At 39.3% G+C, this 72,089-nt stretch overlaps 4 protein-coding genes across 7 annotated transcripts in view; 1 reads left to right on the top strand and 3 right to left on the bottom strand.

Annotated features, from left to right (window-relative positions):
• Positions 1 to 2,471, bottom strand: part of LOC141588684 (uncharacterized) — a 3,970-nt gene extending 1,499 nt beyond the window's left edge. Inside the window, exons 1-3 of the mRNA XM_074410112.1 lie at positions 2,109 to 2,471; positions 1,270 to 1,740; positions 572 to 985 (exon numbers count right to left, since the gene is read on the bottom strand). Coding sequence (XP_074266213.1) covers positions 572 to 985; positions 1,270 to 1,740; positions 2,109 to 2,471 — 1,248 coding nt within the window. The remainder of the gene's footprint in view (positions 1 to 571; positions 986 to 1,269; positions 1,741 to 2,108) is intronic.
• A 25,464-nt stretch (positions 2,472 to 27,935) lies between these two features.
• Positions 27,936 to 45,815, top strand: LOC141587289 (uncharacterized). 3 transcript variants are annotated; one of them, XM_074408733.1, is made up of 16 exons: positions 27,942 to 28,506; positions 40,873 to 41,254; positions 41,347 to 41,448; positions 41,558 to 41,629; positions 42,398 to 42,581; positions 42,678 to 42,884; positions 42,986 to 43,026; positions 43,105 to 43,173; positions 43,257 to 43,357; positions 43,642 to 43,720; positions 43,836 to 43,934; positions 44,027 to 44,095; positions 44,281 to 44,330; positions 44,582 to 44,663; positions 45,196 to 45,290; positions 45,438 to 45,815. In XM_074408733.1, exons 1-16 carry the CDS (start codon positions 28,196 to 28,198, stop codon positions 45,559 to 45,561), a joined length of 2,067 nt encoding a protein of 688 aa, XP_074264834.1. In that variant the 5' UTR covers positions 27,942 to 28,195; the 3' UTR covers positions 45,562 to 45,815. The 3 variants fall into 3 exon arrangements, with proteins under 3 accessions (XP_074264837.1, XP_074264834.1, XP_074264835.1); XM_074408734.1 differs by lacking the exon at positions 27,942 to 28,506 and adding an exon at positions 38,726 to 39,311; XM_074408736.1 differs by lacking the exons at positions 45,196 to 45,290; positions 45,438 to 45,815 and adding an exon at positions 44,785 to 45,189 and having other exon boundaries at positions 27,936 to 28,506.
• A 7,856-nt stretch (positions 45,816 to 53,671) lies between these two features.
• LOC141587288 (uncharacterized) lies at positions 53,672 to 60,159 on the bottom strand. Of its 2 annotated transcripts, none has more exons than XM_074408731.1 (16): positions 59,994 to 60,159; positions 59,036 to 59,523; positions 58,865 to 58,943; positions 58,458 to 58,781; positions 58,215 to 58,288; positions 58,018 to 58,049; positions 57,822 to 57,877; positions 57,701 to 57,729; positions 57,553 to 57,623; positions 57,380 to 57,435; positions 55,065 to 55,504; positions 54,903 to 54,981; positions 54,468 to 54,788; positions 54,194 to 54,288; positions 54,011 to 54,089; positions 53,672 to 53,939 (listed from the first exon to the last, which is right to left on the bottom strand). In XM_074408731.1, exons 1-16 carry the CDS (start codon positions 60,015 to 60,017, stop codon positions 53,694 to 53,696), a joined length of 2,493 nt encoding a protein of 830 aa, XP_074264832.1. In that variant the 5' UTR covers positions 60,018 to 60,159; the 3' UTR covers positions 53,672 to 53,693. The 2 variants fall into 2 exon arrangements, with proteins under 2 accessions (XP_074264832.1, XP_074264833.1); XM_074408732.1 differs by having other exon boundaries at positions 57,553 to 57,602.
• A 10,640-nt stretch (positions 60,160 to 70,799) lies between these two features.
• Positions 70,800 to 72,089, bottom strand: part of LOC141588683 (uncharacterized) — a 13,247-nt gene continuing 11,957 nt past the window's right edge. The window contains exon 2 of the mRNA XM_074410111.1: positions 70,800 to 71,607. Coding sequence (XP_074266212.1) covers positions 70,800 to 71,607 — 808 coding nt within the window. The remainder of the gene's footprint in view (positions 71,608 to 72,089) is intronic.

Genomic DNA, 72,089 nt, shown 5'->3' with positions numbered 1-72,089 from the left:
TGCGGGAGTGGCTTCACGCCCTATTTTCGCCCTCCGTGGAACCCGCCACGGGAGGGGATGTGCACATTAATGGGACAGAGTTATCGCTCAGTATGATTAGCGTGGCTTAGGTGGGAACGGCTGCGGTCCCCCACTGGCAGGGCTGGTCCAGTGGACAGTCGGTGACGGTGATTGATCGGAGTTATGGTGTGTATGAGTTTTGTGTACTTGTGTAGTGTCTGTAGTTGTTGATGTGTTGCCTCAGTTACTGACCTTGTGTGGTTTGTCTTTGTTTGTTCTGTTGTGTCTGTCGTGATCCCTTATGGTGAGCAGTCGGTCTTTCAGGTGATGTCTTGGATGATGGTTGAAGTCTTAACGGAGATGGGTCTTTCGCAAGTTACGTCAGAGATAGTTCACATAAGGATTTTGAGTTTTATCTTTTGTATTAGTAGTTTGGCTAGATCACTTGTAATAATTATAAATGTTCTTCTATCGACTTTTGATCATTACTTACCTCAGGTAACCGAGATGGTAACACCTTTATATGCTAGGGAAGGTCTTGTTAAGGATCCTTGGTATATGGGGGTGTTACAGTATTAGAACCGGTCCATACACGATCACCGCTTAGGTTAGGTTGGACAGTCACGAAACATATTGTCCAGTTGAACAATATTGCAAAAGCATGCAAATCCAAGGCTTCCATCCAATTCGGCTTTTGACATGGTTTATGATGAGCCCATTTGATTCGTCTATAAGCACTGTTTCGGTCACCGTAGTAGACAGAGACATACTCCACCAACAACTGTTGTCGCATCTCGAGATAATTTCTTTGATTTCCTGTTTTTGCCAGCGACATAACTTGAAAACCACAATGACCATCACCCTCCGGGTCAAAAGCTTCTAAAAAACCATCAATGACCGCCTCAGGCATACAATGCTGATAATCGAAAAGACCTACGTCTGTTACATAGTCATAATTAAGCTCAAAGGGAGGGGGGCCCATCACCTACATTCAATATAAGGTACAGAATTAAGTGTAAATATTAACATTAAAAAATAGTTACCTAAATATTAACATTAAAAATTAACTAAATATAAATATAAACAAAAACTATTATTAAAAATTGAAATTAACTAAATATTAACATTAAATATTATCATACCTCTACCGTTACTGGTTGTCGTACTCGGGTAACTACGTCTGGAATGTTCGAAAGCAGACTTATTACGGGTATTGGACTTCCTTGGACGACCACGACGTGTATCTATTATTTCAGGTTCCTCAACAACCTTGTCCTCAGGATACAACTTAGTGAACAATGACTCAATTACATCTCTTTGGACCGAATGGTGGGAAGCCCGAACTTTATCGAAATGGTCCTCCATCACATCATTATGGCGAGAACGCCGATGACTAGAATCCGTGTAGGCTAACCGTGACCAAAACACATGTAAATCATCAGGATGAATTCTTTTACCTTCGTGGAAAACTGTATGTAACCGACAAGCACACAATAGCTTATGGGTGGTCCATAATATGCAACCACAATTCTCCTCTAAATAATAACCCAAATCAGTCCCACGATTATATTCCACTAACATTGCTTCAATGGCGGTCGCCGAAACTCTTCCACTGAACATTGAAAATATATTCTCATAATACATATTAGTAACAATCGTCTTGCTTATAGAATCTTCCAGCATTTTACGAATTTCAATATGTTGCCCGTGAATCATAACATCAGCCCGTTTCCATATATACTGTCAAGAGTAAGTTCAGCTGATCCTAATCACATATTCAATTGAGCATGAGCGGACTCAACTCTAGACGTAGTTGTGTTACCAAAATGAAGCACCAAATTAGTAAAGCATTTACCAAACATATGGATTTTATGCCACCAAGTCAACTCAAGATAACTGATAAGTGCAGGATGACCACAATATTTTTTCTACAACTCATTCCACTCCATGGTACATTCATCAAACGTTTTATCTTCAACAACTTTCTTTCAAGCGCCGTGTGCTAACGCTTTCCCAAAATTACCATTCGTCTCTATGTTCGTTGCTCTAGCCTCAATTGCAGTGTATACATGAAATAAGCACAAAAAATGATGGGAAGTACGAAATACAGCAGGAAGTGCAGCAATTAGACCATGCTCGTGATCCGTAACTATGACTGTTGGCCTCACACCTGGTTCCAACAATGACTCTAACCTTCTAAAAACCCACTTATACCCTTCGGTACCCTCGTTCTCAATTAACGCGTAACCTATCAAAAAACTTTTTCCAATAGGTGTGACGCCTACACATTGAGCCAATATAAGACCGTACTTATTTGTCTTGTAGGTGGAGTCAATTAGAATAACATTTGGCCACGCTTTAAACATCTTCACCGCCTCTGGATGAGTAAACCAAGCATGTGTAAGTTTTTTTGTTTCAGGATGTTTGATGGACTCACTAAGGTAGTTAGCTTCATTCGCTAAATGCAACATATATTGCACACTATTTCTCCCATCTCTATCCTTCGCACTTAATCGGGCATTCTCATTATAAATTTGTTTCAGAATCGGAGGCGGTTAATCGGGATAACGAAGCGTAAAAGCATGTCTAACCATCCCAAGTTTCACATGAGACTGTCGATACTGCTTAATCAATTCTTTCTGTTCTTCAGTAAATTTCACTCTACGCCTATGACCTTCTAGAAACTTTCCAAACTTGTGATTGTGAACCCCGCACTTTGGAACAACAACCCACACACCTTCACCTTTTTTTATCACTCTTAATGCAAATGGACACATAAATTTTTTGGTCTTCGATTTTCTTTGCGGTTTCTCGGGATCCTTAGCCTTGCTATTATAAGGTCCGTATCACTCACATTTCACTATTTTATACGGAGTACTCTTTTCCATGTGATACTTAGCCTTTACCAAATGAAAGCCTAACCCATATGCAACTTCATCACAACGATCAAATGCTTCTTCAAATGTGTTAAAACGGATGCTCAAATACAAACATATCACTGTAATCTACATTCTCTTCACCGGGATCTTCATAATTTTCCTAATTAAATCCATTAACGGTATTTTTATTTTAAAAAAACGTATTTTAATTTTAAAAAAAGGTCCATTTGTGTGAAATACACGAAATAACCTGGGTCCATTCGTGTGAAATACACGAAATAACCTGGGCCATTTCGTGTAAATCACACGAAATATGCTGGGCCATTTCGTGTAATTTACACGAATGAGCCTGGTCCATTTCGTGCAATTTACACGAATAAGCCTAGGTCATTTCGTGAATTTTACACGATTCTGCCTGGGTTCTTTCGTGAATCTCACCCGAAAACGTAGTTTCTGAAAAATCGAAAATGCGTGTCCAAAAAAAAAATTTAACATGTACGAAAATGCGTATAATACCTCATTGTCTTGCGTGTTTTCATTGTGTTGCGTATTTTCAGCTTCTTCCTCGTAATTTCCCGTGTTACTACTATCTCCATAACCACTTCCTTCACCGTTATAGTAACTATAATGTTGATCGTTATACCGATAATATTGTTCGGCATTCCAATCATTTTGAAGTCGATTTCCATCATTATTGTACGAATTATCATTATTGTACGAATTAAAGAGATAATTAAAAAGGGATTTCCGTCACTCATTTAAAATTTTCCGAAAAAAATAAAATTTTAGAGAGTTAAAGTACAGAGAAGGGCAAACTTGGAAAAATAAATGATGTAACAACCCGGATTATAAAACAAAGGAAAAACTTATATAAAATGAATATCAGAGTACGATACTGATAAAAGGGTCAAGGTGGCGGACACACCTGACCAATCCGGTTCGCTACTAAAATCCAAAAACAAACTAATACATTATTCAAGGTTCTTAAAACATAAAGTAAAGTCCTAATTTATTATTCATCTCGCCACACAGAACTTCCCAGCAAGATATCATCCAAAACAGCAACATCTGAACAACCTGAGAATGGGGGTCGACAATCAGTCGGGAGTAACTAGATGCTCTCCTAGTCATGTTTACAACAATTGAATATAATCAACAATCATTAATAAATGAAATGTAAAACCAGTAAACATGTGAGATCATCTATACTCATGAAAACCCAACAAAGCTTACCATGACTTATCAATCTTAGACGGAATCACGCAAACCTAACCAAATGCAAGAACTAGACCATGTACCCTAATAACCATTGTAGGACACGACCCCTAACAACTTAAGGCACAATGCTAGCATCAAAGCATAGCGAATACGGTAACACACAATCCACAGCAACAGAAGGCACAAAGCTAGCAACAAAGCATAGCGAATAGAGCGAACGCCCGTTAGAGCGTATCACCACTGCCTCTAACTTGTAAGAGCGTATCACCACTGCCTCTGACTGACGGAGCGTATCACCATTGCCTCCATCGGTGTGGAGCGTATCACCACTGCCTCCACGGTACTATGTATAGCGTATCACCACTGCCTATATGCCTAAGACCTGGCCGACCTCTCGATGCAATAATCAGTACACCGAACGACACTCGGGACCCGAACGTATAACCGACGAATCTGCCACCCCGAACATAGACCAAAATAAATCCCGCATCAACGGGTGGCGTTAGTTCATTCCGATAGTATATAACTGATACTACCGTCATCTATTCAAACCAGCCAACAAACAAATGCACAGTATAACTGACTGTACTATCGTGCGTGAACAACATCACGACTCAACCCATAGGATAGTATGACTGACCATCCTACTTATTATATGAACAAGAGTAACCAAAGATATATGCAAACACAAGGACATAACACGTTGAACACAATACAACATATGAAACAAGTATAAGCAACCAATGTTATAATAACTTCAGCTATAACTTTAACATTAACCATGCAATGTTATCATAACACTAACCATAACATAAACTCTGGATGCGAGGTTATAGTAACCTCGACTATAACTTCAACATATATGACTTGAAGTTATACTTACCTCAACTATAACTTTGACACGAAACTCAAAGTTACACTAGTTCCAACCATAACCTTGAGCCATAAATCTCAGGGTACGTTAGTTCCAGGTATAACCTTAACTCGTACTTCAATGTTATAGTAGCTCCAGCCATAACTAGAGTAACTACCCAAAGTTGTATTAACTTTAGCTATAACTCATGAATCATCATCAAGGTTATACTAGCTTTAGCTATAACTTTGGAGAGCACTCTTGGCCGCCTATCATGCCGCCACTAGGGTTTATTCGTAAACCCTAATTACGCTCATGACACCCATAATAACCACATAACCAACATACGGTATATAATTAATACATTAGAACATATACAAACGTGTGAAAACATAATTAACATGATAATAAACAATCAAACACGTACTAATCATACAAAACATTCATTAAATCATATTAATTACATCAATTGGCATAAACACAATTTAAAGAAAACACCTAGTTACCTTATTAGCAATTAATGAAAACCTCCATAAAGAAAACGACCAACAAAGCCTTGTCTCCAACACGTGTCAACGTCCCCAAAAGTCGACTCTAAAGAATACCGAATCCAAAACCATGAAAGCACCATAAAATACTCTTCTTCTTCTTCTTTACCCATTAAAAATAAAAGACCCAAAACGTAGGTCTAAAGGTCCATACAAATAATTCTCATAAAATTATTTGGAGAATAAATTATTGTAGAGGTAAGAGCAAAGATTATGAAAATATAATTTGTGTATGAGTTTGAGAGAAGGAAAGATATTCAACAATGAAGTCAAAGGGAGAAAAGAGAACAAAAGAGAGGAAAAGTGGAGGAGGCCGTGCGGCAGAAAGCTCACGCACCAAACAATGAATTGACCTAGTTGCTTGCTAGGTTAAATTCTATTTATAAGGTAATAACTAATCGGCTTTGGGTCCATTAGCTCATACAATGGATTATCTGATTACAAATCGGATGCGACCATATTAAAACGCAAGGAGACCTTATAATACAAAAGTAGTTATTAAATTAAAATAATAAAATTGTGCACGGACATTTTAACCCAATCAAAAGTAGTCCAAAACGTGAAATAATAAAATAGAGAACGAAGACGATAAATATAAATATTCAAAATACATTATTAAATCTCAAAATAATTAATTTAATAAAATATTTTTATAATAAAATATTTTTATAAAATACGGGGTGTTACAATCCAACCCCCGAAAAAGAAGTTTCGTCCTCGAAACTTGAAATTCAAATATAAGATCAAATGAAGGTAAGAATTACAAGTGATCATCAACAAAAGTCATCTCGGAATCCTAACCGCTGCACACTCTGATCCTTATCAACAAGCTTAAACCAAAGAAACATATCCAAAATCCTCAATATTGTTATCATCTCCATTCACTTTACAATCTCAAAGTCACATTAAACTCACACTATCACAACCCAAAATGATCATTAAGCCAACATCTAGTCCTCATATTTCAAACACTCATCCAAGTACCATCACTAACCATCATTCAAAAGATATATGACCTTTCAAAATTATGAACTCATTACTATTACTCCAAGTCCACATAACCTTTAACAAATACTCGAATTCTAGCTTATCATTCACCACAAGATCTGACAATAACCAAAGCCCCAAACAGATAATATCTAAACAAAGAACATCTTTCGAATGAGAAAACTCTTTCCATCACGAGTGCCATTAGAATCACTCCTACTCTAATATTCTCAAAGCGAGTAGTGCTTACTACCAACCACAACTTTTAAGCTCAAAAGACTTTAATATAAAATCTCGATGATTCTCTACATATATCTAGTATCCAAAGTCATCAATCTCAAACCTCAAACTCTGATTAAACTGTCACAATCTTATCCAACCTCAATCTCACGGCAACATCACCACTGACACTCGCAAGACTCAATCAATTCCTTTGAACACTTATCATCATAACGTTCCTAAGCACCCAAGGAACCAGACACCTTTAGGTTAAGCTAGTACCTATTGTACCACAACACACTTATCCATCGATAACGCAATTCCATCATCGCTCTTAAAATGATATCACCGTACAATCTTATCATAGTGCGCATATAATAACCAAGCTTATAACCTCAATTTGTAATTACAGTTTACTATCCATTAATATCATCTCAACATCACAAATCCACAACAAAACTGTATAAATCTATGTCCTTTAATTAATCACTCGTACACTTTAAATGAAACATCTTTAACCCCACATAGAACAAACAAACATCTATGTATCCTCAATGTAAAAACATCCTCAAACTTTCAGAGCTCTATATAACACCTTTAATACTCCTTCTCCAAAACTCTATACGTTGTCCCACTTCATACCCACATACAGCTATGTCACTATGTTATCAACCTCAAATAACCAAATATCAAACTCAAGGGTCTAACATCGCTCGCCCAAGGATCCAAGTTTCCACTACGAGATGATCACAAGTAGCTCTAAAGAGATTTCAAACATTTTCAAGTTACCATAAAAGAATAAATCATATACAAAGCAAAAGGAAACATTTTCGTGCAATAACACAAGTCAAAAGAACACATTCTTTAGAAAGTATAAGCTCAGAGAAAAATCAATGTAATAGGATAATTATAAAAGTTCAAAGAAGAAGGAACTGGAGTTGAAATAAAGAGCAAGTAGAGATAATGATAGATAAAACAGACAGAGGACAAAGATAAAAGAAACTTTTGGTCTGATGGCTCAAATATGAGAGGTATTGTCGACACGAGCAAGGAGAACAAGGATAGATGACTCAACAACAATTCTACTTACCCGAAGATGACACCTTAACATAAGATAAATAAAGCAGGATAACCAAGGTCTTACAAATATCGTACAATCATCACTCAAGGTAACAACGTCTCGTAACATCCTTCCGTCGTATCTCCATAATATCTCCGAACCAACAAATCTCTATGTAACTGCCCCTTTACAATCACTACATTCCTCAAATTATCAACTCTCGAGATCATAAACTCTCACGACCATCAACTCTCAAGTCCTTCCACTCTCAAGAACTCCATCTAATCACACTTTGTGAATCAGTCCATAGAAATCTCTATATCCTCAAAACATAGACACCACGATACATTATAATCATCGTCGACATGGTCGTTCACTAAGTCAACGCAAGAACACTTTAACATTAACATCTCGCAAGTCCATAAATTATAGTTCGTCTCTTTCAATCAATCCTTTAAAACGTATGATCAGTAAATACTGCTTAACGGATAAATCATAAAATCTTTCATAGCTCACTAATAGCCATAACGATTCTTACTCCCCAAATATGATATTCCACTTAAAAGATGAGCATAGTCCTCCAAAATTCTCAGCTTGCTTAATCTAAATTCCTCAATAACATTCAATTTGTTTCCATTACTCTACTCTCGGTCCATAAATAACTCGCATAACTTTTCCCTTAACACAAGGCAAAAACACAATAATTCTAACTGTTAAGAGCATAAGCCTCAATATCCCCAAATATTACCACAAGATAAATCCACTTTTCATGTCTCTCACTTCTAGTGAAACTGTCAAACCACAATCATACATCTTATGCCAAATATCACCACCCTTTATCATCAAAAGGATTTCCTCAAGCACATAAAAGAACTTAACAACCACTTATCCCAAATGAGACTTTATCTTAACAACCACTATTCCCAAAGTAAACTTCATCTCAAAAACTTCTAATCTCAAAGGTAACTTCATCTCAAAAATCTCTAATCCCAAAGTAAACTTATTTGTTACCAAACTCATAATAACAAATGCTCTTCCTTTCATACTTAAACATCCCAACCTGCCAATCAATCCTACTTGGTGCCTCAATAAACCACAAGGGAATCAACCTCTAAATCACCTCAAACAAGGAAAACACCACCAAGTGATCCAAAAAGGATGAAAGTACGATAAGAGTAAAGCTCGGGTTACCAAGGATGAAAAATTTGACAACACATATAACCAAAATGCACATATGTAATATGCAAAGGACATTTTCAAAATTGGCCATCTTTAAAATCAACAAAGCATGCTTGAAAAAGTCAACATATACATTGAATACAATTAATGACAGAACAAAACATCAAGTCATAAACAACACAATGCATAAAATATACATTGAATACAATTAACAGCAATAAACATTGAGACATAAACAGACAAATACATGAACAAAACAGGTATTACAATTCATAACGATGAGAAACATTAAGGCATAAAAAGTAAGTATATCAACAACACATGTAATACAGTTATTAACAATATGAAACATTAAGGCATAAACAAACAAGTCCTTAATTGTTTCTACCCCATATGCTCTCACTCATTTACTAGGTCATTTATTTTAGTCGTCGACGAAGCGAAGTTGGGTGCGTGTTCGCTCTGATACCAACTGTAACAACCCGGATTATAAAACAAAGGAAAAACTTATATAAAATGAATATCAGAGTACGATACTGATAAAAGGGTCAAGGTGGCGGACACACCTGACCAATCCGGTTCGCTACTAAAATCCAAAAACAAACTAATACATTATTCAAGGTTCTTAAAACATAAAGTAAAGTCCTAATTTATTATTCATCTTGCCACACAGAACTTCCCAGCAAGATATCATCCAAAACAGCAACATCTGAACAACCTGAGAATGGGGGTCGACAATCAGTCGGGAGTAACTAGATGCTCTCCTAGTCATGTTTACAACAATTGAATATAATCAACAATCATTAATAAATGAAATGTAAAACCAGTAAACATGTGAGATCATCTATACTCATGAAAACCCAACAAAGCTTACCATGACTTATCAATCTTAGACGGAATCACGCAAACCTAACCAAATGCAAGAACTAGACCATGTACCCTAATAACCATTGTAGGACACGACCCCTAACAACTTAAGGCAGAATGCTAGCATCAAAGCATAGCGAATACGGTAACACACAATCCACAGCAACAGAAGGCACAAAGCTAGCAACAAAGCATAGCGAATAGAGCGAACGCCCGTTAGAGTGTATCACCACTGCCTCTAACTTGTCGTGAGCGTATCACCACCGCCTCGACGACGGAGCGTATCACCATTGCCTCCATCGGTGTGGAGCGTATCACCACTTGCCTCCACGGTACTATGTATAGCGTATCACCACCGCCTATATGCCTAAGACTGCCGGACCTCTCGATGCAATAATCGTACACGAACGACACTCGGGACCCGAACGTATAATCGACGAATCTGCCACCCCGAACATAGACCAAAATAAATCCCGCATCAACGGGTGGCGTTAGTTCATTCCGATAGTATATAAATCGATACTACCGTCATCTATTCAAACCACCAACAAACAAATGCACAAAGATAATCGATCAGTACTATCGTGCGTGAACAACATCACGACTCAACCCATAGGATAGTATGACCACCATCCTACTTATTATATGAACAAGAGTAACCAAAGATATATGCAAACACAAGGACATAACACGTTGAACACAATACAACATATGAAACAAGTATAAGCAACCAATGTTATAATAACTTCAGCTATAACTTTAACATTAACCATGCAATGTTATCGTAACACTAACCATAACATAAACTCTGGATGCGAGGTTATAGTAACCTCGACTATAACTTCAACATATATGACTTGAAGTTATACTTACCTCAACTATAACTTTGACACGAAACTCAAAGTTACACTAGTTCCAACCATAACCTTGAGCCATAAATCTCAGGGTACGTTAGTTCCAGGTATAACCTTAACTCGTACTTCAATGTTATAGTAGCTCCAGCCATAACTAGAGTAACTACCCAAAGTTGTATTAACTTTAGCTATAACTCATGAATCATCATCATGGTTATACTAGCTTTAGCTATAACTTTGGAGAGCACTCTTGGCCGCCTATCATGCCGCCACTAGGGTTTATTCGTAAACCCTAATTACGCTCATGACACCCATAATAACCACATAACCAACATACGGTATATAATTAATACATTAGAACATATACAAACGTGTGAAAACATAATTAACATGATAATAAACAATCAAACACGTACTAATCATACAAAACATTCATTAAATCATATTAATTACATCAATTGGCATAAACACAATTTAAAGAAAACACCTAGTTACCTTATTAGCAATTAATGAAAACCTCCATAAAGAAAACGACCAACAAAGCCTTGTCTCCAACACGTGTCAACGTCCCCAAAAGTCGACTCTAAAGAATACCGAATCCAAAACCATGAAAGCACCATAAAATACTCTTCTTCTTCTTTACCCATTAAAAATAAAAGACCCAAAACGTAGGTCTAAAGGTCCATACAAATAATTCTCATAAAATTATTTGGAGAATAAATTATTGTAGAGGTAAGAGCAAAGATTATGAAAATATAATTTGTGTATGAGTTTGAGAGAAGGAAAGATATTCAACAATGAAGTCAAAGGGAGAAAAGAGAACAAAAGAGAGGAAAAGTGGAGGAGGCCGTGCGGCAGAAAGCTCACGCACCAAACAATGAATTGACCTAGTTGCTTGCTAGGTTAAATTCTATTTATAAGGTAATAACTAATCGGCTTTGGGTCCTGATGGGGCATATTCTGCACCGCTGACCAAGTCAACATATTGAGCAAGGTCAAAGATATCCACAGCAAGTCAACGACTTAGACGACCTAGCCGATCGACCCATCGGCTGTCGACTGGTCTCGGCATGACAACCCGCCCGGGGGACACATACCCGCGTACTCATATCCAAGACCCCTCGGCGGTGAGTCAACAGGGCCCGCCGGCCTGCCATAGAAACCTCGGCCGAGGGGTAGATCAGTCTTTCCACCTGCTAGCCACTTGGCCACTTGGCCACTACGTGACAAAAGGTGAAGCCTATAAATACTCCTCAACCTTCATTGAGGAAAGGACCCAATCCAGAAATATACAACTTAACCTAAATACACTATTCATCTGGTATAATCTTCTTTATCTCTCTACAATATATTCCTAGCCAATTAGCATACAACTTATACATCTAAGTTTACTGACTTGGGCGTCGGAGTGGGTACGCTTGGCTCAAAGCCAAGCCCTCGGCCTGTTCATTGTTGCAGGAGAGGCCGAGAGGAACGATTAAGACCAAGGGAGAATCCAACTCAAGACATCATTCAACAAGCCACGGGTGGTAACTATACTTGCTCTGGAATTACGCCCGGAACAATTGGCGCCGTCTGTGGGAAAAGACACTAGAAGCTAGTCACATTCATTCCCAAAACAAAAAAAAAACAAACACACAAAAACCCACCCAAAAAGCTAAGAAGATGTCGAAACAGCAAGAGGTGTTCGTAACCGACGAGCCCCTCCACCCAGATGATACCTTCAACAATTCTGGAGTCATGCAGCCCTCCACCGGCGGAGTGATCCAACCGGAGTTCGGGATGCCAATAACACCGGATCGCCACGCCAACCAGGTCACCCTCATGGGACATGTGGTCGACGTGGCATTACTAAAGCAACTTCTAGACCTCATTGGTAGTACGTCGGCTCACACTCACACACGACAAGAGCGGGCGGAACCCGCACAGGAGACCAGGGCCCAAAATGTGACTCCGAGAGACTTGAATGGAGCGCTAGAAGAAGTTGGCCCCGTCAAAACGCCTAAGAGCCCAGAATGCAAGTGGTGGACACAAGTCCCGACCGCGCTCGCGGGGGACAGCGTCACGCAGCAGCACCACGAGGCCTGCCCCGGAGAAATGAAAGAAGTCCGACTCATCAGAGTCGGAGAAGAAGAAGCCCGACTCGCCAGAGTCAGGGAAGAAGTCCTACCCGCCACGGGGAGAGGAGCCGAACTAGGGACGTGAGGAGCCGATCGCCGCGTGCCGTTCGACACGTGGTCAGACAGCCCCTCAGCGACTACGTCCTAGAAATCCAGGTGCCAACTAAGCTCAAGTTGCCGCCCATATCATACAAAGGGGAAGGTGATCCAGCCGACCACGCTGAGGCTTTCGAGTCTCACATGTCGGTATGGGAGCAGCCCGATGAAGTGTGGTGCCGAGTTTTCCCAACAACGTTGCATGGGATGGCTCAAAGTTGGTACAAGGGGCTTCCCGACGGCTCGGTGTACTACTACGCCGACCTAAGGGACGCCTTTTTAGCCCAGTACTCTTGCAACAAGAGAAGGGCCGTGGAGACATCGGACCTCCTAACTATCAAACAGGAGGGGGGCGAGTCTCTACGAAGCTACATGAAGAGGTTCGACGGAAAGGTCCAACAGATTCGAGAGATTAATCCCGAATCGGCGGCCTTCGGCGATGAAGGGCCTCCCAAGGGGAGATTTGAAAAATGAGCTCATCAAGTGCGGAGGCCTGGGCTTGGATGCCGCCAGGAAGATGGCCGACCAAGCCATTAAGGTGGAGGACTACCACAAGACGTGGTTAGGCCCCAACGAGGCCGAGCACTCAGAAAAGAAAAGCCGCCGGGAGGACAACCTGGATGAAAGACGCCGTGACGACAATAGGTCACGGTCCGATGAACGACGCCGTGAGAATAATAGGTCACGGTCGGACAAATCTGCCAGGAGACAGGACTCGACGGGCACCGGGTGGAGTTCGGGAACGTACCACCAGAGGCGGTATAGTGACAAAACCCCACTCGTCGTGTCAGCCGCCGAGGTCTTTGCCCCGAGCAAAAGCGAGGGCCGAAGTGGGAGAAACCCCCAAGCCAAAAAGTGACGGTGACACGAGCCAAGATCTTTGTGAGTACCACGGCCACACCGGCCATTTAACCAACGACTGCCGGCATCTAAAGAATGCCATTGAAGAGCTGATCCGGAAGGGGAGCCTCGGCAAGTACGTTGCCAAAGGCCAAAAGACTGACACCGGCAGCACGGGTAAGAAATCCGTCTTCGAACGGATAGGAGTGATCCATGTTGTCATCGGGGGCAACGAGAACGGAGGGTCCGCTCATGGGCACAAACGACACCTGAACGAGCTATATCAGGCCATCAACTTTGTGCCCAACACAGCGATCCCCGCTTCCAACATCCCCGATATAACCATCGGAAGGAAGGACTACGAAGGAGTCATCGCTCCTCAATGCGACCCACTTGTAGTCAATTTGGACATATCCAACCACCTGGTCAAGAGGTGCCTGATTGACACGGGCGCGTACACGAACATCATGTTCAGGGAGTGCTTCCTCAGCCTCGGCCTGAAAGTCAAGGACTTGAGCCCCTGCACCAACCCACTATACAGCTTCTCTGGGGCCGGCCTGGTGCCACTGGGATCAATCAGACTCCCGGTAACGCTCGGCGAAAAGAAAGCGGCTAAGAATGTCCTAGCTGAGTTCGTGGTCATCGACGCTCGTCCGCCTTTACAACGTTCTCATAGGCCGAGTCACCCTGAGCGAGGCCGACGCAGTGATGTCCATCCGGGCCCTAACACTGATGTATGTCTCGGACCGGGGGAAGCGCATAAGCTCGTCTCCAAAGACGAGAATGACGAGGTGGTCAACGTCCGGATAGCCGCCGAGGATGCAACATGCAATCCCTCAAAGTGGCAAAGAAATCGAAAAAAGGGAAAGGTCTATCCTTACAACAGGAGGGCGACCTCATGGATGTAACTAGTGGCTGACTAGGCCATTAAGACGCTGGTAATCTCGGGAATAATCTATGTAGCGGCGGAGGTGTCCAAAATTGTGGGCGCCCGACGCATGTTTTTACCTAAATGAAAAATCATCCAAGTCTTCCATCGTAAATGTTCGCTCTTCCCATAGTCACTAGGAAGCAGCAGACGCCGACTCACACATTGTCATACCGACAAGAGCGGCAGTCTTTGTCGATCAAGCGATGTCTGCTCACACACTCATACCGACAAGAGCGCGCGATCTCTATGAAGAAACAGCGCCGTCGCAGTCACCCCAAGTAGTAGACGCCACGGCCGTCACCCCAAGAGGTTTGACGCCGTCGCAGTCACTCCAAGTGGTAGACGCCACGCGCTCTATGAAGAAACAGGCGCCGTCGCGGTCACCCCAAGTAGTAGACGCCACGGCCGTCACCCCAAGAGGTTTGACGCCGTCGCAGCACTCCAAGTGGTAGACGCCACGCGCAGCTCTATGAAGAAACAGGCGCCGTCGCAGTCACCCCAAGTAGTAGACGCCACGGCCGTCACCCCAAGAGGTTTGACGCCGTCGCAGTCCTCAAGTGGCGACGCCACGGCGCCTCTATGAAGAAACAGCGCCGTCGCAGTCACCCCAAGTAGTAGACGCCACGGCCGTCACCCCAAGAGGTTTGACGCCGTCGCAGTCACTCCAAGTGGTAGACGCCACGACAGTCTCTATGAAGAAACAGGCGCCGTCGCAGTCACCCCAAGTAGTAGACGCCACGGCCGTCACCCCAAGAGGTTTGACGCCGTCGCAGTCACTCCAAGTGGTAGACGCCACGGCAGTCGATAACAAGAAGCAGATGCAGGCTCACACTTGTCACACACCGACAAGAGCGGCAATCACCGACGCGGTGATACGCGCGAGCGTTCACAATGCCTTAGAAGCGTTAACACAATTGAGACACGCACTCTAGACCGCCTCGGCCAAGCCGAGGCGGGAACAAAAGAGACACTCAATTAATAACGGAAGGAGACAACCTGCACAAAGACGGAGACGCTAAAAGGGCAGTCGAAGCTCAAATACTAGCGCAAGGAAAAGAAGTGAAGTAAAAACGAACTCTTATTAAATATATTCAACGAATTACAAGAAATTACAAGGATAAGCCAAAAGACAAAAGGTTACAGAGGTTATCTCCCTATGTCCGTTGTTGCTCGCCATCGCCAGCGGCAATGCACTTTCTTCGATGGGTAACCCAAAGGCTCCCTTAAGACCTCTCGGCTTCAGCTCGGCTTTAGCCTCGGCGACCTCGGCCGCCTTTGCCCGCTTGGCTTCCTCCTGGGCCTCTTTAGCCTTCTCGGCCCGAGTCCTTCTTCGGCCGGCCGCCTCCTTCTCTGCCTTCACCCTCACCGCCTCTTTAGCCTTCTCCGCCACGGCCTTCTCCTTGGCTTCGAGTTTGTCATCGAGCGACTTGTCATATCTGCCCCACGGAAAGGAACCATCAAGAGGGAAGAGCTCCTCAATCACTTCCCTAGCAGCTCCTTCGGCTAAATCCGGAATTCAAGACACATGTTAGGGAGCATGACGGTTTGGAGCATCTCAATGTCCTTCTCCTTTTGCCTAATGACGGCATCTTTGATCCGAACCACCTCCGCCTGGGCCTTAAACAGGTCCCTGGATTCATTCCTCTGCCGGAGGTAGAGGTCGGCGTGCCTCTGAACAAGTGTACACTTCCCCAGCAGCTTAGCAGCTTCGGTGCCGCAGCCTCGCCTTGGTTCTCTCAAAGAAGGACCTCCTTTTCAACGTCCCCGCCTAAGTTTTCTTTCGGCCAAGAGCGCCCTCTCAAAGATCCCCTAAGCCTCCGCTCGTTGAGAAGATCCTGCTTTGCCTTCGCGGCCACCTTCTTAGTGGCATTAAGCTCAAAAGCGGATTGAGCCAAGGCCTTCTCCTGCTCTACGATACGAGCACCGGTAAGACCGTTCCACCTCGCCACTCCTTGATGAGCTCCGTGCTTTCATCTATGAGCCGGGAGAAGGAAACCTTCTGGGATGAGGAAACAAGGTGACATTTTGATCACCGGCCTGCAGATGGGGAGGAAAACCTTCGGGATGGAGAGTTCACGGTGACGTGTTGATCACCGGCCCGCACGTAACTCCCCTCCACTTGCTGCCCAACAGAGCGGCGGACGATCATGCGCCGATCTACAAAATTTAAAGTAAGCATAAGTATCGACATACGCAGACGTGCCGAAGAGCTCATCACAGGCAGCGCCTAAGGAACCGGCTAAATCTGGCCACGTAAAGAACAATACCGTGCTTGGCCTTCTTGGCCGAAAGGCGCGTCTCCTCGTCGCCAGCGGAATCAACGGTCGCGGTAAAGGCCGTCTGCTTTCTTTTACGGACAAGGGGCGACCCCTCCTCCTCGTCGGAGTCATCCCCGTTGGAGATACAAACGATCTCCACCGTCTTCTTCTGAACAGGGGGGATGGAAGGCGGAGCCGATGTCGACGCCACCACCGCCGAGGACTTCGTTTTTCGCGTGTGGCACGGCACGTTACTAACAACCTTCGCCCGGGTCTCCACCGCACTCAAGCTTTTCACCGCCGCTGCTCTATGAGATCGCCGGCGACCTCCTCCTGGTCGTTGGGGAGAGCTTTGGGATGTAAGTTAGCAACGGTCTTATCTTTGTTCAGTCCCATTCTCCGGAGGATATCCTCAGATAAGTCCGGTCCAAAATGACCTGCGAAGGAAACAAAGCAAGAGTTAAGTAGAAGAAATAAATCAAAATTCAAAGACACAATGAGAACGGTGATGGGCCTCACACCGACCCCACTCACCCTGCGCTAGGGCCGGTATGAGGCCGACATGGCAAAGCGGCTCATCCGAAGAATGATCTCGTTGGAGGAATCCATCTTTTCGGCAGCCCACCCTTGTCTACCTCAAAAAGCCGCATTGCCGGCCTCTCGTCCTCCGAGAGAAGAACCTTGCCAAGATCCATTTTGAGTTTCTTCCGGAGACCCATCCGTCATGCTCCGCCTTAGTCTCACACCGCAAGTTAACTTGATGCTTTGAAAGGAGCGGTGGCGGATAGTCGTCCGGCACCTTAACGTACACCCACCGACCCCACCCTTGCAAGAGGAAAGTTTGTCGTGAGAGACATAACCCTTCTCCGTGTGCACATCGTGCCAACCGCGCGCGAGAGAATGACGGCCGGAGGTAATGAAGTCGGCGAAATAAGTTCACCGTTGGGGCCTCCCCTTGAAGAGACAAAGCCAGACAAACCCGATTATGGTCCTCATAGCCAACGGGTGCAATTGGGCAACGGCAACGTTCATGGCCTTAAGGATGGCCACAACATACCCATTCAAATGAAACCGGAGCCCGTACTCCAAATGCCGCATATATACGCCAATGTGGCCCGGTGGAGGGCAACAGACGGCCGGCCCTCCTCGGGATAACAATCTTGTATCCCCGCCAAGAAGAAGTGGCCCTCGAAAAATTTCTCACCGGAACAGCTGGCCAACTTATGGGTCCAAACTCGGTCAACGCGTGCCTTACAAAGCAGGCCGTGATCCATAACGTACCGCCTCACGGTATTAGGGACGAGCCTCAAAGATCATCACCAAAATCGTCCGCGTCATCATCGACATCGAATCATCCTCCCATTCCTCCGTAATCCGAGGATCGACTTCGGGAGAAGGAGACCTAGGGCCCGGCTTACTAGGCCCGGCGTCGTGAAGACATGTTTACAATGAACTTACAAAATTAAAAATTGGAAAGTTTGTTTACCTTGAAGAAAACGCTCACGGAGTAACAACTATGGAAATTAGAAGACAAAGAAACCCTTGGAAGTTTAGAGAGGAAAATTTTGAAGAATGAAATTGGTGGGCAATTTCACGGGCAACCGCCCTATTTATAGGAAAAGCCCATGAAGCAGACCAATCGTGAGAACAGCCCATGAAGCGTCAACCAATCAGCGTGCAGACACGTGTCGGACATGCAACCACGGGATGTCAATCGTTGCAACAGTTGTGTCAATCAACGCAACAATGACCAAACGTCTTCAACACGCCTATTCAAATCTCTCCGCCTATTCACCTTCCTCAACAAATTCCCAAGCATCTGCTCTCTCCGCCGGCCACACGATCGACCAAGCTGCATACACCGCCGGCCGGGGCAATCAAAAATAACCGGCCTCAACCCCGGTCTCGGCCAGCGCCCCTTTCTTATCCACATCGGATGCCCAATACACATCCATGTGGAGGGGGGATATGGTACGGCCTAAGAGAGACTAGGCAGAGCAAAAGAAGCCGTCGCAGAAGAAGCCGATGCAGAAAATTTTCTACAAACTACTTGCGCAGAATATACGCTCAGACGTACATCGAAGCCCATACCACGGCATAGACTACGCTGGGGGCAAATTGATGGGGCATATTCTGCACCGCTGACCAAGTCAACATATTGAGCAAGGTCAAAGATATCCACAGCAAGTCAACGACTTAGACGACCTAGCCGATGCAGCCCCATCGGCTGTCGGCTGGTCTCGGCATGACAACCGCCACCGGACACATACCCGCGTACTCATATCCAAGACCCCTCGGCGGTGAGTCAACAGGGCCCGCCGGCCTGCCATAGAAACCTCGGCCGAGGGGTAGATCAGTCTTTCCACCTGCTAGCCACTTGGCCACTTGGCCACTACGTGACAAAAGGTGAAGCCTATAAATACTCCTCAACCTTCATTGAGGAAAGGACCCAATCCAGAAATATACAACTTAACCTAAATACACTATTCATCTGGTATAATCTTCCTTATCTCTCTACAATATATTCCTAGCCAATTAGCATACAACTTATACATCTAAGTTTACTGACTTGGGCGTCGGAGTGGGTACGCTTGGCTCAAAGCCAAGCCCTCGCCTGCGTTCATTGTTGCAGGAGAGGCCGAGAGGAACGATTAAGACCAAGGGAGAATCCAACTCAAGACATCATTCAACAAGCCACGGGTGGTAACTATACTTGCTCTGGAATTACGCCCGGAACAGGTCCATTAGCTCATACAATGGATTATCTGATTACAAATCGGATGCGACCATATTAAAACGCAAGGAGACCTTATAATACAAAAGTAGTTATTAAATTAAAATAATAAAATTGTGCACGGACATTTTAACCCAATCAAAAGTAGTCCAAAACGTGAAATAATAAAATAGAGAACGAAGACGATAAATATAAATATTCAAAATACATTATTAAATCTCAAAATAATTAATTTAATAAAATATTTTTATAATAAAATATTTTTATAAAATACGGGGTGTTACAAATGAACTTTAGGGGCGATATGAGTATTTTAGGAAGAAAATAAAAAAAGGGTAGAAAATTAAAGTAATAAAATAGGTCAGATTAATGGCGATATTACGATTATTAGTTAATTAAACACGTAATTAAAGACTACGTCAAAGCGAGAACGTAAGTTCAGGGACATAAATCATCTCAGAACAGGCGCAGCATCTGCCGTATCCCTTGGAAGAGGCGCAGCTATTCCTGCGTCTGTTCTTGAGTTGAGCTCTGGCTGTGAAGTCAGAATCGCGAGTTGTTAATGTTTGTTGGCATATTTACGATTGATTATTGATGTTTATACTCAAGTGAAATTGATTTAACATATTAATTATGTTTGACATCGTCATAAAAACGATAAAAGCGGGTTAAAACGAATTAGAACGAATTATATGTGTTTACGATGTCGGAATTACAAAAAGGAACGAACTTGAAAATCGAATAAAACTTGATAAACTGGAATCAAACAAGGAAATATGTACCAAAGAATGAATCCCAGAAACTTGATATGAACAAATCGAGTCTCTAAAATCCGGGTTTGATTTAATGACGAAAACCCTCAAATATCAAATTATAAGGGATTTAAGTCGGAAATAAAACGTTATAATTGTAAAGGAATTATTAAAACATGGTTTATGTACTGAGGAATCTTAGAAAATAGGAAAATAAGACAAAAGGAACGAAACCACGGAAAGCTGAGGAAGAAGAAGAAGAAGAAGAAGAAGAAGAAGAAGAAGAAGAAGAAGAAGAAGAAGAAGAAGAAGAAGAAGAAGAAGAAGAAGAAGAAGAAGAGCAGGAGCAGCGGCAGCCTCTGGAAGAGGCGCAGCTGCTGCTGCGTTTCTTCTCGACGTCTGGTATCCGTTGTTGCGTTAAAACAGTTTTCACTTGTAGAAAAACCCCCTACAGTGGCGGTTATAAATGACCTTTTGTGGTGGTTTTTAGAGACTTAGGGTTAGTCGTTTATCGCGGCGTCGACGGTTGTAGATGGTTGTACAACCGCCGCTATAGCTCTCCTATAGTGGTGGTTAATATACAAAACCGTCATTATAAACTTACATAATATGACGGTTGTTAGACAAGAACCGCCACTATAACTTATCTACAGTGGCGGTTATTGTTTGAAAACCGCCACCATAGGTATTTCAATAATAGCTTTGTACCACAACCTACCACTACATGTTCTCTATAACATCGGTTGTTGTTAAAGAACCGCCACTAATGGTAATTATGACGTCGTTTGTTAGTAAAGAACTGCCATTAAAGGTGAACTAATAGTGGGGTTTCATACTTAAGAATCGCCACCATAGATAGATATTTTTTTTAGAAAAAAAATTATTCGCTACCAAAATTTCGGCAACAATGTCCTATAGAATTGACAAGCCAAATAGCGAAATAAACAAACAATACATACACAAGAATGTCAGCCAACGAACTTGCATATCATCCACAAAACAATCATGTCGATGGTCAAAATTATACATCCAAGTGTATAAATAATCACATACACGTCGTAGTTAATAAACTAATTAACATTTGATTTTCGATCTAAACAGTTAATAGCCCACACCTCTTTAACATCTTTTATCTCCTCAATTAAGATTGAATTGTTGAATCTGCAATAATACATTTAGCAAATCAATAGTTAGAAAAACAATCTAAATATATTAAAATCAACATAAGACACCATCGAACACTCCTTTGTTTGATCGAAAGCTTTTGCATGAGTGAGACAAAACCATGGCAGGTAATAACTAATAAGACCTTAAAAAAGCATCAGCAAATAGTGTATCAAAATAGAACAGCAAATTATCATAGCTCGTACAATCCAAAGACCAATTTATTCAAAATTTCAATTTCATATTAGCATGTTTTAAGGAAATATGAACGTTATTAGCCGTGACCTCAGGCAAAATCCTAACTCTTTACCTAACTCGTCTAACCTGAAGAAAGCTTTCTTCATATTAACATGTTTTAAGGAGATATGGACGTTATTCAGTGTAATTTAACCCCAATGTGATGGTGCACATAGAACATTGGCTATAAACCACATGTCACGATGTCAGAGAGAAAAAGGATTACGGGTAATTTATAAAAGGGTTTTTCTAAGTCGGTTTTAAATATACTTTTGACGTAAATCTTACAATAATTGCTACAAAAATGAAATACAATAAATAAAGACGGGATTTACACCCTCATACTTACATGTTTGACGAAACGAGATTGACTAAGTTAACGTTAGTGATTGCTTGACTCGAATGTATGTAGAAAGTGCCCTCATTGGAGGATTTTAGATTAATTGATTGATGTGTAGTGGTCAAATTGGCCGGTCATGCAACATAACTGGTACTCAGAATGATCTGAGCTTACGTGGTCGATTGATCAAGCACGTAGGCGTCAAAAGTTTAGAGCAACGTCTAGAATGCAAAGGGAGAAGAGAAGGGCGGACACTCGCGTGAAAAATATGGAGACCTAAGGTCTCTATTTATACCTGATGGGGCATATTATGCACCCGCTGACCGAGTCAACATATTGAGCAAGGTCAAAGATATCCACAGCAAGTCAACGTATTAGACAGCCTAACCGACGCAGCCTGTCGGCCTGTCACTTGGGTCTCGGCTGGGCAACTAGCCAGCCGGGATACACATCCGTGTACTCACATCCAAGACCCCTCGGCATGGAGTCAACAGGGCCCGCCGGCCTGCCATGGGTCCCCCGGCCGAGGGTAGAACAATCTTTCCACCTGCTAGCCACTTGGCCACTTGGCCACTACGTGACAAAAGGTGAAAGTCTATAAATACTCCTCAACCCTCATTGAGGAAAGGATCCGAAAATAATCAATTAAACACACTAATCTGGTATAAACTCCCTTATCTCTCTACAATATACTTTGTGCCAAGTAACACACAACTTAATCCCTTTTAAGTTTACTGACTTGAGCGTCGGAGTTAGTTCGCTCGGTACCAAGCCGAGCCCTCTGTTTGTTCATTGTTTCAGGAGAGGCCGAAAGGAAGAGTCAAGCAAAGTCATCATTCTACAAGCTTACGTGGTAACAAATCTGCTCTGGAATTACACCCGGAACAATACCAAAAAAAATGTAAAGAGTTTTGGAATGACACAAACTTTGGAAAGAAATCACGGAAATATTCCGTAAACAGCCAAAACAGGGCTGGAGAAGAGGCGCAGCAGTTGCTACGGTCCTTTGATATGTGATTAGTTTACGCCGTTTCACTTCCTGTTTCTCATGCATTTTGCCTTCTTTAGCACGTTTTTAGCTCACTCTCGCTCGTGTTTTGCCCTTTATTTCATGTACATCAATATTATGACTCCTCGTACTCCTTTGTAGGGGTTTGGCCTTGGAAAAAGGCGAGACGGAATGAAGATCGAGTGAAGAAGCTAACTCGTGTTAGCTTGAGAAGAAAAGAGAGTTGAAAAAGCTGAGAAGTGTGTTCTGCCGGTACACAGGCAGCCGGTTCAGCCACCAGCAGAACACCCCCACCTGACGTCACTAAGAGAAGTGGAAAAAGCTGAAGGAGTATGCTCTGCCGGCAAGCCAGCAACGGGTCCACCGGCAGAGCACAATGTCCACATTTAATTAAGGATTGAAGAGGAAGAATCGTTTGGTCTCACTATCGGTAGACGTACCGGTAGCCGGCCAACCGGCAGAGTACGCACCAAGGAAGAAATTGGAGTATGGAGGAGTGTGTTCTGTCGGCAGACCGGTAGCCGGTCCACCGGCAGAACACACACTACAGCTAAAATTCTAAATTTCAAGTCCAAAATACAAAAGGAGCGCTACCGGTAGGCAGACCGATAGCCGGACAGCTGCGTGTTAATGGGCTTTATTTCCTCTTCATCTCTAATCCAATGAAAGACTATAAATACCCCCTCCCAAAATCAATTGTACACACACCCCTAGATCTAATTTATTTCATTTCTCCAAGTTCGAAACTTTGCTAATTACTTTACTAATCATTCCCTAATGAGAATAATTCCTTCAATATTTAGTAGATTATTAGTTCTAGTTGTTGGGTTGTAACAAGGGTGAAGATTTCTCCATCCTTATTTTCAATCTAAGTTTCCTTCTTACTATTGAATTGGTACAATTTCTCTCCTTTGTTTTCATTTGTTACATTTGTTTACATTTAAGTTTGATTAGTTGTTTATGTTGAAATTCTTCTCTTTGTTGTTAGACTGTTGTTTTTCTCTCTCTTGTTCATCTTCTCCTTGTTCACCATTGTTGATTTAACCCAAAGATTGAGTCTTTGGGTTTCTTGTGTTAAAGTTTGTGTCTTTTGGTTTAATCCTTACTCATTTTAGACTAATTTGCCTTTCCTCATAATTTTGTTGGTTTATTGCATGATTAGTAGTAGAATTTATTCTCACATCATGTTTACATTTAAAGAATCCATCTTTATTCATTGCCTTCCTTTAAGAGCCATGATTAGTGAGTAGTACCCTTGCTAGGGTGCGATTGGGCACTTACATGAGCGATTAACATGTTTGATTCCATTTAAATAGTCATTAAGGGGAAATTGATGGGGTTTACCTTAGGATTTATTTTGTTAATGTTGTGATTTGGGAATTTGGTTGATTGATGACCCTTGTCCACCAATGGGAATTGGTTAGGTCCTAGGTTGACCACCCATTTACATCCTTGGCCTATTTGGGTTGAACCCGGGAGGGAGAGCCTAAAGAGAGTGCCTTTGGGAACCGGTTTGACCTTCACCTTTGGGAAAAGGGTTGGGAAGGCCGGGAATTTATCGTATGCTTAATGACTCCTAACATTAATCGACTACCTTGGGTATGGCGCGCGTTCCTAGGGTCTTAGAATATTGTATAGGAGATTCCGAGTCATGAGTCCGGGCGGGAGTTCAGTCGGTAGGTCTAGTGTCCTTTTGTGAGCCCGGGAGGGAGTCAATAGACGAATTAGAGGCGTTTTCCCCCGCCTTGTACTCCCAAGATGACTAATTGTCGGATAACATGGTAATCACGAATGTTTGTAGCCTAATCGTGCCCTAGTCCTTCCATATCTTGAGTAAAACATCATTCCAATTAGTTTCTTCTTTGAATTTTGTTGTTGCTTTATTAGTTTCATTTGCTAGTCATTTAGTATAGCTCACCTAGTCATTTTGCCATTCAAATCCTTTTTCTTTGACTCAGCTAAACTTAAGAATGATAACAATTGGTAATCTCCCATACTCTTTGTGATTCGACCCTCAAGTAGTGCAACTACACACGTTCACTTGCGAGGTTAAGCTTGAACCATCATCCTTCCAAGAGGCGCAGCACTTGCTGCGTCATTTCCCCAGAGGTTTTCTCCTGCGGAAGAAAGATTTCCGTGTTTCTATTATGCAATTGCGGTAGGTCTCTACTTCCTTATTCCGGAAAATATGATATATAGGATATATTTTACCAAAAGATATTAAATTTAATTATGGAATAAATATCTAGAATATTCTACAACATTCCGACTCGGCATTTTAAAGGGTTTCTTAGAAAATGAAGCGGTTTTTGACCCGGACTCCAAATGAACTCTAATTACTGTTAAAACGACCGTATCGGCGCGTAGATGACGACCAAGGGGTAGACACAAGTGTTTGAGCTATACTTGACGATAAACTTACGGACTGTCATAAATCGTTCCGCGTACCAAACATGCGGCCCAATCATCACTGGGTGGTTGGCGGAAGGTGTAGAAATGAGGTATCTACACATGTAATTTTTAATCAATAATTAGCATAAAACCCGGATCTTTGAACAATATGATTATCACAAGAGTAAGATTAGAAAGCACCTACCTTGGCCCATGATGAGAAGCTAAATGCAGCAGCGGAAACGATAACGATTATTATTGAGATTGAGTTTCTCCCTCTTGACCCTTTTAGCACTTGACAGTTCCTTTCTGTGATGGAGGCGTAAGAACTTCTTTTAATGGGTTGAGAGAGGACCAATCCCTAGGGCCTTCTTTTATACATATTCACCATAAGAATATATTAGGAATTTACCTTATTTTATAACCAATAGAATATTATCTTTACATTAACTTAGCCATATAATATACCATATTTAAGCCACAATAAAGTAATAACGATTACGGACTTATGAGCCGAACTTATAACTCAGAAGTCCAACATATACTATTTTGAGCTTTTCTTAGTTGTGTTAAGACAATGTTTACATAGACAAGTTACACTATCTTAACGCTAACCCGCGAAAATTCAAAAGGCAATGATTGTCAACCCTTAGTGCAACTGATACCTTCCCCTTGAGGAAACCAATTATATAAATCACCTCTGACGGACATATTCGTCGTAAGCTTGCGACGAGTTAAATACTATCCAAATAAGGAGATAAGACAAAAGCAAATTGCCTAAGACTAGCATTCTATTTTGTCTTATCTATCCATGTGGTAGTATTTGACCCGTCACAAAGCTTGTGACGGATATACCCGTCACAAGAAAGACTTATTGTATATAATAAATCAGTTTGTCTCATTATAGACGGACACTATCCGTCTATAGCTATAGACGGATAGTGTCCATCTCACAAATTAAAGTAGATAGTGCAAGTGGGGTATCCATTTTCCACCCACTTACACTACCCACTTTAATTTGTGAAAGGACACTATCCGTCTATAGCTATAGACAGATAGTGTCCGTGTCTATAATGAGAATTTGTGATAATAAATAGCTTTAACTAGTTTTAAACCCGTGCAAAATTGCACGGGTATGTATTTGGGCCGGTATTAATGATTTTGGATGATTTTTTTTTTTTTTTTTTTTGGTAATTATCTAGTTGGTTTAAATCAACGATCCACATAGTTAATATTTACACTTATTTCAAATACGTGTTCAAATGTAATGGTTTAAGAGGAAATAACGTAATACTATTGTAAATAAAATTTGCAGACATAAAAAACTTTACATCCCGAATAAAGAAATATAATTTAATAATCTACTTTAACACAGCTTAGTGTAACATCAGAATATCAAAGTTTATATGATTTATTGGTGAAATTAGTGTGTGTGCTAATAAGCCCATATACAATGAAGTACATGGATCGATAAATAATACTTCGTATTTTGTTTTGATGATTGAATATTTCTTATTTTTAACTAACAAATTCAAAGATGCCGTATACTTCCTCCATTCAACTCCACTCTACCACTTTACTTTTTCACATTTGCCAACGCGTGTTTTACGCGGTAAATATCGTTAACTACATATTTGCAAAAATTATAAAAAATAGATATTTTTAGTGTACTCGTAAAGACGAATTAAACAAGATCCCACATGAATGTATTTTCACTTATGTATTGAGAAAAAATCAAAATTGAATGTGTATTTGTGAATAGTGTAGAAAATAGAAATAGGTAGAGTGGAGTTGAATGGAGGAAGTATATCATAAAATTTCGAATTGTTAAAATAAAATTAATAACCTGTATACAAATAAAATCAAAGTGTAAAGCTTGGGCTATTATCGCTTTGGACTCGTTGTCAGTAAATTTATTGCATATGTATAAATATAGTTTTATCAAATTATTCGGAATGTATAAAATTATTTCATAGTATTATTTTCATTTATTCCGATTTGTAATTCAAACCGCTTATATGCCATTAATTTCATTTATTCGGAATGTATAAAATTATTTCATAGTATTTGTTCTACGACTGAATTTGTAGGATATTTGTATTGGCGGAATTCTGAAGAAATATACTCATTTGCACACTTACGGGTCCCACCATAACATGAATTTTAAAAAAAAAAAAATTGAATTAATGAGGTGGCACGTCCTGGATTGAGTATTGTCTTCTGAATTAATAAAGATAAGATTTGTAAACCAATAAATGACGACAGCCATAATAAAGAAGAAACTATTGAATTAAATGGTCATAGTCACTACTCAATGGATCTCTAACACACTAGTCAACCTCATACTACTGATACGTGGCAGCTATTTTGCCTCTGTACACAATACACACCCAGCTTCAAAAACTTAACACAGCCGCCAAATTCCCCTTCTATATATAGTAACAGTATACTTTGATTGATTGAATCTCTTTATGTAAGTAGTGTCCTGCGTCTATCTCCCGTAAAAAAAAAAAATTGAAATTTTTAGAACAGTTATTTTCATTTTAATCTAATTTAACCAAATCGTGAGTATCACCTCTCATAACTTTATCCTATTGCACTTAGATTTTTAAAATTGTCGTTTCTGATATCACCTTAGTTAAGCTGGCCTAAGGGTGAAATGGGATTGGAAGAGGCAGGATCGAGCACGAACCGGGTTTTAGCGAGGCGGTGCACGAGATTGGAGGCGGGTCACGAGAGACTAAGAGAATTACTAGAGGAAGTGTTGTGTGAACTCAAGAGTAGGAGGGATAATGAAAGAGGAGGTGGAAGAGGTGGAGGAAGCAAGAGTAATAATAATAATAATGATTATAATTATAATAATGGACCGTTTTTCCGAGGGAATTTCAAAAGTCCATACCATAGTCTGCTTCAGTCTCTAGGCCATGCTCTTCATGTTACCTCTGTTCCTTCTGGCCATATCCTCTTCTGGTATGATTTTTCTCTTCTTTTATTTATTTTATATTCACTCTCTTTAATTTGCTTATTACTCGCTACATAAATTGAATATTAGTAAGATTGTTAGACCGTTTTCGAGTATAAAACCGCCATTTCATCATTAAAAGCTCATTTATGTTTATGGATAGATGAGTTGTACACTTGTACTTTATTCGGTCTTGCTAAAGACTCTTAAGAGTACTAGTACGATATGCGGGATATCACACTTTCTAATTTCTATACCTCTTCCAAAAAACAATGTCATCCAATGTTGCGAATTTTATAGCTAGAGGTGTTCTCGGGTCGGGTTCAGGTCTGAATGGGCCCACCAAATGGCATGCCAGGCTCTTTTGGTCAGGCCCGTGGGTGAGGTGGGTCGGGCGGCGGGAAATATAACCCGGGCCAAGCTGGCGGGACGGGACTTGTTAGTCATTAAAATATTATTGTATATATTTCCGTATCTTTCTACCTTGATCGTTACTCTATGTATCTTTCCTATATTTGTTCTTTCCATATCTCTTGTTTAGCTTTAGGTAATTGTTAATAGGTTTTCCTTAACTTGTGCATATGTACTCCTATATATATTGTATGATATTGAATCAATGAAAATCATCACATTCAAATCAATTCTTCTCAATCTAACATGGTATCGAGCTTGTAAGATCCGTCTTTCCCACAAAACACCCAATTTTTTTTTCGGTCTTCTCACCTTCACCCGGCCTTACCTTCACCATGGCACCTCATGGCAACCTCATTCCAAATCCTAATGACCCCAAGGCTCCCTTCATTGATGTTAACCTATCTCAATGCAAGGAACTCACACCCCTTACCTATTTCAATTGGAAAACCCAACTCTCAAACATCCTCTTCGGCTACGACTTACTCAAATTTGTCGATGGTACCCATCCCGCTCCCCCTGACACTGTCGCTGATGAAACCACAAAAACAACCAAACCCAACCCGGCACTTAACTCTTGGCAACGCCAAGATAGGCTCATTCTTGGTGCCATCACTGGCACGCTACCCAACAATATTGCCTCCCTCCTCACCAACGCTACCACCTCACGTGAAGCGTGGTTAACCCTTTCCAACACCTATGCTAATCCCTCTAGAGGACACATCCTTCAAATTAAGGACACACTTGACTCCTTCTCCAAAGGTAACCTATCCATATCCGACTACATGACTCAACTCAAAACCTACACTGACAAACTTGCGGCCCTTGGCAAACCAATGGATGCCGAGGACATCATCGCCAAAGTCTTGCGTGGTCTCGATAGCACCTATCAATCTGTTATCGATTCCATACGAGCTCGTGACACCACTATTTCTTTTGACTCCCTTCATGAAAAATTAATCAATCATGAACTCACCTTAAAACATACCACCCCTACCCCTGTTTCCTCATCCTCCTTCCCTGCCACGGCTCTCGCTGCTCAAACCCGTCCCAACTACAACCGTTCCTACTCCCGTCCTTCAACTCAACCCCCTCTCCTTCCTACCCCTAACTCTACCCCGTCCTTCCCTGAGTCTCAAACCCCTTTCAAAGGTCGCTGTCAATACTGCAAGTTTCCCGGACATTACCTTACCATATGTCGCAGGTTCAAGAAAGACTTCCCCAATATCCAAATCCCTGATCTTTTCCCTCCTCGGTCTTCACCTCGGCCAAACAGCCAGCCACAAGTCCACACGGCTGCGTCCTCACAGCCTTCCTCCTCTCGTCCATGGATAGTTGACAGTGGTGCTAGTCACCACATCACCAATGACCTTACAACTCTCTCCCTTCACTCACCATATGATGGCTCCGATGATGTTATCATTGGTGATGGTACGTCTCTTTCAATTTCTAATATCGGTTCCTTTAATATTACTGCTTCAAATTCCACACTCGTTTTTTCTAATGTTTTACATGTCCCTCGTATTTCTCGCAAAATTCTTTCCGTCTCTCAATTTTGTCGTGACAATAACGCCACAATTGAATTCTCTTCTTCTTCTTTTTTGATAAAGGTTATTCAAACGGGTCAGATCCTTCTTCAAGGCAATCTTGAAGACGGTGTTTATCTTTGGCATCCTCCAACGCCTCAAGCTCACGTTGGCCTCCTAGCTTCCTCCGTCACATGGCACCATAAATTAGGACATCCGTCTAAATCTATCTTATCTTATTTACGTAGTAATTTTTCATTAAACATTCCTGCTCTTACTTATTCAAATTGTAATGCCTGTGACGTTAATAAAAGCCATAAATTAGTTTTTTCCGAGTCTACATTATCTACTTCTGCTCCTCTCGATTTAGTCTTTTCTGATGTTTGGACTAGTCCTATTCTCTCCTATGATAACTACAAATATTATGTTATTTTTGTCGATCATTTCACAAAGTATATCTGGCTATATCCTCTCAAAAACAAATCAGATACTGCACTAGTGTTCCAACGTTTCAAAGCCATTGTCGAGAAATATTTTAATCGTCCTATTAAGCAATTCTTTTCCGACAATGGTGGTGAATTTATCAAACTTACCCCAGCCTTGTCTATCAACGGTATCTCTCACCTTACCTCCCCACCTCATACTCCCGAACATAACGGTTATGCCGAACGTCGACACCGTCACATAGTTGAAACAGGTCTTTCTCTTCTATCTCACGCCTCACTGCCTCTCACTTTTTGGCCTCATGCCTTCTCCACTGCGGTATATCTAATTAATCGTCTTCCTACACGGTCCCTTGACAATGCGTCTCCCTTTCTCAAACTCTTTCAAAAACCTCCAAATTATCTTAAATTACGGAGTTTTGGTTGCTTATGTTATCCTTGGCTCCGTCCTTACGCTTCTCATAAACTAGACTCTCGGTCCAAACCTTGCATTTTTGTCGGATATTTCGCCTCCCAAAGTGCCTATCACTGTCTTGAACCGATCTCTAAACGTCTTTATACATCCCGACATGTCAAATTTGTTGAGGACTCTTTCCCATACTCCACCCTCACGAACACTTCTCCTTTGTCTTCCTCAACCACTGCTCGATGGTGTGACATTATGTTACCTATTCTACCTCCTCCATCATCTACTCCTGTCACTCAGGATCCCTCCATAGACACCCCCTCTCCCACGGCATCCTCCCCAGCCATCCCTATATCACCTACAACACCTGCTACAACCACAACTCCCTCTGCTGACCAATCCCCTTCGCATGTTACCTCCCCTGCCTCCCCTGCCTCCTCGCCTCACTCTGCCTCTACCACCACCAGTCCCACTGTCCCTTCCACACCACCTCCTCCACCTCCTCCCCCACCACCCCCTCCCCTGCGCACAGTCACCACTCGCCTTCTCAACAACATTAGGAAACCGAACCCTAAGTATGCTAAAACTGTCACTCTTTCTCCCACTCATTCCCTCCCCACGACAGCCAAACAGGCCCTCTCTATTCCTCATTGGCGTGATGCCATGCTTGAGGAGTTCACTGCCCTCACCAAAAATAAAACCTGGTCCCTTGTACCTCCTCAACCTGATCGTAATTTAATTGGGTGCAAATGGGTTTTTCGAATCAAGTACAATCCTGATAATACAATTCACAAATACAAAGCTCGGTTAGTTGCCAAAGGTTTTAATCAACGACCTGGTCTTGATTATTCGGAAACTTTCAGTCCGGTTGTAAAACCGGCCACGGTTCGTCTTCTTCTGTCTCTTGCAGTTGGTAACAATTGGTCTCTCCGTCAATTGGATATTAATAATGCTTTCTTACAAGGTTCTCTTACTGACACGGTATATATGACACAACCTCCGGGGTTTGTTGATGCATCGTGTCCCTCTCATCACTGTCTCTTGTCTAAGGCTATCTATGGTCTCAAGCAAGCGCCTCGTGCTTGGTATACTGAGCTCAAAGCAGCCTTGCTTGCTTACGGTTTTCGCATATCTCCTGCTGACCCGTCACTTTTTATTTGCACTTCTACTTCTTCCCCTATTTATCTGTTGGTATATGTTGATGATATAATTCTCACCAGTCCGTCTGCAGCTTGTCTTTCATCCTTCGTTACCACACTGGCAGCTCGGTTTTCTCTCAAGGATTTAGGTTCTCTCTCCTATTTTTTGGGTGTCGAAGTTACTCCTAATTCTGCAGGTCTCTTGCTTACCCAGACAAAGTACATCACGGACTTACTTGAACGCCACAAAATGAATGAGTCCAAGCCTCTTCCAACTCCCATTGCTGCTCATCCTCCTTTGTTGCGTTCTCATGGCACCTTGCTCTCTAATCCCACTGAGTATCGTGCGGTTATTGGCGGCCTTCAATACCTTGCTCTTACTCGGCCTGATATTTCGTTTACTGTTAATCGACTCGCTCAGTTTATGTCTTCTCCTACTGACATTCATTGGGCAGCTGTCAAACGGCTCCTTCGCTATCTTCACGGTACAATTAATGTTGGCTTGCAGCTTTTTCGAAATTCTCCTCTTCAATTACATGCTTATTGTGATGCGGATTATGCCGGGGACAAGGATGATTATGTGTCTACTTCTGGTTATATTATTTACCTTGGTCGTAATCCCATTGCCTGGTCTTCTAAGAAACAACGGACTCTTGCTACATCTACTACGGAAGCGGAGTTCCGCGCCATTGCAGACACTACAGCTGATCTTGAATGGGTTCATGCTCTCCTACTCGACATTGGTATTACTCCTTCTTCTCCTCCGGTTCTTTTTTGTGATAATCTCAGTGCTACGCATTACTCTGCAAATCCCGTCTTTCACTCACGTATGAAGCATGTTGCCATTGCCTTTCACTTCGTTCGTGAGCGGATACGGTCTCAGCACTTACGTGTTCAACACATTTCTAGCAATGATCAATTGGCCGACATTCTTACGAAAGCTCTCCCTCGTTCTCGGTTCACTACTCTCTGCTCCAAGATTGGCCTGTCCTCCGGAACGTCCATCTTGCGGGGGCGTGTTAGTCATTAAAATATTATTGTATATATTTCCGTATCTTTCTACCTTGATCGTTACTCTATGTATCTTTCCTATATTTGTTCTTTCCATATCTCTTGTTTAGCTTTAGGTAATTGTTAATAGGTTTTCCTTAACTTGTGCATATGTACTCCTATATATATTGTATGATATTGAATCAATGAAAATCATCACATTCAAATCAATTCTTCTCAATCTAACAGGACTTACCTTTTTTTTATTATTATTTTTTTTCTAAAATGATGGGTCGTGCTATTGGCGGACCGGGCCAAATTGCCTAAAAACGGGCCAAAGACGGGTCGAGTTGGTCCGAGTTAGCCCGTGCTTATGGCTAGCGCTAGTTATGGGCCTATGGCAAAGGTGAGTAATCAAAATTTTAAGGTCAAGTAAAAATTAAGCATTGTAAGGCGGGGAGTGCTACAAGTGAACTTTGAAACTTATAGGGAGTACTACGTATCTAAATTGCATATGGGGTGAGCTTAGGTGATTAATTTTTAATCACATACAATTGCCTAATAATGTTCTCATATGTTCTTCTTTAAAATTAGTTAAATATTATTCCACATCATAAATTTAAGAAGCCCCGTTTAATGTTATGCCCATAACGGTGAAGAAATATGTACTCTAAGAAAAAAATAAGTTAATGTTAGTCATTAAAATCGAGTCTGTAATGGGTCAGATTGAAAAACTAGAATCCTAGAAAGGTTTTGACCGAGATTGGGCTTTTCATTGATTCCGTCCCGGTCCGGTCCGATCCGGGCGTAGCCGGACATCAAAACTAGTTTGTTCAATGATTGAACGTGTTAATAACTACGCGAAAATTGAAGTAAATTAAGAATTTAACAACTTAAGAAGTCTCAATTTATATTCAATTCAAATGTTTAGGATATCTACTGTTCAAATATCGAAGTATTAATCTGATTAGATATAGATATTTGGTAATGTCATAATTTTTTTGAAAATTTAAAGTTTGAATCAATATCATATTCATCGTCTCACACGATGGTTTGCTTTTATTTTCCTACTTCAATCTCAACATAGAATTTATATATCACTTATATATTTTTGCATTTTAAAACACTTTTAGGTGTTATCTCACAGAGTGTTATACTTATAATTAAAATCGAGGTGAAAGTTATAAAAGTACGGAAAAGTTGGAATATTTGCAAAATAATAGGGAAACCAAGCTAAGAGTATAATTCTCTAAATACACTCATTAAAACTAAAATTTGACAATACAAAAAAAACGGTATTGCTCTTTCACACACGGATTTTATTCATTCACATACGCATTTTACCTTTTTACCCCCTTTATTTTTTCAGTCTTTTCTTTACCCCTCTCTCTCCTACCGTTGCATCATCTAATAAACTAGAAGAACGAACAACTTCTCCGCCACCCTTGCCACCGCCATCATTCCTTTACTTGACAACCACTAGCGGGTCGTCGGCGCCCAACCCCATCTGACCACACACTTCCGTCGCCAACCACGACAAACACCTTGCGCGACCCATCCGCTCTCAACAGCTACCAACGACAAACCCACAAAAAGCCACCAAAGGCATAACCGTAGACCATAAATAAATAAAAATCGAGCCACCACATCTACTCCTTAACCACCCATAGGAGCCCCCAAAATTGGCCAACTGAACCCCGTCATTGTCCCTCCTTCGTCTTTTGCATCTCCCTCGCACGCCATTGTCTTGCTCCTCCGCTAAATCGAGATGCAGCCACCACTAGCCTTAGGATGCAGATTACCTAGATTATCCAACCCAAAATCATCCATTCCCATCAAAACCCTAGTTGACAAAATTAAGTAATTAACAATTAAATTAACTTATTAAATAAAATTAATGTAATGTATTGATAAAAATAGTTATTAGTTGTTTGATATGAGATGTTAAGATCCATTATTGAAGAATTTAGGAGGATTTTGTTTAGATTGTAAGAGAAAGAAAAAGAGAGAACAAAGTTTGATGGTAAGGGTATGTAGTGGAAATTTTATAAAAAAAATGTATGTAAAAGAGTAAAATGCGTATGTGAAAGAGCAATAACAAAAAAAATTAATAGAAAAATATGATTATGGATCGGATCATTCTACAGTACTATTTGTAAAACAAATATTAACATTTGATCCGAACTTAATTATACAAATACAAAATCCTAAATTTCGGATTAGATATTGAATTTGTCCGGATAATCTAATTTTTTCTTAGTACTATCCTTTAACAATTTTTTTTTTTTTTAAAAAAAAAATATTTTTTCACATTTAAAAGTTTAGTTTTAAGGATAGTTTTAGTCAGTTTAAGACCGGGGCAGATCACTGGTTTCTTCGAGGATTTAGAGCAAGTGCAATGGAAGAATTTTCTTTTATGCCAAGTCATTTTTTGTCAATTACTAGATTTAAGAACTTGTTTTTAACACAATGGAATAATTTTTTTTTAGAAACAGTGCAAGAACTTTTTGTTGGTTCTTAATTGAGACTCAATTCTTATTATTTTATCTACATTAAAATATTTTCTTTTTTTGAAACTATCAAAGAACTTGTTTCTTAAACAAAAACTTAGTTCTTTATCTGACAAACTCAATACTACTCACAATGGGAAGAACTTTATAAAGTTCTTATTGACAACTAGATAAAAACTCACCATTTCACTTGCTCTTAAAGTGGTGTTTAGAAATTGCCTATCAACATTACTATATTTTAGTTTAATGGTAATCGGACCCCTAACTTCAAGGTCGGTGAACTCTCTACCATCTCATATATACTAAATGAATAGGAAAAACTTCACATTTTCTCGCCTAAAAGCACATTTCCTATTTTGATATAAACTCTTATTTACTTTCCTATTTTGATATAATCTTCTCTTCATTTTTAGTCTTCCCATTTATTTTCTTGATCTTCTAGACAATATTTTGACCGCTTTTTTCGACACACATATAACTTTTTTTTGCCTGAAAATGATATTTTGTGAAAGAAAAGATATTTTGATAAATGGGAAGATATAAAAAAAATTAGAGTATAAAATAATATCACTAATTTTGCATAAAAAAAAATATTTTTATTAAAATACACATTTCATGTTATTACATAAATCTCTTGATTAGTTTTTTTTAATTTATTTTCTCAAATAATGAGAAACGTTACAGAAGTAATGAATTGTCAACTTATAATTTATAAATAATATACTAAAAACTACTCCGTATAACAGTATAAATAGGGTGTATATAATGTAAAAGAAATATCTTAACAGTTGGAAATATCTTAACAGTTATTCCTTTCTATAATTTAGCTCCGTATAGATTTGTAATTTAGGAAATATATCGTTCCGTATCTCTTTGTAATTAGGCGTGTCTTGCGTAGCAATCCTTATAACCCTAGCTTAGCTCTACTATATATATTGTACTCATCGTTCATGTATTATTATGCAATGCAATTTAATAATATTCAACCGTTCATAATTCTATCATGGTATCAGAACCTCGTGCTCTTGATAGGGGTTAAATCCTTCGGAGTAGATCCTATTTCCGAAAATCTATCCACCCAAAATCCGACCCACTCCCGCTACCTTCACCCGCGAAATGCATCAAACGTACACCGTTACTGAAACCGACTTTCTCTACTCCGTTACTGAAACCACACACAATAGTTACATCACAAAGCATCCTGTTTAATAAACGACAAACCCTTGCATACACTATTGCCCAATACTTTTACCCATCACACCAACCGTCTCACCACCATCGTCATTCGAACTAAAAAACGACAACCACCACTGTTCCTTATTCACGCCACCACGAGTCTCTCCTGCATCACACGCATAAACGACATCGACACACACCATAATTCGCACCTCCACTAAAAAACCCGACCCGTCATCAACTGTCACCATTCACAACCACCATGGTACCGTCATTCGACCACCGTGATACAACCCAGTTCGACACCTCCCGTTCTCGACTACAAACCTAGCTTAAAATCTAGGAAACCGAGCCATAGCCTACGCCAAAACACCTCGAAACAGACCCTGTTTCTGTTTTCGAAAACAGAGGTTCTGACCAGCAGCCATTTCGACCGTTTTTCGCACCACTTAGGATTATCAACGACCCCGACTCTTTCCATATTCACAAAATTCGTAGTCTTACGATTCCAAAACGTCCAAAAACTCGGTTTTTCGTTACCGTTTGACCCTCCAACGACCTCAGCAGAGACCGTTGCAAAACACACTTTATTTTCGAAAAATCGGCAAACTTAAGCACGTTTAGCGACACCTTCTTCTCTGACTGCCTACACGATCCACACGACACCTCCGACTACCTAGCATCACCGACTTGGTTATCCGTCCCCGTAATTTTCTGTGCCAATTTTGGTGCGTCCTCATTCAATACCCGTATGAAACAACTTGCACTTGATTTTCACTTTGTCCGTCCAATTGGGTTCCATCCGTGTTCACCATTTTAATGGCAATGACCAGTTAGGCTTATAAACCAAGCCGCTACCTCGAGCTCGTTTTCTCCGTTTAGTCTCCAAGATCGGTCTTACTCTTCGACCGACCGTCTTGCGGGAGCGTGTAAAGGAAATATCTTAACAGTTGGAAATATCTTAACAGTTATTCGTTTCTATAATTTAGCTCCGTATATATTTGTAATTTAGGAAATATATCGTTCCGTATCTCTTTGTAATTAGGCGTGTCTTGCGTAGCAATCCTTGTAACCCTAGCTTAACTCTACTATGTACTCCCTCCTATTCTTAATAACCCTCTCCTTTCATGGAGGGCACGTGATTTAAGGGAGGGGAGTATTATATGGTAAAATATTGTAGTGGGGTAGGAGATTGAAGAGAGAGAGAGGAGATATTGTGTGATTAAAATAAGTATTGTTGTGGGGTAAGGTGATTAAAATAAGATAAAGTATGAGTATTGTGGGGTATTGTTGTGGAGTGAGGTGATTAAAATAAGTATTAAAGTTTGCCAAATAAGGAAATAGAGAGAGTATTATAAATAGACGAAAAAGGAAATAGGAAGAGTTATTTAGAATAGAAGGGAGTATATTGTACTCATCGTTCATATATTATTATGCAATACTACAATTCAATAATATTCAACCGTTCATAATTCTATCATATAATCCACAGAGTCTATACTAGTTGAGAAATTGGGATCCAGCATCTGACATGCACAATGCGATAAGACTGATCATAAATTTTTATAATTAGTGAAAAATACCAAGCTTTAATATTTTAAACAAAAAAAACAGAGCCACACAATCTTCCTTCACAACTCGTTCACCCACCTTCCCAAGTTCCACCACTCATCTTCCCATTTGCTTCCCGTAGCGGCACGTGACACCACCACACATCACCTTCAATTATTTTACTTTTGCCCTTTAATCCGTACTATCTAATCTCTGTCGCCAACCAATTATTTAATTAATAAATATAAATTAATTAATTCAACAAAATATAATAATCCAATAATCTTTGGGTAAATACACTACTCAAGCAACTTGCACGACTAAAATAATGCGCACCGATTTTCCAACTTTACCCTTCCCGGCGAATAAGTACCGGCGAGGAGAGAGAATACTAACTGCGACTATAAAAAATGGGCTCCGACGAGTCAGGAACGAGTTTGATCCGAGTCTTGGTGGATCGTTGCTCCGAGTTGGAGGTGAGTTACGCGAGTCTTAAAGCTCAACTCGAGGTGCTGGCTAAGGACGAGGTTGCCACGTCACCGGATGACGTGTTTTCGTTTCCTGGTAACTTTCGATGTGGCGGTCCGTATGGTCACGTGCTTCAGTCGCTTGACCATGCCGTCCACGTGACTGATCCTGCTTCTGGAGAGATTACTTACTGGTTTGTGGATTTATGGAGTAATGATTCATTTATTATCGTTATGTTAATGTTTTGAACATCTCTATGCCTAGTAATTTTGCATTTACGAGTCGATATTAATGTAAAACCGCCTTATAGAAGACTTACAGATAGATTAATTTATTTTTTTCAACAAAATGATGCCTCTTTGATTTCTGATTGCGTTTTTTTAAATGATCGCGAGTTTATTTATGTTTAATCATTTATCGAGTAGCGAATTGTTGTGGATAATCATGTTTGACAAAGGATTGGATTATCTTCCATTTATGACTAGTGATTTTGCTTGTACATGTTGTTTTATGTGCTTTTCCAAAAAAATATTACGCTTTTGGATTGAGATATTGTTTTTTAAATGATCGTCGAGTTTGGTAATTGGAGAAATAATCAGTTGATTTCAGTATACAGAGATATGGAGTGGAGATTTGAGGATTGAATTTGTTATGCTAGAAATGAGGAATTTAGAGCGGCTAATTTTGTTTTATGTTTTGCAAAGTATTGATTTTAAGTTAATGGCGGCCGATTCTATAGAAATTTAGTACTCCCTCCGTCTCGGTCATTTGTTATCTATTCTTTTCGGCACAAAGACCGTCCGAGTATGTTGTTTTTGCTGGTACATAGACAATAGTTGATGAATGTTTGGATTTAGTCTCGAAATACGGGGAGATTAGTTGTTAATAATAGTAGTAGTAGTAAAATGCTTGTTGTGATTGTTGGTACAGAAAACAAAATAACAAGTGGGATTTAACAATGAGCTTGTTGTGATTGTTATGCTAATTTTATTTTATATTTTGCTGAAGTATAGATTTTAAGTTAATGGCGGCCGATTCTATTGAAATTTGTGTGTTGTTTTTGCTGGTACATAGACGATAGCCGATGAATGTTTGGATTTAGTCTCGAAATACGGGGAGATTAGTTGTTGTTAATAGTAGTAGTACAATGCTTGTTGTGATTGTTGGTACAGAAAACAAAATAACAAGTGGGATTTAATCATTTAACAATGCTTCCATTGTAGTCTTTGGATATTACTATGTACATGATTGGCTTTTAGCTGATTTAGCAGATTGCAGTTAAGGATTTCGACAATAAATTTGATATTTCCGTTTTAGTTTTTTTGTTTTTGTTTTTAACAATATCATTCTGTACCGACACTTGGACTGTCTCTTTCGGGGCGCCAAAGACAAATTAATGAGTAAATCGCTCTCGTAGCTTTGGTTTCATTTCTCCGCAAAAAAGCTGAATTGAAACAAGGACCGCTTGTTTAGGAGATTACAGTCCCAACTGATCATAGATTCAACTTTTATCTCATTGCAGAGGTCATTGGAGGTTTAATATGTGGCCTTCAAACTGCGTGTTTGTGAACTTGTGCACACTCTTAGCTTCACTTATCTGAGCTAGCTAAAGGATTGTTCGCTTACAGTATAGTGTTATATTGGTATTGTTATTATTGGTTCAAAGAAAAAATTAAAATTTTGCAGTTTATAGTCTAGTTAACCAAATAGGCGGCATCATCCGTGAAGCTTATGAACTACTCCGTCTCAAACAGGAACCATGCTGCAGAGAAGCTTTATGGATGGCGGGACTATGAAGTATTAGGACAATGCTCTTGGGAAATACTTATTGAAGAACAGTATGCTCCATACATGAATAGAATAATGGAAAAGCTGCGGTTTGGCCATTCATGGTCGGGTCAGTTCCCTTTCAAGAAAAGGTCTGGTGAACTTTTTATGGCATTGGTGACTAAAAGCCCACTATATGAGGATGGTCAGCTGATTGGTGTTGTCACTGTTTCAAGTGATGCTGTTGTATTTAACAATTTGACGTCAGAACAACCCAGGAAACCTGGATTTGACAGGAGAAGAATTCAGTGGCCTCATAGGCCACAGATTGCTTCGGTGCCTCAGATGGCTTCGTCTTTTTCGGATCTGGTGCTTATCAGTTCCTGAAAGTTTCCTTTTTTTTAATGCTTCTTGTTTCTTTCTGATCGCCTTTGTGATAGTCTGTTAGTGTGTTTAACCAGGCCTCGAGAGTTCTATTGGGCAAAGTAGGGGATAACATTCCAGACGACAGAGAAGGATCTGATTTTGATTTCCGAGATTCAAATCTACACCACCACGAGGATGTGAGCTTTATTTTTTGTAATATCCTATTGGTTAATATTGTATAGGAGGCAGCAGCCGTTGTTCCAAATTTTTTGTCTGGCAAATTTTGAGATCATTTCTGATTTGCAGATAACTAGAGGCGCAAGTGGAGGAAGAGATTTCCAGGAGGAGGAATCCGTGATTTCTCAACCTGCAAAGATTGTACTTCTCTACTCTCTTTCATGGCCCTTCAGATTTACTTTTTAATAGTACCTTCATATTACGCATGGACCATGGCGAACATTTAAGCCGTTTCTTTATAGTTGCTTCTATTTAGACTCGTCTCAGTGTTTTTAGGAAATATAAGGCTGTTATGTTGCAATTCTCTAGAGGACGTGCTTATGTAAAAGATGATTGGCTTCTCAACTGTTGGATTAATTCCCATTTATTCCCTATGATCGGTCCAATTAACTACATTTTACAAATTTTGTTAAAGGTAGGAATTGAACCGAACAGAGGGACCTTTAGTATGTACGCATATGATACCTGACTCTTTGAAGGGGTTCTCTTCAAAACAGGGAACTCTTTTTAGGAATTGCTGTGCTCTAGTTAGTAGTTATAATGTACTCAGTAACTCTTCAGGATTTCCCAACTATAATGACATGAAATCAGGGATTTAAACCTATAACTATGTTGCATCTCGCGGCTTCACCTTTCAAGGAAGAAGTAATCATGAAATTTGATTATATGAATGATCAATCATTTGGATTTTGAGCTTGTTAAAATTTCAAAAAAGAAAAGTGTGAATGAAACTATTTTGATATTCTAAATTGTTGATTTATTATAAATGAGGTTCAAATGACGCCAGCTATGCTGCAATCTGCTTAAATAGGGATATGACTGACATCTTTGTGTAGTCATATTCAGTATTTTATGTAAAGAATACCATTATGAATTATGATGGAGTGGCCTATTTTGCCATCATCACAGGCAGCCAAGTTATTTGCAAAATTGCGAAAGAAGAGTACCACCAACAAAAGTGAAGCTAACTATAGTAGCTTTATGGAAAGTGGCGTTCTACACAGAAGTGAGGATGATTCATGCTGGCCCAGAGGTCCAAAAGAAACCGTGTCCCATAATTCTGCTCTCGATATCGGATATTCTCCTTTTCAAGGTAAAATAATACTCGCATATGTAATAAGGAATTCATGTTCTTTAGAAAGGCTCTTTCAAGTAATACCTGTTCTGCCAACTTCGTTGCTATGAATAGGCTTGCGTGTGGATGATGAGTTGGAGGCTGATTTGGAAAAACATAAAGCAAGGGAAATTGAAGATGCTACTGAACGACAGGTAGGGGTGAAAACAATACCAAGCTCATTGGAGAGTCAAGCTAGCAGTAGCTCAGGAGAGTTAAACGCAATGGCGGACTCTGATATTCGATGGGAAGACCTACACCTGGGAGAGGAAATTGGTCAAGGTAAACTGTTAACTTCAAAAACTTTTTTTTTTCAATTATTGATACATTTCCTTGAAAGTCCTTGATATGTGTCCTTAGTCATAACTACTAGTGTTCCACAGGTTCATATGCTGTTGTCTATCATGGACTATGGAATGGATCGGTATGTTGTAAATCAAGGTTGAATCTCAAGCTTACTTAGAGTTTGGATGTGAATACTGATCTCTTATCCATGCTGTAGGATGTTGCTATTAAGGTATATTTTGGGAAAGATTATAATGAAGGAACTCTACTCGGTTATAAAAAGGAGGTAAGTCGGTGTACTGATTGATCTTCACAATATCTTTAATTGAAAAGGGTGCTAGCTGCATCTGACCAACGAGGATGCTGCAGATCGGTATTATGAGGAAACTAAGACATCCAAATGTTTTGCTCTTCATGGGAGCATGTTATTCTCAAGAGCGTCTTGCAATTGTTACAGAGTATTTGCCCAGGTAATATATACTTATGAGCAGGCCTTGTGTAACCGAGACAGTCATATTCTTCCATATCACTGTAAAATTTGGCATCAGGATAGATGAACCATAGGCCATAGCTTAGAAAATTGTGCATTTAAAGCTGAATATTTTGAAGTAGAAAATATGAGATTTGAAGCACTGGCGTTATATTTAATCTAGGGCTTGGCTAATGGCTATTTAATCTATTTGCCAAAGTTATTGTGCTCATAATTTTGATGCAAGATGCATTCTGCTTACAATCAGCTTTGTGCAACTTGTAGGGGTAGCCTGTTTAAGATACTACACAAGAACAATCAGATATTGGATCGCAGACGGCGGTTGAGGATGGCCCTTGATGTTGTACGGTTTCAGTCATATTAAACATATCACATTCCTGTTGCTGAGAACGCTCTATTGATTTTTATTGTTTATTTTTGCTTTTTTTTTTCACAATTTACACTTTATTTGGCCGCAGGCAAGGGGCATGAATTATTTGCATCGCAGAAATCCACCTATAGTACATCGGGACCTGAAATCATCGAATTTACTGGTTGACAAGAACTGGAATGTTAAGGTAATTAGCGCTAGTACGTATGTCCGCCTTTTCTCAAGTAAAGCACCTTAAATTCTTATAAGGTGGCTGACACATTAGACCTCGTTTATTAGGTCGGTGACTTTGGCCTATCAAAGCTGAAAAATGCAACTTATTTGACCGCCAAATCTGGAGGAGGAACAGTAAGATTGTCATAAACTATGATCATTTATTTATGTCTTAAGTTTTATCTCCACTAGGAACATTTAGCATTTAATCCTATAGTAGGACAATGTGGTTGTATTTACTCCAGTTATGCAACCACTTCATATTGTGCTCCGGCTGTAATGACCTTTTTTGTTTGCTTGTATCCTAATTTGATTTGCAGCCTCAATGGATGGCCCCAGAAGTTCTACGAAATGAACTATCTAATGAAAAGTAATCTCCGAACTCTATGCCATTGAAGCTCTATTGTTTCTTTAAATGCTTTCACTTTCATATTAGTGTATAGTGTATTGCCGATAAACATCAAGGATGGCATTTTTGTTAACAACCCAACTGAGAGAATGGTCTTGTTTGATTTGATCACTGTGCACGATTTGCCCCAGTGGATCTTTGTGTTATGTGTTAGATAATTGTTCCAGAACACTGCAGTTCTTCTGAATTTCTTTCCTATGGGATTTTTGCAGATCAGATATATTCAGCTTCGGAGTTATCTTATGGGAACTGATGACCGTGTCAATCCCCTGGTCCAGTCTGAATTCATTACAGGTCTTACTTTAACCGTCTTTCGTATTTGATACTCCTGCTGTTTTATCCATTTGCTTGTATTGATTTTATATGCAATTGCATGCAAGCGGGTTAAGGGTATTTATAACTGTGGAAGTGACAGCGTATTCAGGGGCGTCCAATGTTCCATCCATCAGGGGTTTGGCATACGGCTGCGACACCAATTTGTGACCTAGATATCGAGGTTTTGGAGGTAACCCTAGAGCACACTTTGAGGCGTTGTTGGCCGCATCTAGCAATATTAGGGCGCTTGTGACCTTGACCATTGGTTCTATGCCACGTACGTTGTGAACTTAAAGGCTGTGACAGTGTTATCATGGTTTAGAAGGTTCTGTGGCCCCATTTTAGACTGCATTGGCTGATTTTATGATGACCGACCAAAGAGGAATACGGAAAACGTGAATTGAAGGATGAGTGTGTGAACACATGAAGCGTAGTACTCCGTAGCCTACTGGTTGCCTTATTTTTTACTAATTCAGCTGTTTGGTTAACTTTGTTTTGTTAACCATGGAAGGTGGTTGGAGTAGTTGGATTCATGGACAGAAGGTTGGACATACCGGAAACCATTGATCCCAGTATTTCGTCCATCATAAAGGACTGCTGGCAAAGGTAACTCCTTACCTTTTTTTTACCTCTTTATTGACAGATTTGCCTATTTCAACTTTATAGTTTGCAGAACAATCCAGGAGAATCCCGTGTTAATTTTTTTTTTTTTTTTTTTTTTTTTTTTTTTTAATGCAAATTTCAAATGAGCAGTAAGCCAGAACTTCGTCCTTCATTCCAAGACATCATCCAAAGAATGATAGGAATAATAAAGAGTCTTGATCCACCAGCACCGACACCAATGCCTATTCGTAAGAGCTTCGCGTTACCATCTTGACAATACTTGCTTCACCTTGGATAACTTAAAAGAGGATTCCACACAGATTTCGTCATGTCAACTGGTACCCCACATCTGGAATTCCCGAGTGATAATTATGTGACATATAGTGCTTGATACCAATTGTATTATATTTCGTGCTGTTTTGGCCTGTGTTTTGGTGTGTTCCGTCGATGATATCCTTTCCTTTTGCATATTGTACACATTTCTTGCAATTTTTTTATTTATTTATAGAAGAGAATTATATTTATTTATTTTTTCTTCACAGTCGATAGTAGCTAGTTCATGTCAACTTTGGTGTTGATCTTTACGCTCTCTTTCTGTGAGACTTGTTGCTCGATCATATTTAACTTTGAATGTAGTATTACGTCTTATAGTCAGGGAGAATGAAATTTTGACGCGATTGGTTAGCATAAGTTGGTTGATATCTGCATAATCCTGAACATTTTCTTAACAATAAGCCGAACCATCCATAAAGTGGAGTGAACAAGACTACAATAGATGTCACAAACTTACAATGATATATTTATCAATAGGTCTTGGTATAGACGGGTGGGGCGAACAGACGGGTAAAGACCTCTAATAAAATAGGTATGCTTCCCACTTTATGGCAAATGGGTATTTTGTGAGGGAAAATGGTATCCGTCTATACGTATAGACGGATAGTGTCCGTCTATAATGAGAATTTGTGTATATTTATTGGGTTTTCCAACTTTGACTTGTATTGTTTTGGAGTATGAGCATGTACATTAGTAGTGTCTCCTCTATCCATTGGACATGTGTTCAATGGTATACCCGTTACGATCCTCCACGTGTCAACCGGAACCAATCTATTTTCCTCCACCGATGCATTCCGATGGCCTACAACCGGGGCTTCGCCTATGACCTTACATGAAACATTAACAATGCCATTACCTCTTGAACCGTCTCTTTCTCTTAGTCGGTAACTCAAGTGATGGGCCAAACCAATAGGAAGAAGCCCATTACAAATATCGGAAGCAGGGATCTGGACCCAACCCAGTAAACCTCGGCCCATCAAGGTCCTTCTAGTGTAAATCTCGAGAATAACACAAGAATAACCGTTACTGAAGAATGTCGAGTCTAACGGTATTAAAAACACGTCGTCCCACATTGGGTTACAACCTCCTTTATCATCAACCCTAGTACAATACACTTCAGAGCTGCTCGCACCACGTACCAACTTGCGTGGTGGCGTTGGTAGTGATGGTGATGGTGATGGTGTTGGGAAGGTGGTGATAGTAATGTAAGGCCTAAGTCGACGAGTCGAGAAAGGGAAAAGAGATGAACATATGATGGTGTTTTTGATGTTTTGAGCTGATAACATTGATATCTCTAACATAGTTTTTTGAGTTATAATTTGCAACATGTGGTGTGTTTTTTATGCATAGGAAGGCATTTCTAAGTTATAGTTTTTTGAGTTGTAATTTGTAACATGGTGTGTTTTTTATGCATAGGAAGGCATTTCTAAGGAAGTTTTGTTTAGTAGTAATATGTAAGCCAAGAGGTAGCTTCCTTTTTGTGGAATATTTTGGATTAGGATTGGAATTTTTTGAGTGTCATTATCTCTTTGTCTTTTGCATTATGGGTGATTTAGATTTGTTTCTTGCGTTTTTTAAAAGGTCAACTTTAAGTTTTTCTATGGCTTTATTGGAAGTTATTTTTTTTTTTTCCCAATTTTGTGATTCTCTCAAGAAAAACAATAAATCTTGCTGAAGACGGGTCACATTTCGTCACAAGCTAAAGACGAGGTAAATATGACCCATTTAAGACGAAATGTAACCAAAACGATTTTCTAAAGGTACTACAGTTTGGCAGGACAAATTGTCACATTTGTCGCTAAAATAGTAACATTTGGCTCGCTTTCAGCATGTGACGAAGAGTGTTTCTCTTCCATGAGAATTGGTGCATGAAAAATGTCTTTAAATTGCAAAGTTGAACGTAGGTGAATGGGTGAGAGTAACTCAATCTTCAATGGAACAAAAAAAAACTAGAGAGCTTGAAAAAATAGTCACCCATTTAAGTAATTTTATTTGTTTGGTTAAAGTTATTTTGACTTGTAAAAGTCAATTAGTTCACTTTAAAACCATATAAGCAGTATTTGATTGTGGTGGGGGAATGAAGCGATTCATTGGTTCAGGTCCGAGTAGGGATGGCAATGGGTCCGAGTACTTTGGGCCATAATTGCCATCCCTAGGTCCGGGAAGCCTGTTAGGCTGTACAAAGCAACACTTGTAAGTTTGTTTTTTGGGTTTTTCCCATTTATGCCCTCGTACTATTCACTTTTCCCATCTGTACCCCTTCGTATGAGAACTTATTAACCGTGCCCTTAAACTTAATTAGTTGGCCCATCAGTAGCTAATCTTACATTAACCGTCTATTTTAGACGTTAAGTGCCATGTTGGCACGCTTAGTTGGCTTTTTTTTTTTTTTTTTTCTTTTTTTCCCCAAAAACTTTCCCTCCATTTATTTCATTCTTTCCCTCCAAAGCTTCCCTCCATAACTTCACCTATATAATTCACTCCTTCCTCTATCTTATTTCATTATCAATCCTCCAATTTTTTCACACTCCTCTTATCTTAACAATGTCTTCTTCATCCAATTGGAGTAGGAATAACCCAATTGAAGATCTAGAATTTCGAAATCAAAAATGCGATTTATGTGGAAGATTTGCGGTTTTAAAGATATCGGGCTCAACAACGAATCCCCGGAAAGCTTATTTCAAATGTCTTAAATGTGATGGATTTTTTATGTGGCTAAGTGATGAACATGTCATTAGGAAAAAAGCTTTGGGGTTGAAGATGAAGAATGATTATGAAGATGAAGAGTACATGAAGATGAAGAATGAAGATCTAATTAAATTTGAGCTTAATGGGTTGAAGTTGAAGTTTGAAGAACTTGTTACTTTCATGAAATTTATGTTCATGTTTAATGCTTTAATTTTCATCTTTGTTGTTGTAATTGTAGTGATTAAAATGTAATGGAAAACCTTGAAATGTAATGGGAAAAATGGTTTGTTCAAGAGACAAATGGAAAGAAATGACTGACATTTTCATCTTTGTTGTTGTAGTTGTAGTTGTACTTCAATTTTAAGCGTCAATTAATGGAAAGAAACAAATGGAATGATAACCCGGATTATGGAAACAAACAAGGCATCTATAACAAAAGCCAAACTAAGGCAATGTTTACATTGTTTTACCGATACTAGCTACCCAAAAATTGCCAAATCGACATATACATAGCATCAGGATGCCTTACTTCATTGTTCAAGAGATCTAAACATGAAAAAAAACAAGATCATGGATTGACAATTGCATCAAATGAAAACCATTCAATCCCACAAAAAGATGCTCCAACATGGCTTCAACACTTATCGCTTACCCGTCTTCCTCTTTTTACCCTTTGGTGCATTAAGAGATGTTCCAACATGGCTCGACCTTGGCTTCCTTCCCTATCTCGGACACACTTCCAACTTGGCTTCTTGTTTGAATATTTAACTGTCTCTTCTCCTTAGCTGTGTACCCTCCTTTGCATGTCTTGGAGTTATGGCCAAAACATCCACACTTCTTGCATTTAATCGTGTTGGACCTCTTCCCCTTTCTCTCGTTCACCTGGCTCTCTCCTCCTATTTCTAGATGGTCCGCAATGGACCTCTTCGTGTTGGAGGTTCCAAGGTTGGGCGGTCCAAAGTTGGCCACCGGTCGTGGTCGGTTATAGGTAAAATTGGCGGCCCATATGCAACCTTATAATTGGCCACCGTAAACCAATGACCGACATAGTCCGAAGGGTTCTTGTTAGCGATGATGATGGCACGGATGGCATGTTTGCGGGGAATTCCGGAGATTTGCCACGGCCACATTTGCGGGTTCTATCTATAAGATTAACGAGGCATGTATGTTCTCCCATCACGTACCTCATCGAGCCTTGGGCGATGATGCAAATGCCTCACGAACCTTGATTCTTTCTTGAAAGACTTTCAACCTCTCGTCGATGTTTGGGCATATCCCATCATCCGCCATGAATCTGCAATTTGAGCCCTTGTTGCATGTATGACCATGGACATCCTTCTAATGCCTACAAAAGATGGAAATTGTTAGTGTTTCTATTCATGCCAAGACAGTAAAGACAAGATACACAAGATAAAACATTAACTGACCTTCAAGTAAAGACAAGACTGGATTGTTCCTATGTATGCCAAGTGTGCTATTGAAACTCTCAACAAAGTTAGATGTGTTCTCATCATTAGAAACTCTTGGGTCAAATCTGTATCTTGCCCATGTCTCATGATCTCCTAAGTCTGAGAACCAACTACCACATCCTAAGCCACCATGCTGCACCAAAGACTCAAGTGACTTTTTGAAGGTGAACTCTGAATAGGAATTAACAAGCTTCCAAAATAGCTTGTGCATCAGAAGTCCAGGATAGTCTTTCTTGAAATTTTTGCACAAATGTCTTGCACAAAATCTTCTATAACAACTTGGCCACACTTGTTCCAAAGTTTGGTTCAATTCCTTTTTGTCTATCTGATATAATTGTCCAATCTTCCCTTCCACTTTCAGCCAAGACTTGTTTTAGGTGCCAAAAGAAATTACACCAACTCTCTTTATTTTCGGACTCAACCACACCAACACCAGGAATATTTCATTATTACCATCAACACTATATAGTGACAATAACACACCTCCATAATTACCCTTCAAGTGTGTGCCATCCACCCCTATTAAACTTCTACATCCCGCAATTAATCCCTTAAACTGAGCACTGAATGACACAAACAAGGATTTAAATTGCAGAGGCTTCTCAGGGGTGTCCATAGTAGTCCATGCACAAATAGCATAAGATCCAGGGTTTGTAAGCTTTACTACCTCACAGTAAGTTGGTAATAATCCATAAGATGTGTCATGGCCACCATTGATAAGTCAGAAAGCTTTGTCCCTCATCCTATACAAGGTGGATTTCTTCATGTTGAGGCCATACCTTTCCATTAACTTTTTCTCAATGGACTTCCCGATGAATGCAGGATCTCGCCCTATGTCTTCAATAAGTTTCTTAGAAACCCATTCAAAGATTTGCCGGGGGTTATAACTTTTCACACCATTACAGCCATGTTCTGCAGCCACGATGGATTTTATAGCCCAAGTTGTTCCATCTTGTAACACACTAGCATGTATTCTCCATTCACACCCCACAAAGGCACATTCAAGAGTGTACCTGGACTTATCACCTTCACAATTATTATATGAAACCCCTCTTGAATGCAAAAATCTCTTAGGGTATCTTTGAAATGCTCTTGATCCATAAATAGCATCCAAGGCCTAAGCTTAATTGTGCCAAAGACCTTATCATCATATATCTCCCCATTTGCAAGAATTTTAGAGGCCCACCCTTCTTCATCTACCGACCATTCAGTAGTTGCATATGGATCATATCCATCATCAATTTTGTCAAGACCACAGAGGACCATTATCCTCGGCCTCCAAGTCGAAACTTCCTCATCATTAACATCTTCTTCATCGGTTGGATTGTAAGAAATGTCCGAGCGAGAATCATCTTCCAAATCATGAACCTCAATACTCAAGTCTCCTCCTTCCATTTCCGATCTACTTGGCTCAACAACTTGGCTTGCAGTACTCTAACCTTAGGCACATATATACCTTTCGGTTTAGCGAGTTGATTTGGAAAGTTTAAATTGTGGTTGTTCCTCCGTTGTTGTTTTTCGGTGGCTTTGGATTTCTTATTTGTGGTTGATGATTTTTTTGAGTGATAGTTTTTTGAGTGACAGTTTTTGAGTGACAGTTTTGTGAGTGACAAAATTTTTTCAAAGTGAGTGTGTTTTCAATAACGAGGACTGTGTTAATCTTAATCTTGGACTCCTTCCGATCATTGAGTTAAGGTTGAGTTACGGGTTATCACCTCATTAGGGGAAGGAACAACCTCATTATGAATGGTCACATTGTTCAATAACTCACCACTCATCACAAATCCTCAATGGTGACATGACATGCTCTCCACTATTCCTTGGAGATATTCTGGAGTTTTGGCTAGGTATTACAGGTTCAACAACATCATTTATTAGCAAATTCCTCCTAACATCCAGTTTTTCCTCACACCACCCCGATTCCTTGGCCACATCTCCTCAATTTCAACAACTGTTTCTCTTTCTCTTGGACTCCCTAAGTTGTCTAGCCAATTGTAACACAGTAGAAGGTGTTTTACCACATCCAAGCCATATATCAATCACCTTCTCTCCCTCAAACCTACTGAACATTTCTATGAGATCCTTATCACACAATAACTCTATGGATTTCATTTTGAAACTATAAGCAAGAGTAGGATGATTAGGCAGGGGAACCTTCAATTTCACTGCCTCATCATATAAGTCATTCACAACATCTATGAGCAAGCATCTATCAGTATCATCAATGTTCACATAAACACAACGCCCTCTATAATTCATTTTCAATTTAATGTTCTCCATTCTGCAATAATCAATCATTAAACTTCAATATAAGATACACAAAGACAGGGATGATAAAAAAGCCATATTTTTTAGACCAAAATTATGTTCTTCACAAAACCCTAAACCCTAAATGCAAAATTAAATCTTAACACTATACATTAAGCAATAATCAACTATCACACTCAAATTATAATATAGAAAAGTAATGGAAAATGGAAAAAGCCCTAATTTTTAAATCAATTATCTGATGATTTCGAAACCCCAAATCGTAATTGTAAAATCGTAGTCCATTTTAAATGTAAACAAAATGTTCACCAAATAGATCATAATTCACATGCAAAAACATCAAACAAAAATGGAAAAAAAAAACACATCATATATTGCGAACAAACAAATCTAGGGATTCGAAAGACTGTCAGAGATGATTACATACCTGACAAATGAGCAGAAGGAGAGCACCGTTGAAGGGATGAAGAAGCGACTGAGGAGAGTGGCGTTGTGGAGGTTGTGATGGGACAGTTGATGAAGATGGACAGGGGAGGTGAAGGGTTTGTTCAGGTTTTTGAATGGGAAGTGTGTTTATGACGATATGAGGATGGGTATTTTAGAGGGAGTATATGTGGATGCATAGTTGGCATAAGTTGCCAAGTCATATGCCAACTCAGTGCTTAGTAAGACGCTTACTTGGCAAAATGCGTGCCAACATGGCACTTAACGTCTAAAATAGACGGTTAATGTAAGATTAGCTACTGATGGGCCAACTAATTAAGTTTAAGGGCACGGTTAATAAGTTCTCATACGAAGGGGTACAGATGGGAAAAGTGAATAGTACGAGGGCATAAATGGGAAAAACCCATTGTTTTTTTTTTTTGTTGACAGATCGCAACACTTGTAAGTTGTAACACGCAAATTGCGTTTTCACCAAAGCCTGGGTGTTGAGATCCCTTTTCATTAATTGATTTTAGGATAGAATTTCGTTTGCTTATGGGTTGTCTTACACCTAGTTGTATAAGCCCGCTGCGAGGACTCGAAACTATCCGACCCTCTCGCAATTTCAATGCCAAGATAATATATTAATTCACCAAGATCCTTCATATGTACTCCGTATTATGTTTATGGATCGACCCTCACTTCTCGCAATTTCAATGCCAAGATAATATATTAATCGATCTTGAATTCTTGATTTCGAAGCCCAGTCGATTTCTGAGTCAGTCCTTCATCACAAACACCCAGCTTACAAGGGCAAGGAGAGTTGGTCCGACAGCCATGACCATGCCGTGTAGATGTAGATGTTATCTCGTTTATGAGGTAACCACGCGAAGGTCATGCAGTCTAAGGCAGTCTATGTACCCTCTATAAATGTCTGACGTCATCAAGTGACACGAGGTCAAAAGGACAGAAAAATTCTCGTGTCTTCCCAAATGGAATATTATAAATGGCTTAAGTGTAAGGAGCTCAATCCTCCGAAGTACACAAGAATTTTTCACCTTCGCATATGCTTATTTTTGAAGTGAATAACTAACAATTGCTTACTCTATTCCTTTCTTCCCTACCGCCCTCAGCAGGACCTCTTTTTAGTACTTGGTTTCGTGTCGGATACTTTGGAACATTATTATAGTGAAAACTGAAAAGAGAGGAGCAAAGTGAATTCCTTTTATATTATGCGCCTGAATCGACTAGTCAAGGCAGCCACAATGGAAATACACCGTATGGGAGAATGTCGACGATGCAGCACATCAACCAGTCTCAGTCTTTTTGCTGATACAAGAGGAGCAAAATCTGCATTTGTTTTCAGGACAGGTATGTGGAGAGCAGGAGCAAACACCATAGACGAAGAAATGCCTCGTTTCCACGACATACTCATACCAGCTTGTTTAGGGTACCTACTCCCGCCAAGAAGCTTAGGAAAAAAAGATTACCTCAAGAACCTCAAGTTTGATTCAAGTAAGATGCAGGGTCAATAATTCCTACCTTAGGACGACAATGTTGTTCAAACGAGTTGTGATATACCCTTCCCGATACCCTCTCGTGATCTGCAAAGTACACCCTGCTGCAAAACAAAAGGCAGGCTGTAAAAACTTAGAATTGGCTTCATCCTGCCAGCTACTATAACGACTAGTCGACTATTAACGAGCAAAGAGTAGAGCTAAAAACCTGAACATAGTGTTCGCGATTTTTGAAACTAGTGCATCAGAAATGCCTGCCCTGACAATGAGCCATGCAACCTCAGAGTCCACCTGATATTCGATCTGCACATCAATGATATTCAAGAATTAAAACTCATACATCTAATCTTTATGAAAGATCAGGATCACAAATTGCAACAATTATAATCCAAGATCATGATAAAAGCGTCTCTTACTAAAGACATGTTCGTAAGACTTACTAAATTGATAACTTGTACTGCAAAACCATATCGACATATTACCTTTAGTTGCTCCAATCTAATATATGCAGAAAGATGATCACCTATCTTTTCAAATATAGCTAGTAGTAAAACCGTCTCTTCTCTCTCGACTGGATCATTATGTTCATGCGAGTTCCCGTCCCCAGCACCTCCATCTTTGTGAGTGATTGATGTTGGAACCAGAGTGTCCACCATAAAGTCTGATGCCAAGAGCTCTTTATGGGCTACCATCAGCAACGCACACAACTCAACCATCTTTCCTTGTTTCAAATATAGTAAAAATTCAGAGTAGACATCTGTCGTCTTCAGTACAAGCAATCTTATTGTCTCCAATATATGCCTCTGTCAAAAGCAATAGAAATAAGAGCAAGACATCATCGGATATTAAATGGATCAAACTCTATGCAACACCGACAAGAATATGATCCTACTAAGTTGTAATCTGAAGCACCATACAAATTCGTCACGACAGAGAAGCACCACAAGATCACTGGCAGACTTATTCTTCATCCAGCATTGGATATAAAAATCATCCCTGTGAAAAGAGCAAACAATCACACGACAAAAGAATAATAGAAGAGCAAAAACTATAAGATGTTTAGAGTAACAACGCAATACCGAATACTTTCAAGTGCAACATTGAGTGGCAATGCTGCCTTAATTTTCAATTCATCACAATCTCTTCTGTCGTCAGCCAGAAAGCCATTTTCAAGAAACATTGCAGTTAATTTAGGGTTTGCAAGCTTTGCAGCATTGTGTAAAAAAGACCAACCAACATCTGTCAGGTCTCTAAAACTAAGGAAAGCATCAGTCTCGCCAGCGAGTACTGCAGCAGCACAATCAGCACTGTCATGCAAAAACATGAGGTGTCTGACAATTGTTGGCAGATCATAATCACAATCCAGGCTATCAAAGGATTCCACTCCATTCACAACTTTAACAAATTCATATCTGTCATCCAGAAGCATGACATGATATAGATGCTGGTATAACAAAGTGTCCTCTCCACAAGTCTCTCCTCCATAGCTTTCACTTGTCTTTGGGAGAAAGTAAATACACTGTTCCAATTATAAAAAAAAGAAAAAGAAAGAAATAGGCATTAATGTGTGACCTCACAAGCATTTCATCAAGATAAAGCAATAGAGAAACGGGTGTGCAACAAACCACCAACTGAGAGACATAACTGTTGGGTTCCTTATGATTGATGATAACATGCCCATTTGATGTGTGCTATCTTAGTTTACCTTTTCAGGATTTATGATTAAATCAAGCTTGGATTAAGAAGTGTTGAAGTTGTTAATCATCCCTTTGTATTGAGTCTTAAGTGTCATCTAATGTACAAGTTAGAAAGTTAAGTATTTTAGAGTAATAGAAACAGTCAAGACGACTGTTACTTTCACAAGTAACAGCTGCCTGGACTGTTGCCTCAATTCGTAACACTTGGAAGTCTTTTTATCTTTCGAAAGCCTTTTACGTGTCTCTTATTTTTGAAAGATAAACTTCAGATTTTTATAAGGATTTGGCCTTCAATAAAAAGTGGTTTGAATAATTATCATTTTCAAAATGTTTCCTCTTTGTGCAAATTTGACCCTTTGGTCTTTTAGAAAGCAAGAAATGCTTTTTGCCATATTTGTGTAAACTTGTCATCATGTGACTTGTTTTTCCCTCTTTGTTTTCTGAATTTGCATGAGCTTTTATGGATAATTTTCAAACACTCTTTCTCTCTTTTTGCCTTTGCATAAGAACCTTCTTTGGTGCAAGTATTGGGTGGTTGTTGAAGCTCATCACATGTGAGGTCTTTGACCCTTCAAAACCCTAGCAACTCCCTTACTCATCCTCTCTATAAAAGGCGTGCCATCCCCTCATAAAAATCCCAAGACTTTTTCTGAAATTTATTTCAAGTTTGCAAACTGTTTTTCAAAGCTTAAAACCGTGTTTATTTTGCAAAACTTCTAAGAGTCTTCAAGTTGTTACAACCTTGGCTACTGTTACTTTAACATACTAAACTCTCTTGCTTATGAATTGTTGATCTTGTAAAAGTTGTCCACCTCAATTCTTTGTTAAGAATAAGTTAGTGGAAACTTGATCCTTATAACATTCTAAGTGTGTTAGTAGAGTTTAGGACGGAGTAGTCTTCAACTCTTGGCAACCGGAGTAGGTTGCGAGTTGGCTTGTCATAAGAACGGAGTAGTTCTTGGACTCGCTTTACCACCGGAGTAGGTTGGTGTTTTTATTGTACGGGTCTTTTAGTAGTCGGAGTAGATCACTAAAAGAAATCAATAAAAAGTAGATTGGACGTAGGCACTTGAGTATTTGCCGAACCAATTCAAAATCTCGTGTTTGATCTTTCTCTTTATTTCCGCTGCTCTTTTATTTTGTTTGTTCTTGCTTTGCTTAACCTTCGAAGTAACAGTTCATCATACTGTCACATTTGGTCTGCAGTCTGTACTTCATTAATTGAGACAAATAGCTACAGTCCGAACAGTTGGTTACTTTCACACTTCAGCAAACATTCATCTTGATACTCGTTTAGTCTTTCAATATTATTCGAAGTATTCTCTCATTTCTTTTGTTCTTATAACTCACTTTAAATCAATAAAGTTGAAGTTTAATTTTTAAATAGTACCTAATTCACCCCCTCCCCCTCTTAGGTACTTGAATCCATAAACTCAACAATAACACTATCGTGCCCTCAGCTTTTATGTACTTAGGTGATAGGATCCTGAAACTAAACGCAACTATTGTTTCTCACTATTAATAACCCAAGAGAAGAAGGCAAAATCTTAAAACCTGAGTCCAGATAACATGAATCAGGCATGTCTCATTACAAGGTCAGTGCATGACAGACTTGCAAAAAACCTTTTAACTAGACTATAAATCGAACAGAAGTGAACAGACAATATGTGAACATTGCAAGTTATTTTATTGCTTACCTTAGTAATCATCGATTCTGAACTCACTTTCTTCATAAGACGTGTTTCCAGTAGAACTGTTTGAAAAAGAGAGCTTAAGAGATTTCTACGAACATTCATTTGTTTGGGCTATTCACTTAAATGTTTTCTTAATAACTGATAGACGATAGCTATGGCTGTCAGAATAGTCTCACCTTTGTCCCCTAACCGGTCAACTGGTCTACACTTACTCGGTTGCAATTTCCTAATGAGATTAAGAAATAACCTTTATCAACAAGAATGTGAAACAAAAATAAGAAAAATATCGACCAATAACCTTTAGCAAAATTCAATTACTTTTACCTGTGTATATCAGCTGAGATCTTGACGTTCTGCTCCACATGTAGTTTCACACAACTTAATAATTGCTCAAATACTTGGAATGTACGTAAAAGCTAATAAATAGAGTGAATTGGGTGCTTACTCGAGTACTCGGCGTGCTTGAATAATTTTTTTCCGCAAGAACTGTCTCAAAAAATTCTGTTTGAAAAATAGACGTTTAGAGACTTCTATGGTCTATTGTTCTGTTTCCTTGGTGTTTGTACAAATGGCATATTCAGTTATTCACACATTTGTATTGACACTTTTACTGAAAGCTAAGGCTGTTAGAATTATCTCACCTTTATTCCTTCGCAAAAGCTGAGCTGCCAACCTAGGTTATTGCGGATTATAATATTCTCATCAGGTTGAGAAGCAATATTTATACAATGGCGGTATTTAATTAAAATAAAGGTAGCATCCGACAAAATATACTATAATCAGAACACAGAGGAAACAATCAACCAATACCCTAAATCCAATTATATTAATTCTTTACCTAGCCAAGTTAGCTGAGATCATATCTGTTCCCTTGCCATGTAGTTGAACTTCCATAAGTTGATTATAGGCATTCTGAAAAGAGAGAAAATTATTAGTAGGAAGAAAAATGGTCCTTCAAAGATGGTTCGAGTTGAAAATTAGCTGAATTTGCTTCTACTGAATTACAATTTAGTTTTACAAATAAATTTGTACTAGTTGTAATAGATTAGGCAGCAATGATACTAGAAGTAAAAAATTATACCTCAAGCTTTAAAAGAGTGTGATTCAGAGTCAGATTCTGGTTGAGATAATCGCGAGACATCTCCACAAGTCTAAAGGCAAGCAACATAGATCTCATAACTTCCTTTTTCTCCAAATCTGATTCTAGGTCATGTTGTAACACAATTAACTTGGCAATTGGGCTACTATATACATCGTCATCAATCACCAACTTGTCCCAAGCAACGATTAGCAGCGTAGCCAGCTTAACAAGATTCCATTTCTCAACACAGGCGACACCTAGAGCAGTAACCTGCTGTTTTTTCGACTTTGACGCTAGCAGTTTGATTGTATCCAAAGCCTCCTTCTGCGAATTAAGCACAACAGTATATTATATATTCCGTATCAACCAGCACATACACTCAAAAGTCACTGAAATCAGATTTATACCAACTCTTGTAGACGGAATAAGGAAAAGAGATTGTATACAGATTCTCCAGCACCAAAGTCTTTCACAATTTTATGATCGCTGCAAATCAGAGAGCAAAACCACAAGGACAGGTCGTCAAAGGAAGCATAAAACCAAGGAAAGTTTAGTTAATCAAGTAGAAGTAGTCGTACCATAAAGAATCTAGTGCTAACGTAAGTGGAAGGAATGAAACAGCACCCCAGCCCTCATAACCCTCCAAAGTGGGATCAGCGCCATGTTCTATAAATAAGGCGGTTAGCCCATAGCATAACATTTTAACAGCGAGCTCTAATGGGGTAGGATTATCTCCAACTTCATCTTCAAGTGGATCAGCTGGTAGTCCAAGATTAAGATCCACCTTCCGCAATAAAGTATCTCCATTAAGAAATGCAGTTGCACAGCCAACAGCACGACGAAAACATAGCAACTTCAACAGTCTGGTCTCGAAATCCTCATATCCCCCCCAGCTAAAGTCATATTCTCTGGCTTTGAGTAAGGAGACAAATGCTTCCTTATTGTCAGTACGAATGTAGCTTTCCAGTTCTAAACCGATTCCAAAATCATCACATTCGGTTTCTAGTAAGGAGATAAATTCATGCCCATTAACACTACTAGCACTACTACGCACCGGTTCCCTATCCTGAAACAATCAAACACGAGTCGGTAACTTGGATTAAACCAATTTACAACATTCAGCACTCATTTGTTCGTTTAACATTTATATACTGTACATTGAATTTTAATCAAACGTAAACAAATGATTAAAATCACTACATTGAACCAATTTACAACATTCAGCCTGTAATATTCTTTCTGTCTCAGTCATTCGTTTGTTTAACATGTATGTACTGTACATTGCAAGGGCTATTGTATTTTAATCAAACGTTAACAAATGATTGGAATGGAGAGCGTAGTACTTAAAACAGGTACAATTAAGTCGGGTCAATTTTGTCAGGTCTCGTAACTGCTAACAAGCCCTTAAATTACTTAATTCGAAACAAATCTACTCCGTAAAAAACAAACTAGATTTATTTATTGACATATTTTATAAGCTTTGATAAAAAAAAATAAAAAAATAAAAAATAAAAAAAAAACGAGAAATGAACTTACCTTGTTGAAAAGTCCTTTAGCCATGGCTTTGGTGGTAAAATAGCAGACAAACAAGTTGAAGGGAAGAAGAAAAGGTCAGGGACAGAGGACGTGGAGAATTCACGGTAGACCTCGCAAACCTTCAAAGGCTCCAACTCAAACTCGACCCAATTAAATCTCGTGTCGCGTTCGTATTTGGAAAGTTTAAGTATATTTATGTCATGAAGGATCAAGAAAAATTAGGATTAATTTAGTAAACAGGTTAATTAGGTCGGGTTTGAGTTTAGATAGTTCAACCTAAACCCAACCCAATTAAATGTCGTGGCATATCTTGTCGATCCACTTACATAAATGAGTCATTAAGTCTCAACCCAAACCCATTAATTTCGTTTTCGTGTCGTACTATTATTTGCCAACTACTTCCTCCATTCAACTCCACTCTACCTATTTGTATTTTGCACAAATATTAAGAAGGGTGGGGTTGGGTGGAAAATATTGTAAATAAATAATGAGGTATAATGTAATTAAGTGGGGTATGGGTGGAGTTTGATGTAGAAGTAGTGGGGTATGAGTGGCAAATATTGTAAATAAGTAATGGGTATGAGGACAAAATGGTCATTTGACATTCTTTTTTAGGAAATAGGTAGAGTGGAGTTGAATGGATGGAAAAGGAAAGATGGTAGAGTGGAGTTGAATGGAGGAAGTATAATTCTAGAGTTGCCAGCCCAGCTTTTGAGTCGGGTAGTAAGCTAATCCGTGTCCACAACATCGACTTACGAGTTAGTTGTCTACTTTAATACGGAGAACTACTACTTTCATTTTTGATGATGATCTTTTGACCAAAAATAAATAAAAACTCACTATGACCTTTTTTTTGCGGCCTTTGAAACATCACTTTAACCGTATATGCTAGGGTTAAATTTCGTGCAAATGCACTATAATACACGACATTTTTTACATTGTAGTATATAGTTATAATGATTTTAGACATTTTGATGAACGACTAATTGGTTAGTGTTTGTTTTAATTTGATTGAATAATTTTATTATAAGAGTTAAATTTAACTAAAAAGTTGAAGTTCGTTATATATTTCTGTACATTATTTGATGTAAATGGTGAAAAATGATTATGGTAAATATTGTGACCATAATGATTTTCGTATCTGTAACTCCTAAAAAGCCCTTACATAACTAAGATGAATCACCTTAATTTGAATCAAATGTAGAAAAATAAGCTCGAATTAGGAATTTTTTTGGTTAATTAGCGTTATTAAGCAAACTAATTAGGTAATTAGTGTTGAGTTGAAACTATTTACGTTTATGGTGTCCACGTCATCACTATTTTTTTTTCCGCAGTTTTTCAACAAAGCCGCTAATATTCTTAGCTGCTTTCCTTCTTTTTTACTAGGCGTCCATTTTCCACAATCCAGTGTACTGGACTCAAAAATTTCAAAAATAACAGGTAAAGCTGCTAAGGTTTATAGCGGCTTTGTCAACTTTTAAAAAAAAAACGGAACACCAGAAACCACTAAGAAGTATAGTGGCTTTGGTGGTTATATAGAAAAAAACAGGAGAATCTTCATTCATCCTATTGAACAAAAAAATCCCCAATTGCTCTCTTCAAACCCGGAACCCTAGTTGTGCGAAAAACCCAATTTATCACCCAAAATCCACCAAATTTCGTTCAATCAATTCATCTCCATCAACCTAATTCATCCTATATTCATCTAAAGGTAATAATTCAACCCTAATTTACTAATTTTGGTGCATACTTAAGTAATTCTTCCCCCAATTTAGTAATTATTTTGTGCTTAGTTTTGTAATTGTTTTTAGCTTAGTTTGTTACTTTTATAGTTCAAATTAGTAGCTTGGTTGATATAGTTTGTATTTAGTTTGATTATTTACAATGGAGATAAATAATTATCCATTGACTTGTTGGTGGAATGGTGAAGTAAAGGTAAATGGTGAAGATATTAGTTATAAGAGTGGTTGTGAAAGCTTTGTTATTGTTAATAGTACTATTAGTCTTAATGAGCTCAAGAGGTAAATGGTGAAGTAGAGGTAAATGGTGAAGATATTCAGATTTGAAATCAGCTTTCACCGACACCGCTATGCAACACCAAATTAGAAAATTTGACTTAGGTATGGAGAAAATTGGTATGATCAATGCAAATGCTAGAGCTTTGTTAGAGAGCATTCCTCCAAGTAAATGGTGTCTTGCTCATGATGGTGGTAAAAGATATGGTTTGAAGACAACAAATATGTGTGAATGTTTCAATGGTGTGCTAAAGGGGGTAAGATTTCTCCCAATTCAAGCCCTTGTAAAAGCCACTTTTACACGAGTTAACAAATATTTTGTTGATAGAAGAAAAATGACAAGGGATAGATTGTTAGGTGGTTTTAAATGGTCGGATAAGGTAACTAAGACACTTGATGAAATTGAAGAAATTGCCGCCCATCATGAAGTTAGTGAACACGATTTTGAGCAAGGCCTTTATCAAGTGACTACAAGTCAAGGTCGTAGGCTTGGAATCCGTGGTGGAAGAAGTCACACGGTACGATTGACAGAAAGGACTTGTACTTGTAACAAGTGACAAAACTTTCATTATCCTTGTTCACATGTAATGACGGTATGTCGTGCTTTTTCAATCGACGTGGATTAATATGTTGACCCATTATACTCTTCCGGGGAATATAATGGTTGTTATCGCACAATCTTTCAACCTATTCCCGATGAGGGTTATTGAAGACATGGACGGAGAAGAAATTGATTCCTAATGATTCTTGGATAAGAGGAAAGGGTAGACCGGTATCTAAAAGAATTTGCAATGAAATGGATGAGGTTTCCAAGTCTTCCGTTACTTGTAGTTTGTGCAATGTAGAGGGCCATAACAAACGATCATGTGCAAGAAATAAATCTAGAGGGTAATTATGTTATTTTTTCTTGGAGTTTGACAATGTTTAACATTGAACTATTAAAAACTATGTTATTTTTTCTTGGAGTTTGACAATGTTAATATTTTTTTTTTTTGATGTGTTTAGGTCAAATGGAGCCGGGTCCAGTAGATGATAGCGTTCTGAAATTGTAAGAGAAACATAGAAGCTCGGTTATTTGGGAAGGAGAGGTAATTAACGGTTCTTTTAACTTAGTATTATGTTTAAAAAAATAATATTTACTTGTTGAACTTATTTTAAAACATATATGTTTATTTTTTTTTGAAGGATATCGAGCCGCTAAAATGTAGAAATCATCTATATTCCAAATCTAAATTCACCGTAGCCCCAGCTGTTGAGAATTTCATTAGTGGAACCCAGTTTCATGGTATTCATAGGTTAGCTTATGTTGTAGCTCGTCCTGATATGATAACCGCATTAGTTGAGCGTTGGAGACAAGAAACCCACACCTTTCATTTAACAGTCGGAGAAGCCACCATCACTTTGCAAGATGTTAATGTTTTGTTGGGTCTAAAGGTTGGGGATTACCTATAACTGGTAAATCTGATTACTTTTGGCCTGAGTTATTGGAGCATCACTTAGGTATTAGACCACCACCTAATACATTTAAGGGGAAAACTTTGAAACTTTCTTGGTTAAGAGCACATTTACAAGGCCTACCATAAGATGCAACCGAGCAACATCTTCATGCACATGTAAAAGCTTATTTGCTATATTTGATCGGTACCGCGCTCTTTCCTGATAAAAGTGGCAATAGAGTACAATTAATTTACTTCCCCCTTCTGACAAATTTGGAAAGATTGAATGAATATAGTTGGGGAAGTGGAACACTTGCTTATTTGTATAGAAACTTGTGTACGGCGTGTACAAAAGGAGCTATAGAAATTGGTGGTTGTCTTGTTCTAATGCAACTTTGGGCTTGGGAACGTATATCTATTGGTCGACCTACCATCATGAAATCAACAGTAGAGGAGCAAGCCGGTGTCAATACCCTCTTGGTTCGCAAGTGGTGGAGGGTGTTGACCCACTTGGTTGTAGGTGGCTAAGAATACACCGGGCTTATAGGGATCACTTGATTGGTTTAATTCAATGTAGGCGTGCTCTTGATACAATGACCGATACCATGTTCACTTGGGAACCCTACCCTACGGAGGTCCTTTCCCTTCTTCCCGCCATTTGTACCGAAGACCCTAGTGAGTGGATTGTAAATGCACCACTCATTTGCTTTGAAGCCGTTGAGTGGCATTTTCCTAATAGGGTCGTTAGGCAATTTGGTTGGCATCCTACCATTCCCCCTATGTGTAAAACATCTAAAAAGTTGCATAAAATTGATCGTCGGGAAAATGCCACTGATTATGAGGACATGCATAAAGAAAGCATTGTGAAGTGGAATAACCGCAAGACTAGATTGACCCCTAGAGGCGTCCCTTACAATGGTTACCTTGACTACAATGATGCATACCTACAATGATTTCGTGCCATCACTCGTCTAGTAGTTAGTAACCTCAGTACCAAAACACAATTCAAGGACTTGTATGAGAAGAGACACAATTTCTATCCGAATGCGGCGGACAACATGCTACTTGTAAGTATTTCTTCAATTTTAACTTTAGCATTAGTTTAATTTTAGAAAGAAGAGACACAATTTCAATTTGTTTAGTATTAGTTTAATTTTAGCAAGAATTGTACTTGTTAAATTTTGCAGACGGAGGGTCATTTATACAACTATAGGCATGCTACTACTATGCTTGGTAACATGCCGGAGGATGTTCCACTATCACATGTAGGCATGTTGCGAGAGATGCAGACAATGTCACTCGAATGCTTGCGACGCACGGGACACGGGCATCTAGTCCCACCCATTGAAGCCGATCATCCAAGCCCTCCACACCAACCTCCTCCTAGATATCCTTTACGTCACTTGGAGCATAGGCTTACCCTTATCCGTGAGGAGGAGACACCTACCGGTTCAAGTTCAAGACCAAAGAAGACTCGCTCAAGATTAGGCTAATGTGCCAAGTAGTTTAGTTGGTTTAGTTTGTATGAACTTTAGTTGGTTTAGTTTGTATGAATTTTAGTTGGTTTATTTTGTATGAACTTTAGTTGGTTTAGTTTGTTATCAATGACATGAATTGCATTTCCGGATTTCAATCCCGTGTTTGGAGTGTATGTTTGGGCATTGTGTAAATCATGTTGAAAGTTTGTGCATGGGTGAATGTATGTGTGATGGTGTGAAGGACTAGGGATTGGGGGCTTCTTTGTGCAGGTGTGATTGTAGGTGTGATTGTAGGTGTGCATGGGTGAATGTATGTGTGAAGGTGCTTTTTTTTTTTTCAAAACTGCAAGTGAAACCGCTAATAACCTCAGCGGCTTAGTGGGTTTGTTATTTTTTTTAGTGCAAATTTCACAAAGCCGCTAAGAACTTCAGCGGCTTTGCCTCTATTTTTTGCATTTCTTGAGTCCAGTAGCTACTGGATTGTGCAAGTATTTTTTTTCCCAAATCCACATGCATAGCCGCTAATAACTTCAGCGGCTTATGGGGTTTGCTTTTTTTTTGTTGTGAAAATTACACAAAGCCGCTAAGAACCTCAGCGGCTTTGCCTGTATTTTTTGCATTTCTTGAGTCCAGTACTACTGGATTGTGCAAGCTTTTTTTTTTTCCAAAAATAACATACAAAGCCGCTATAAACCTTAGCGGCTTTACCTGTTATTTTTGAAATTTTTGAGTCTAGTACACTGGATTGTGGAAAATGGACGCCTAGTAAAAAAAGAAGGAAAGCCGCTAAGAATATTAGCGGCTTTGTTAAAAAACTGCGAAAAAAAAATAATGATAACGTGGACACCATAAACGTAAATAGTTTCAACTCAACACTAATACCTAATTAGTTTGCTTAATAACGCTAATTAACCAAAAAATTCCGAATTAGGGGCCAAAATACGAAGCCGGATTAAAGTTACGACGAATGAAAAGTCGCAACTTACAATGATTGTTTCGAAGGCTAAAAAGGGTATTATATGTAATTTCAAGTTTCTCTTCAAAAATTATAATATGGCATTAATTATATAAATACGCTATTAAAAATACGGGGTGTTACACTTACAAATTAATATTCGACGAGGTCTCTCAAAAAATGATAAGATAAACAGGTCACATCACCAATTGGCATAGCATTTTAGTATAGAACATTTAATTCTAATTTAAGAAGAAAAAATAATGTATTGGCACCCTTAACTGTAAGACCATTTATAACCATTGTATTTGAATGGATTAAAGCGAATCAAAAATATAATAGATGATATAAAATTACCATTAATAAAAGCATTTGAAAACGATTTATTATTTGCTCACGAATAAACAACTAACTGAAACATCCTAAATTGAAATAGCTCAACATTTATAAATGATGCACAAAGAAAAATAGCGAACAACAATCTTAACTCAAATAAAAAGGGTTTTTTTTAGTGTGTGTGAATAGTTAGAGCAAAAAATGATGAAGTTTGAAAGAAGTGAGAACATTCATATGGTCAAAGTTGTATCAAGTTGTATCTTGTGTCGGTTGGTGTCGATGAGCATAGCTCATCTTGTTTGGGCTTTGTGTCGTGGTGGTATCACTACAACAAATCATCACTTGCGCCACAAATTATGCAACGGGAACTCATAATTCGTGGCTAAATTTTGCTTAGCCACGGGAAAAACTTATTCATTATTTTGGAAAAAAATTTATGCCACGGGATAACTTTTCCCGTGGCAAAAAGTCACTTCCGCCACGAATTAGGCTACACAAGTGGCAAATAATCATTTTAGCCACGACCTATGTCACACCCGTGGCGAAATTTTATTTAGTCACGAATTGTTCCGTGGCAAATATTTTTTTAGCCACGAACAAACAAACACCCGTGGCGAGTATCTTTTTCGACTTAAATCTGAATGAAATTTAATCAAATATAATAATATGAAAATACATTTGAATATAAAAATTTAGAAACACTTTGATTAATTTAATTAATATTTTTTATTGTTTTATTTACTTTAATAAGAAATTTTAAAATTTTATAAACTTATATGCAAACAAAGAAAAGTTTATCGTCTAATTTTTTGATTTTTTACAGATCACATTTATGTTTTGTAGGTTTTTCAAAATATTGATAATTTAAAAAAATTGTTTTAATATATACTCTGTTTATTAAAGTCTGAATTTCTTTTACTTTTTCAAATTAAACTTTATAATCTTGAATAACAATCTTAAATGATCGTATCACATTTAAAGATATAGCATATCAAATTGAATAAAAAAGTTATTTACCATCTATCTTTGAAAATCCAAAATTAATATATTGTTAAACTATTTCATTTAAAATTTTATTTCCAACTTTATTTGTAGGATATTTATAGAAAAATTTGAATTTGATATTAAATTTACGGAAATTTCCCATGGTACCCTCGAACTTTGCCAGATTATGCTTGGTACCCCTTATTTTAAGTTTCTACATATGTTGCCCTTGTGTTTACCTTTTTCATTCCCAGAATACTCTTTGGGGAAATTTCGTCATAACGTCGTTACTCCTATAAGTAATTTGATGAGTAATTGTGTATGTTATGTTGTTATTGTTATATTATTTAGGTACTAAATGTTAGTTTATTAGACAAAATAAGGATTTAGGTATTATTAGATGATCAATTGATAGTGTATTAGATAACAAAAAAAGGCGTCACAAGGCATATAAGTAGCGGCGTTATGACGGAAGTTTGTCAAAGGGTATTCTGAGACTGAAAAACGTAAATACAGGGGTACCATATGTAAAAACTTTAAAAAAAGGGTACCATATGTAATCTGTCAAAATTCGAGGGTACCGTGAAAAATTTACGTAAAATTTAACTTGCTGAGAAAAAAATTGGGAAATTTTTTTTCATTGAAAATGAGCGCATCACACGGAAACATATATAAATTATAATAATTTAAAGTCACATGTGCAAATAATGTGAAAATTTTAAGAAAAGAAACGATAAATCATAACAAAGAGAAATCAGTTTAGGAAAATAAGCGATTCTTTTGTACAATAATCTTTTTCATGGTTTTTGGGTAAAAAAGTGACTATTTTTTGGTTAATAGTGATCACTTTGGGGAAAAAAGACCTTTAATTATAAAAAGCTGTCATTATTTTACCAAAAAATGGTCTCATTTTTCATATCGCAGGTACAATGGTTATACAATAGAATTTGCGAAGAAAAATATACGAAAAAATGAGTACATGAGAAATGAAAATAAGTATGTCGATAAACAAAAGAAATAAAAAAATGTTAGGAAAACACAATTAATTTTACTTTTTGGAGAAAATGGTTTACTGACTTGGGCAAAAAAAATGATGTCAAAATCATTAATCAGGAGGTTAATGTCGAAAATTTAATTGTTTCGGCCAAAATAATGTTTTTCCCGTAAAAATTGTAAAACATGTAACATTTATGTAATTAAATAGTACTAAAGGTAAGATTAGAAAGAAAAAAAAATAAACTTAAAAGGATTCAAAGTGCTAATTATATCAACAAAGGTAACATTCAATTTCGGTGGCACATCAAAATAACTCTACGGTTAAGCGTGCTCAGGTGAGAGTAGTGTTGGGATGGGTGACCTCCTAGGAAGCCTCTCCGATGCTCACAAATTTAGGACTCGTGAAACGAAATAACGTTCAAATGAATCAAGTTAACTAGCGAAACAATTACCTAGATTGTCACGGTTCCGTATATGATAAAATACCCATTGTGAAAAATATATAAATTATTTTACGTTTTATTTATTTAATTTTCATATATATTATTTGCCACGAGAATTATTTTTTCGCCACGGGAAATTTCTTTGGCCACGGGAGTTATTAGCCACGAGAGAATCTGTGGCCAAAAATTCAATAATAGCCACGTTCTTGTTTTTCCCGTGGCTATCCCTTTGCCACGGCCACTTGCGCCACGGAAGGTATTCCCGTGGCAAAATGATTTAGCCACGGAAATTTAGTACTTGCGCCACGAATTTAGCCGTGGCCCAAGTGCTCATTTGTAGTAGTGTATGGTTTGGGATTTGTTGTATGTCCCTTTCCCCTCGGCCCTTTCCAGCACTCGTTGTTCCCTTTCCCGGTATGTTGGTTGGTGTCGTTGAGTTTCTCGTGGTTGATCTAGTTTCATGTAGGCCAATGGTCCTGGGGAGTCTTGATTGGTGTCGGGGTTGCTGTTGGTGTTTTTGGTGTCATCTGGTTCCGCTTCATCGGCCATGTTTTGGGTATGTCGTTTCCGTCTCTTTTGTGTATGAGGTCAAGTTTGGGGAGTCTTGATGGAGATGTGTGGGATTTGGTGAGGTCGGGTGTAACACCCCCATACTCCAAGTGCCTTACCAGGACCACTTAAGGCATGGAAGTGCTACCATCTCGGTTATCCAAGGCATGATACTCATAAGACAATAACGAAACAACTTAAATGATATAACTTTAGTGAAAAGTACAACTAAAACCAAATCCCAAAATACGGGTACAAGTTCTTAAAACCAACTCGTCTCTTCGAAATCTTGAAATGTCATAAAACTAAAAGACTACAAATGAAGACTTCTATCGTCGACGGTGGCACATCCCAGCCTATCCCGTTACTCAACTCAAACCCGCTCAATTATCGCTCACCATCCCCGAAGGGATCACCGCTGGTTTTACAAAACAACAACCGGGGTCAGTACTAATCACACAACTCAATATATCAACAATAAGATAAACAGACAGCTTAACCGTCACACACATACACAATCACACCAATCCCAACAATCTCAATCACGATCGTCCACCGGACCACCGTCGGTGGGGACCGCAAATGCGTTCCACCTAAGCCCCGATCATCATACCGAGCGATAACCCTGTCCATTAATGTGCACATCCCCTTCCGTGGCGGGTTCCACGAAGGGCGAAACTAGGGCGTGAAGCCAATCCCGCAAGTGACTCCACTCAGCCGAGAACGCATCTCGAGAACCAGAGACAAACAATCACAATCACAGCCGTCACAATACAATTACGATATTAAACAATCAATCTCAACACATCAACAATCATCCCATTATGGGACTAATACGAGTAGAAATCCTACCCGGAAAGCACAACTATCAGACGGTCTCTACAGCTGTATCAAAAGGCTTCTTCTACAAAACCTCCTCCTATCATACAACATACAAATGCTACCAAATTACAAACTACTCAAAAACCCCCAAATCCCTAGATTAGGGTTTAACCAACTTAAAGGAAAGACAATAAAAAGGGTACACAGATCTTACCCTCGACGCAAGGATCTCAACGGTATAACCAACGATGAAAACCGACCTTCCAAACTTCGGGATTTGCTAACAATGCGATTAAAGCGAAGAACGTACTTTGTTTTCTCTCTTGACAGTAATTAGGTTTTGAAAAAGTGTTTAAGAACAATGACGGAAAAGATTATATACCTAATCGCATTATTAACAAAACCCGAGAAATAACTCCCCGTAATCCGGCTACTCGATCGAGTAGCTAAGGTACTCGATCGAGTGCCCCCTTACTCGATCAAGTATCTGCGTTACTCGATCGAGTACCCAACAGGTCAGAAACTTTTATAAAATGCAACTCACCCTTACTCGACAGAGTAAGGCCTACTCGATAGAGTACCCAGAGACTCATAAATCCGTAGTATTACATCGGGTGTTTGGTTGTGTTGTTGGGTCGGGTCGGATGCGGTGGGATCCTTTTCTCGCGCATGCTTAAACCAGGGTTAGCTTATTTTCTGTTTGTTTTTTTTTGGGGAAATGTAAGCTTTCTCATTAAAGATCATAAATCTCCAAATACAAACAATTGGAAGGCATAGTGATACTAACTTCCTTCATGACTTAACAAATGCATCTAACCAATTTTTTACATTAGCCGTTTGACACTTAGTCTGAAATTTCTTAACTCTATTACAAACATCTGTCTGAACAAATTTGACAATCTGTTCTGGATGTAACACAGCCTGTTCCACCCTGCACTTGTTTCTAGCCATCCACAGATGATATATTAGTCCTGCCAATATAACCCCAACAAATTTCTTCTGACTGAGGCTCCTGTATCGTTTATGACACCACCATTGAATGCACTCTTCATCAGGTAGTATCTCATCACACCACTCAGCAACCATACTACAACATCTCCTGCTGTACTCACACTTAAAGAATAAATGACTATGGGTTTCCTGCTGCAAACCACATAGGTAGCACAAATTCACTTGAATAATCTTCATGTTCATCAATCTATCCTGAGTAAGAAGTCTGTTATGACCCATCAACCAACTGATAAAACCATGTTTAGGAACCATCCATGTATTAAGAATCCATGGATACCATTCACAGACAGTATCCTGACCTTGTAACCATTTGTAACCCAAAGCAGTAGAGTAAAATGTAGCCACTCCAGAACCAGGCATTAGCAACTCCTTGAAAATAGATTTTATCTGACAAATCTTTCTCCATGCCCAGCTCGAATTAGAGGTTGGTTCATAATCCTTCCAATTCCTGTCTTTGATATAAATTGCGTGCACCCACTTTACCCATAAATGGTCAGCTTTAGTCTCAATCCACCATACATACTTTGCCACAGCTGCCATATTCCAAAGCATCAAGTTATGCAACCCACTCCCACCTTGTCTCTTAGGCCTGCACACACGGTCCCAAGCAACTAAAGCTGGGCTAGAACTGTCTTGATGCCCATGCCAGAGGTACTCTCGACAAATGGAGTCAATTTTTCTCAGCACAGTTTTGGGGAGAATGAAGATACGAGCCCAGTAGTTGTGAAGGGTACTAAGAACAGCCCTAATCAGAACTAACCTGTCAGCATATGAGAGATTTTTTGCCCCCAACCCTCATATCCTATTGTAGATACCTCATTTCTGCACCTCCCGGAAACCACCCGGTGATGATTGGGCCGCATGTTTGGTACGCGGAACGATTTGTGACAATTCGTAAGTTTATCGTCAAGTGATTGCTCAAACATTTATGTCTACCTCTTAATTATCATCTACGTGCCGATACGGTCGTTTTGACAGTAATTAGAGTACATTTGGAGTCCGGGTCAAAAACCGTCTTCATTTCCTAAAACCGTCAAATCCCGAGTCAAAACAATGTGCTTGTCTGCCTAA

This window comes from Silene latifolia, chromosome 6, assembly GCF_048544455.1.
Source record: "Silene latifolia isolate original U9 population chromosome 6, ASM4854445v1, whole genome shotgun sequence".
Lineage (NCBI taxonomy): Eukaryota > Viridiplantae > Streptophyta > Magnoliopsida > Caryophyllales > Caryophyllaceae > Silene > Silene latifolia.
Note: the sequence above shows the minus strand (reverse complement) of the source record. Positions and strands in the feature narration are given on the sequence as shown.

Excerpts from the sequence above, each read along its gene's own strand:
- LOC141587289 (XM_074408733.1), top strand. The coding sequence starts at position 28,196 with ATGGGATTGGAAGAGGCAGGATCGAGCACGAACCGGGTTTTAGCGAGG. Across the intron at positions 43,027-43,104 it reads ATGGACTATGGAATGGATCG|GATGTTGCTATTAAGGTATA; the intron begins GTATGTTGTAAA and ends TCCATGCTGTAG. Across the intron at positions 44,331-44,581 it reads AATGAACTATCTAATGAAAA|ATCAGATATATTCAGCTTCG; the intron begins GTAATCTCCGAA and ends GGATTTTTGCAG.
- LOC141587288 (XM_074408731.1), bottom strand. The coding sequence starts at position 60,017 with ATGGCTAAAGGACTTTTCAACAAG. Across the intron at positions 59,524-59,993 it reads CTAAAGGACTTTTCAACAAG|GATAGGGAACCGGTGCGTAG; the intron begins GTAAGTTCATTT and ends TGATTGTTTCAG. Across the intron at positions 54,090-54,193 it reads ATCGCGAACACTATGTTCAG|CAGGGTGTACTTTGCAGATC; the intron begins GTTTTTAGCTCT and ends TTTGTTTTGCAG.